Consider the following 72,089-nt stretch of genomic DNA (forward strand, 5'->3'; position numbering starts at 1 on the left):
ACCCTTTACAGAGAGCAGGCTTGAAACACTCTTTTTGTCGAATTTGCAAGTGGAGATTTCAGCCGCTTTGAGGTCAATGGTAGAATAGGAAATATCTTCTTATAGAAACTAGACAGAATCATTCTCAGAAACTCCTTTGTGATGTGTGTGTTCAACTCACAGAGTTTAACCTTTCTTTTCATAGAGCAGTTAGTAAACACTCTGTTTATAAAGTCTGCAAGTGGATATTCAGACCCCTTTGAGGCCTTCGTTGGAAACGGGGATTTCTTCATATTATGCTAGACAGAAGAATTCTCAGTAACTTCCTTGTGTTGTGTGTATTCAACTGACAGAGTTGAACTTTCATTTAGAGAGAGCAGATTTGAAACACTGTTTTTGTGGAATTTGCAAGAGGAGATTTCAAGCGCTTTGGGGCCAAAGGCAGAAAAGGAAATATCTTCGTATAAAAACTAGACAGAATCATTCTCAGAAACTGCTGCGTGATGTGTGCGTTCAACTCTCAGAGTTTAACTTTTCTTTTCATTCAGCGGTTTGGAAACACTCTGTTTGTAAAGACTGCACGTGGATATTTTGACCACTTAGAGGCCTTCGTTGGAAAGGGGTTTTTTTTCATGTAAGGCTAGACAGAAGAATTCCCAGTAACTTCCTTGTGTTGTGTGCATTCAACTCACAGAGTTGAACGTTCCCTTAGACAGAGCAGATTTGAAACACTCTATTTGTGCAATTTGCAAGTGTAGATTTCAAGCGCTTTAAGGTCAATGGCAGAAAAGGAAATATCTTCGTTTGAAAACTAGACAGAATGATTCTCAGAAACTCCTTTGTGATGTGTGCGCTCAACTCACAGAGTTTAACCTTTCTTTTCATAGAGCAGTTAGGAAACACTCTGTTTGTAAAGTCTGTAAGTGGATATTCTGACATCTTGTGGCCTTCGTTGGAAACGGGATTTCTTCATATTCTGCTAGACAGAAGAATTCTCAGTAACTTCCTTGTGTTGTGTGTATTGAACTCACAGAGTTGAACGATCCTTTACACAGAGCAGACTTGAAACACTCTTTTTGTGGAATTTGCAAGTGGAGATTTCAGCCGCTTTGAGGTCAACAGTAGAAAAGGAAATATCTTCGTAGAAAAACTAGACAGATTGATTCTCATAAACTCCTTTGTGATGTGTGCGTTCAACTCACAGAGTTTAACCTTTCTTTTCATAGAGCAGTTAGGAAACACTCTGTTTGTAAAGTCTGCAAGTGGATATTCAGACCTCTTTGAGGCCTTCGTTGGAAACGGGATTTCTTCATATTCTGCTAGACAGAAGAATTCCCAGTAACTTCCTTGTGTTGTGTGTGTTCAACTCACAGAGTTGAACTTTCATTTACACAGAGCAGATTTGAAACACTCTTTTTGTGGAATTTGCAAATGGAGATTTCAAGCACTTTGAGGCCAAAGGCAGAAAAGGAAATGTCTTCGTTTCAAAACTAGACAGAATCATTCTCAGAAACTGCTGCGTGATGTGTGCGTTCAACTCTCAGAGTTTAACTTTTCTTTTCATTCAGCGGTTTGGAAACACTCTGTTTGTAAAGTCTGCACGTGGATATTTTGACCACTTAGAGGTCTTCGTTGGAAACGGGTTTTTTTTAATGTAAGGCTAGACAGAAGAATTCCCAGTAACTTCCTTGTGTTGTGTGTATTCAACTCACAGAGTTGAACGTTCCCTTAGACAGAGCAGATTTGAAACACTCTATTTGTGCAATTTGCAAGTGTAGATTTCAAGCGCTTTAAGGTCAATGGCAGAAAAGGAAATATCTTCGTTTGAAAACTAGACAGAATCATTCCCACAAACTGCGTTGTGATGTGTTCGTTCAACTCACAGAGTTTAACCTTTCTTTTCATAGAGCAGTTAGGAAACAGTCTGTTTGTCAATTCTGTAAGTGGATATTCTGACATCTTGTGGCCTTAGTTGGAAACGGGATTTCTTCATATTCTGCTAGACAGAAGTATTCTCTTTAACTTCCTTGTGTTGTGTGTATTCAACTCACAGAGTTGAACGATCCTTTACACAGAGCAGACTTGAAACACTCTTTTTGTGGAATTTGCAAGTGGAGATTTCAGCCGCTTTGAGGTCAATGTTAGAATAGGAAATATCTTCCTATAGAAACTAGACAGAATGATTCTCAGAAACTCCTTTGTGATGTGTGCGTTCAACTCACAGAGTTTAACCTTTCTTTTCATAGAGCAGTTAGGAAACACTCTGTTTGTAAAGTCTGCAAGTGGATATTCAGACCTCTTTGAGGCCTTCGCTGGAAACGGGTTTTTTTCATATAAGGCTAGACAGAAGAATTCCCAGTAACTTCCTTGTGTTGTGTGTGTTCAACTCACAGAGTTGAACTTTCATTTACACAGAGCAGATTTGAAACACTCTTTTTGTGGAATTTGCAGGTGGAGATTTCAAGCGCTTTGAGGCCAAAGGCAGAAAAGGAAATATCTTCGTTTCAAAACTAGACAGAATCATTCTCAGAAACTGCTGCGTGATGTGTGCGTTCAACTGTCAGAGTTTAACTTTTCTTTTCATTCAGCGGTTTGGAAACACTCTGCAAAGTCTGCACGTGGATATTTTGACCACTTAGAGGCCTTCGTTGGAAACGGGTTTTTTTTATGTAAGGCTAGACCGAAGAATTCCCCGTAACTTCCTTGTGTTGTGTGCATTCAACTCACAGAGTTGAACGTTCCCTTAGACAGAGCAGATTTGAAACACTCTATTTGTGCAATTTGCAAGTGTAGTTTTCAAGCTCTTTAAGGTCAACGGCAGAAAAGGAAATATCTTCGTTTCAAAACTAGACAGAATCATTCCCACAAACTGCGTTGTGATGTGTTCGTTCAACTCACAGAGTTTAACCTTTCTTTTCATAGAGCAGTTAGGAAACAGTCTGTTTGTCAATTCTGTAAGTGGATATTCTGACATCTTGTGGCCTTAGTTGGAAACGGGATTTCTTCATATTCTGCTAGACAGAAGAATTCCCAGTAATTTCCTTGTGTTGTGTGGATTCAACTCACAGAGTTGAACGATACTTTAAACAGAGCAGATTAGAAACACTCTTTTTGTGGAATTTGCAAGTGGAGATTTCAGCCGCTTTGAGGTCAATGGTAGAAAAGGGAATATCTTCGTATAAAAACTAGACAGAATGATTCTCAGAAACTCCTTTGTAATGTGTGTGTTCAACTCACAGAGTTTAACCTTTCTGTTCATAGAGCAGTTAGGAAACACTCTGTTTGTAAAGTCTGCAAGTGGATATTCAGACCTCTTTGAGGCCTTCGTTGGAAACGGGATTTCTTCATATTCTGCTAGACAGAAGAATTCTCAGAAACTTCCTTGTGTTGTGTGTTTTCAACTCACAGAGTTGAACGATGCTTTACACAGAGTAGACTTGAAACACTCTTTTTGTGTAATTTGCAAGTGGAGATTTCAGCCGCTTTGAGGTCAATGGTAGAAAAGGAAATATCTTCGTATAAAAACTAGACAGAATGATTCTCAGAAACTCCTTTGTGATGTGTGCGTTCAACTCACAGAGTTTATCCTTTCTTTTCATAGAGCAGTTAGGAAACACTCTGTTTGTAAAGTCTGCAAGAGAATATTCAGACATCTTTGAGACTTTCGTTGGAAACGGGATTTCATCATATTCTGCTAGACAGAAGAATTCTCAGTAACTTCCTTGTGTTGTGTGTATTCAACTGACAGAGTTGAACTTTCATTTAGAGAGAGCAGATTTGAAACACTGTTTTTGTGGAATTTGCAAGTGGAGATTTCAAACGCTTTGGGGCCAAAGGCAGAAAAGGAAATATCTTCGTATAAAAACTAGACAGACTCATTCTCAGAAACTGCTCTGCGATGTGTGCGTTCAACTCTCAGAGTTTAACTTTTCTTTTCATTCAGCAGTTTGGAAACACTCTGTTTGTAAAATCTGCACGTGGATATTTTGACCACTTAGAGGCCTTCGTTGGAAACGGGTTTCTTTCCTGTAAGGCTAGACAGAAGAATTCCCAGTAACTTCCTTGTGTTGTGTACATTCAACTCACAGAGTTGAACGTTCCCTTAGACAGAGCAGATTTGAAACACTCTTTTTGTGCAATTGGCAAGTGGAGATTTCAAGCGCTTTAAGGTCAATGGCAGAAAAGGAAATATCTTCGTTTCAAAACTAGACAGAATCATTCCCAAAAACTGCGTTGTGATGTGTTCGTTCATCTCACAGAGTTTAACCTTTCTTTTCATAGAGCAGTTAGGAAACAGTCTGTTTGTAAATTCTGTAAGTGGATATTCTGACATCTTGTGGCCTTCGTTGGAAACGGGATTTCTTCATATTCTGCTAGACAGAAGAATTCTCAGTAACTGCCTTGTGTTGTGTGTATTCAACTCACAGAGTTGAACGATCCTTTACACAGAACAGACTTGAAACACTCTTTTTGTGGAATTTGCAAGTGGAGATTTCAGCCGCTTTGAGGTCAATGGTAGAATAGGAAATATCTTCCTGTAGAAACTAGACAGAATGATTCTCAGAAACTCCTTTGTGATGTGTGCGTTGAACTCACAGAGTTTAACCTTTCTTTTCATAGAGCAGTTAGGAAACACTCTGTTTGTAAAGTCTGCAAGTGGATATTCAGACCTCCTTGAGACCTTCGTTGGAAACGGGATTTCTTCATATTATGCTAGACAGAAGAATTCTCAGTAACTTCCTTGTGTTGTGTGTATTCAACTGACAGAGTTGAACTTTCATTTAGAGAGAGCAGATTTGAAACACTCTTTTTGTGGAATTTGCAAGTGGAGATTTCAAGCGCTTTGTGGCCAAAGGCAGAAAACGAAATATCTTCGTATAAAAACTAGACAGAATCATTCTCAGAAACTGCTGAGTGATGTGTGCGTTCAACTCTCAGAGTTTAACTTTTCTTTTCATTCAGCGGTTTGGAAACACTCTGTTTGTAAAGTCTGCACGTGGACATTTTGACCACTTAGAGGCCTTCGTTGGAAACGGGTTTTTTTCATGTAAGGCTAGACAGAAGAATTCCCAGTAACTTCCTTGTGTTGTGTGCATTCAACTCACAGAGTTGGACGTTCCCTTAGAAAGAGCAGATTTGAAACACTCTATTTGTGCAATTTGCAAGTGTAGATTTCAAGCTCTTTAAGGTCAATGGCAGAAAAGGAAATATCTTCGTTTCAAAACTAGACAGAATCATTCCCACAAACTGCGTTGTGAGGTGTTCGTTCAACTAACAGAGTTTAACCTTTCTGTTCATAAAGCAGTTAGGAAATACTCTGTTTGTAAAGTCTGAAAGTGGATATTCTGACATCTTGTGGCCTTCGTTGGAAACGGGATTTCTTCATATTCTGCTAGACAGAAGAATTCTCAGAAACTTCCTTGTGTTGTGTGTATTCAACTCACACAGTTGAACGATGGTTTACACAGAGCAGATTTGAAACACTCTTTTTGTGGAATTTGCAAGTGGAGATTTCAGCCGCTTTGAGGTCAATGGTAGAAAAGGAAATATCTTCGTATAAAAACTAGACAGAATGATTCTCAGAAACTCCTTTGTGATGTGTGCGTTCAACTCACAGAGTTTAACCTTTCTGTTCATAGAGCCGTTAGGAAACACTCTGTTTGTAAAGTCTGCAAGTGGATATTCAGACCTCTTTGAGGCCTTCGTTGGAAACGGGATTTCTTCATATTCTGCTAGACAGAAGAATTCCCAGTAACTTCCTTGTGTTGTGTGTGTTCAACTCACAGAGTTGAACTTTCATTTACACAGAGCAGATTTGAAACACTCTTTTTGTGGAATTTGCAAGTGGAGATTTCAAGCGCTTTGAGGCCAAAGCAGAAAAGGAAATATCTTCGTATAAAAACTAGACAGAATCATTCTTAGAAACTGCTCTGCGATGTGTGCGTTCAACTCTCAGAGTTTAACTTTTCTTTTCATTCAGCAGTTTGGAAACACTCTGTTTGTAAAGTCTGCACGTGGATAACTTGACCACTTAGAGGCCTTCGTTGGAAACGGGTTTTTTTCATGTAAGGCTAGACAGAATTCCCAGTAACTTCCTTGTGTTGTGTACATTCAACTCACAGAGTTGAACGTTCCCTTAGACAGAGCAGATTTGAAACACTCTTTTTGTGCAATTGGCAAGTGGAGATTTCAAGCGCTTTAAGGTCAATGGCAGAAAAGGAAATATCTTCGTTTCAAAACTAGACAGAATCATTCCCACAAACTGCGTTGTGATGTGTTCGTTCATCTCACAGAGTTTAACCTTTCTTTTCATAGAGCAGTTAGGAAACAGTCTGTTTGTAAATTCTGTAAGTGGATATTCTGACATCTTGTGGCCTTCGTTGGAAACGGGATTTCTTCATATTCTGCTAGACGGAAGAATTCTCAGTAACTTCCTTGTGTTGTGTGTATTCAACTCACAGAGTTGAACGATCCTTTACACAGAGCAGACTTGAAACACTCTTTTTGTGGAATTTGCAAGTGCAGATTTCAGCCGCTTTGAGGTCAATGGTAGAAAAGGAAACTATCTTCATATAAAGACTAGACAGAATGATTCTCAGAAACTCCTTTGTGATGTGTGTGTTCAACTCACAGAGTTTAACCTTTCTTTTCATAGAGCAGTTAGTAAACACTCTGTTTATAAAGTCTGCAAGTGGATATTCAGACCCCTTTGTGGCCTTCGTTGGAAACGGGATTTCTTCATATTATGCTAGACAGAAGAATTCCCAGTAACTTCCTTGTGTTGTGTGTGTTCAACTCACAGAGTTGAACTTTCATTTACACAGAGCAGGTTTGAGACACTCTTTTTGTGGAATTTGCTAATGGAGATTTCAAGCGCTTTGAGGCCAAAGGCAGAAAAGGAAATATCTTCGTATAAAAACTAGACAGAATCATTCTCAGAAACTGCTCTGCGATGTGTGCGTTCAACTCTCAGAGTTTAACTTTTCTTTTCATTCAGCAGTTTGGAAACACTCTGTTTGTAAAGTCTGCACGTAGATAATTTGACCACTTAGAGGCCTTCATTGGAAACGGGTTTTTTTCCTGTAAGGCTAGACAGAAGAATTCCCAGTAACTTCCTTGTGTTGTGTACATTCAACTCACAGAGTTGAACGTTCCCTTAGACAGAGCAGATTTGAAACACTCTTTTTGTGCAATTGGCAAGTGGAGATTTCAAGCGCTTTGAGGTCAATGGCAGAAAAGGAAATATCTTCGTTTCAAAACTAGACAGAATCATTCCCACAAACTGCGTTGTGATGTGTTCGTTCAACTCACAGAGTTTAACCTTTCTGTTCACAGAGCAGTTAGGAAACACTCTGTTTCTAAAGTCTGTAAGTGGATATTCTGACATCTTGTGGCCTTCGTTGGAAACGGGATTTCTTCATATTCTGCTAGACAGAAGAATTCTCACTAACTTCCTTGTGTTGTGTGTATTCAACTCACAGAGTTGAACGATCCTTTACAGAGAGCAGACTTGAAACACTCTTTTTGTGGAATTTGCAAGTGGAGATTTCAGCCGCTTTGAGGTCAATGGTAGAAAAGGAAATATCTTCGTATAAAGACTAGACAGAATGATTCTCAGAAACTCCTTTGTGATGTGTACGTTCAACTCACAGAGTTTAACCTTTCTTTTCTTAGAGCAGTTAGGAAACACTCTGTTTGTAAAGTCTGCAAGTGGATATTCAGACCTCCTTGAGGCCTTCGTTGGAAACGGGTTTTTTTCATATAAGGCTAGACAGAAGAATTCCCAGTAACTTCCTTGTGTTGTGTGTGTTCAACTCACAGAGTTGAACTTTCATTTACACAGAGCAGATTTGAAACACTCTTTTTGTGGAATTTGAAAGTGGAGATTTCAAGCGCTTTGAGGCCAAAGGCAGAAAAGGAAATATCTTCGTTTCAAAACTAGACAGAATCATTCTCAGAAACTGCTGCGTGATGTGTGCGTTCAACTCTCAGAGTTTAACTTTTCTTTTCATTCAGCGGTTTGGAAACACTCTGTTTGTAAAGTCTGCACGTGGATATTTTGACCACTTAGAGGCCTTCATTGGAAACGGGTTTATTTCATGTAAGGCTAGACAGAAGAATTCTCAGTAACTTCCTTTTGTTGTGTACATTCAACTCACAGAGTTGAACGTTCCCTTACACAGAGCAGATTTGAAACACTCTTTTTGTGCAATTGGCAAGTGGAGATTTCAAGCGCTTTGAGGCCAAAGGCAGAAAAGGAAATATCTTCGTATAAAAACTAGACAGAATCATTCCCACAAACTGCGTTGTAATGTGTGCGTTCAACTCACAGAGTTTAACCTTTCTTTTCATAGAACAGTTAGGAAACACTCTGTTTGTAAAGTCTGCAAGTGGATATTCAGACCTCTTTGAGGCCTTCGTTGGAAACGGGATTTCTTCATATTCTGCTAGACAGAAGAATTCTCAGTAACTTCCTTGTGTTGTGTGTATTCAACTCCCAGAGTTGAACGTTCCCTTAGACAGAGCAGATTTGAAACACTCTTTTTGTGCAATTGGCAAGTGGTGATTTCAGCCGCTTTGGGGTCAATGGTAGAAAAGGTAATATCTTCGTATAAAAACTAGACAGAATGATTCTCAGAAACTTCATTGTGACGTGTGCGTTCAACTCAGAGAGTTTAACCTTTCTTTTCATAGAGCAGTTAAGAAACACTCTGTTTGTAAAGTCTGCAAGTGGATATTCAGACCTCTTTGAGGCCTTCGTTGGAAACGGGATTTCTTCATACTGTGCTAGACAGAAGAATTCCGAGTAACTTCCTTGTGTTGTGTGTGTTCAACTCACAGAGTTGAACTTTCATTTACACAGAGCAGATTTGAAACACTCTTTTTGTGGAATTTGCAAGTGGAGATTTCAAGCGCTTTGAGGCCAAAGGCAGAAAAGGAAATATCTTCGTTTCAAAACTAGACAGAATCATTCTCAGAAACTGCTCTGTTATGTGTGCGTTCAACTCTCAGAGTTTAACTTTTCTTTTCATTCAGCAGTTTGGAAACACTCAGTTTGTAAAGTCTGCACGTGGATATTTTGACCACTTAGAGGTCTTCGTTGGAAACGGGTTTTTTTCATGAAAGGCTAGACAGAAGAATTCCCAGTAACTTCCTTGTGTTGTGTACATTCAACTCACAGAGTTGAACGTTCCCTTAGACAGAGCAGATTTGAAACACTCTTTTTGTGCAATTGGCAAATGGAGATTTCAAGTGCTTTAAGGTCAATGGCAGAAAAGGAAATATCTTCGTTTCAAAACTAGACAGATTGATTCTCAGAAACTCCTTTGTGATGTGTGCGTTCAACTCACAGAGTTTAACCTTTCTTTTCATAGAGCAGTTAGGAAACACTCTGTTTGTAAAGTCTGCAAGTGGATATTCAGACCTCTTTGAGGCCTTCGTTGGAAACGGGATTTCTTCCTATTATGCTAGACAGAAGAATTCTCAGTAACTTCCTTGTGTTGTGTGTATTCAAATCACAGAGTTGAACGATCCTTTACACAGAGCAGACTTCAAACACTCTTTTTGTGGAATTTGCAAGTGGAGATTTCAGCCGCTTTGAGGTCAATAGTAGAAAAGGAAATATCTTCGTAGAAAAACTAGACAGAATGATTCTCAGAAACTCCTTTGTGATGTGTGCGTTCAACTCACAGAGTTTAACCTTTCTGTTCATAGAGCTGTTAGGAAACACTCTGTTTGTAAAGTCTGCAAGTGGATATTCAGACCTCCTTCAGGCCTTCGTTGGAAACGGGATTTCTTCATATTCTGCTAGACAGAAGAATTCTCAGTAACTTCCTTGTGTTGTGTGTGTTCAACTCACAGAGTTGAACTTTCATTTACACAGAGCAGATTTGAAACACTCTTTTTGTGGAATTTGCAAGTGGAGATTTCAAGCGCTTTGAGGCCAAAGGCAGAAAAGGAAATATCTTCGTTTCAAAACTAGACAGAATCATTCTCAGAAACTGCTCTGCGATGTGTGCGTTTAACTCTCAGAGTTTAACTTTTCTTTTCATTCAGCAGTTTGGAAACACTCTGTTTGTAAAGTCTGCACGTGGATAATTTGACTACTTAGAGGCCTTCGTTGGAAACGGGTTTTTTTCATGTAAGGCTAGACAGAAGAATTCCCAGTAACTTCCTTGTGTTGTGTACATTCAACTCACAGAGTTGAACGTTCCCTTAAACAGAGCAGATTTGAAACACTCTTTTTGTGCAATTGGCAAGTGGAGATTTCAAGCGCTTTGAAGTCAATGGCAGAAAAGGAAATATCTTCGTTTCAAAACTAGATAGAATCATTCCCACAAACTGCGTTGTGATGTGTTCGTTCAACTCACAGAGTTTAACCTTTCTTTTCATAGAGCAGTTAGGAAACAGTCTGTTTGTAAATTCTGTAAGTGGATATTCTGACAGCTTGTGGCCTTCGTTGGAAACGGGATTTCTTCATACTATGCTAGACAGAAGAATTCTCAGTAACTTCCTTGTGTTGTGTGTATTCAACTCACAGTGTTGAACGATCCTTTACACAGAGCATACTTGAAACACTCTTGTTGTGGAATTTGCAAGTGGAGAATTCAGCCGCTTTGAGGTCAATGGTAGAATAGGAAATATCTTCCTATAGAAACTAGACAGAATGATTCTCAGAAACTTCATTGTGATGTGTGCGTTCAACTCACAGTTTAACCTTTCTTTTCATAGAGCAGTTAGGAAACACTCTGTTTGTAAACTCTGCAAGTGGATATTCAGACCTCTTTGAGGCCTTCGTTGGAAACGGGTTTTTTTCATATAAGGCTAGACAGAAGAATTCCCAGTAACTTCCTTGTGTTGTGTGTGTTCAACTCACAGAGTTGTACTTTCATTTACACAGAGCAGATTTGAAACACTCTTTTTGTGGAATTTGCAAATGGAGATTTCAAGCGCTTTGAGGCCAAAGGCAGAAAAGGAAATATCTTCGTATAAAAACTAGACAGAATCATTCTCAGAAACTGCTCTGCGATGTGTGCGTTCAACTCTCAGAGTTTAACTTTTCTTTTCATTCAGCAGTTTGGAAACACACTGTTTGTAAAGTCTGCACGTGGATACTTTGACCACTTAGAGGCCTTCGTTGGAAACGGGTTTTTTTCCTGTAAGGCTAGACAGAATAATTCCCAGTAACTTCCTTGTGTTGTGTACATTCAACTCACAGAGTTGAACGTTCCCTTGGACAGAGCAGATTTGAAACACTCTTTTTGTGCAATTGGCAAGTGGAGATTTCAAGCGCTTAAGGTCAATGGCAGAAAAGGAAATATCTTCGTTTCAAAACTAGACAGAATCATTCCCACAAACTGCGTTGTGATGTGTTCGTTCAACTCACAGAGTTTAACCATTCTTTTCATAGAGCAGTTAGGAAACACTCTGTTTGTAAATTCTGTAAGTGGATATTCTGACATCTTTTGGCCTTCGTTGGAAACGGGATTTCTTCATATTCTGCTAGACAGAAGAATTCTCAGTAACTTCCTTGTGTTGTGTGTATTCAACTCACAGAGTTGAACGATCCTTTACACAGAGCGGACTTGAAACACTCGTTTTGTGGAATTTGCAAGTGGAGATTTCAGCCGTGTTGAGGTAAATAGTAGAAAAGGAAATATCTTCGTATAAAAACTAGACAGAATGATTCTCATAAACTCCTTTGTGATGTGTGCGTTCAACTCACAGAGTTTAACCTTTCTTTTCATAGAGCAGTTAGGAAACACTCTGTTTGTAAAGTCTGCAAGTGGATATTCAGACCTCTTTGAGGCCTTCGTTGGAAACGGGATTTCTTCCTATTCTGCTAGACAGAAGAATTTCCAGTAACTTCCTTTTGTTGTGTGTGTTCAACTCACAGAGTTGAACTTTCATTTACACAGAGCAGATTTGAAACACTCTTTTTGTGGAATTTGCAAGTGGAGATTTCAAGCGCTTTGAGGCCAAAGGCAGAAAAGGAAATATCTTCGTATAAAAACTAGACAGAATCATTCTCAGAAACTGCTGCGTGATGTGTGCGTTCAACTATCAGAGTTTAACTTTTCTTTTCATTCAGCGGTTTGGAAACACTCTGTTTGTAAAGTCTGCACGTGGATATTTTGACCACTTAGAGGCCTTCGTTGGAAACGGGTTTTTTGCATGTAAGGCTAAACAGAAGAATTCCCAGTAACTTCCTTGTGTTGTGTACATTCAACTCACAGAGTTGAACGTTCCCTTAGACAGAGCAGATTTGAAACACTCTTTTTGTGCAATTGGCAAGTGGTTATTTCAGCCGCTTTGAGGTCAATGGTAGAAAAGGAAATATCTTCGTATAAAAACTAGACAGAATGATTCTCAGAAACTTCATTGTGATGTGTGCGTTCAACTCACAGAGTTTAACCTTTCTTTTTATAGAGCAGTTAGGAAACACTCTGTTTGTAAACTCTGCAAGTGGATATTCAGACCTCTTTGAGGCCTTCGTTGGAAACGGGTTTTCTTCATACTGTGCTAGACAGAAGAATTCTCAGTAACTTCCTTGTGTTGTGTGTATTCAACTCACAGAGCTGAACGATCCTTTACACAGGGCGGACTTGAAACACTCTTTTTGTGGAATTTGCAAGTGGAGATTTCAGCCGCTTTGAGGTCAATGTTAGAAAAGGAAATATCTTCGTATAAAAACTAGACAGAATGATTCTCAGAAACTCCTTTGTGATGTGTGCGTTCAACTCATAGAGTTTAACTTTTCTTTTCATAGAGCAGTTAGGAAACACTCTGTTTGTAAAGTCTTCAAGTGGATATTCAGACCTCTTTGAGGCCTTCGTTGGAAACGGGATTTCTTCATATTCTGCTAGACAGAAGAATTCTCAGTAACTTCCTTGTGTTGTGTGTATTCAACTCACAGAGTTGAACTTTCATTTAGAGAGAGCAGATTTGAAACACTGTTTTTGTGGAATTTGCAAGTGGAGATTTCAAGCGCTTTGGGGCCAAAGGCAGAAAAGGAAATATCTTCGTATAAAAACTAGACAGAATCATTCTCAGAAACTGCTGCATGATGTGTGCGTTCAACTCTCAGAGTTTAACTTTTCTTTTCATTCAGCGGTTTGGAAACACTCTGTTTGTAAAGTCTGCACGTGGATATTTTGACCACTTAGAGGCCTTCGTTAGAAACGGGTTTTTTTCATGTAAGGCTAGACAGAAGAATTCCCAGTAACTTCCTTGTGTTGTGTGCATTCAACTCACAGAGTTGAACGTTCCCTTAGACAGAGCAGATTTGAAACACTCTATTTGTGCAATTTACAAGTGTAGATTTCAAGCGCTTTAAGGTCAACGGCAGAAAAGGAAATATCTTCGTTTCAAACCTAGACAGAATCATTCCCACAAACTGCGTTGTGATGTGTTCGTTCAACTCACAGAGTTTAACCTTTCTGTTCATAGAGCAGTTAGGAAACACTCTGTTTGTAAAGTCTGCAAGTGGATATTCAGACCTCCTAGAGGCCTTCGTTGGAAACGGGATTTCTCCATATTCTGCTAGACAGAAGAATTGTCAGAAACTTCGTTGTGTTGTGTGTTTTCAACTCACAGAGTTGAACGATCCTTTACACAGAATAGACTTGAAACACTCTTTTTGTGGAATTTGCAAGTGGAGATTTCAGCCGCTTTGAGGTCAATGGTAGAAAAGGAAATATCTTCGTATAAAAACTAGACAGAATGATTCTGAGAAACTCCTTTGTGATGTGTGCGTTCAACACACAGAGTTTAACCTTTCTTTTCATAGAGCAGTTAGGAAACACTCTGTTTGTAAAGTCTGCAAGTGGATATTCAGACCTCCTTGAGGCCTTCGTTGGAAACGCGATTTCTTCATATTATGCTAGACAGAAGAATTCTCAGTAACTTCCTTGTGTTGTGTGTATTCAACTGACAGAGTTGAACTTTCATTTGGAGAGAGCAGATTTGAAACACTGTTTTTGTGGAATTTGCAAGTGGAGATTTCAAGCGCTTTGGGGCCAAAGGCAGAAAAGGAAATATCTTCGTAGAAAAACTAGACAGAATCATTCTCAGAAACTGCTGCGTGATGTGTGCGTTGAACTCTCAGAGTTTAACTTTTCTTTTCATTCAGCGGTTTGGAAACACTCTGTTTGTAAAGTCTGCACGTGGATATTTTGACCACTTAGAGGCCTTCGTTGGAAACGGGTTTTTTTCATGTAAGGCTAGACAGAAGAATTCCCAGTAACTTCCCTTGTGTTGGGTGCATTAAACTCACAGAGTTGAACGTTCCCTTAGACAGAGCAGATTTGAAACACTCTATTTGTGCAATTTGCAAGTGTAGATTTCAAGCGCTTTAAGGTCAATGGCAGAAAAGGAAATATCTTCGTTTCAAAACTAGACAGAATCATTCCCACAAACTGCGTTGCGATGTGTTCGTTCAACTCACACAGTTTAACATTTCTTTTCATAGAGCACTTAGGAAACAGACTGTTTGTAAATTCTGTAAGTGGATATTCTGACATCTTGTGGCCTTCGTTGGAAACAGGATTTCTTCATATTCTGCTAGACAGAATAATTCTCAGTAACTTCCTTGTGTTGTGTGTATTCAACTCACAGAGTTGAATGATCCTTTACACAGAGCAGACTTGAAACACTCTTTTTGTGGAATTTGCAAGTGGAGATTTCAGCCGCTTTGAGGTCAATGGTAGAAAAGGAAACTATCTTCATATAAAGACTAGACAGAATGATTCTGAGAAACTCCTTTGTGATGTGTGCATTCAACTCACAAAGTTTAACCTTTCTTTTCATAGAGCAGTTAGGAAACACTCTGTTTGTAAAGTCTGCAAGTGGATATTCAGACCTCCTTGAGGCCTTCGTTGGAAACGGGATTTCTTCATATTATGCTAGACAGAAGAATTGTCAGTAACTTCCTTGTGTTGTGTGTATTCAACTCACAGAGTTGAACGATCCTTTACACAGAGCAGACTTGAAACACTCTTTTTGTGGAATTTGCAAGTGGAGATTTCAGCCGCTTTGAGTTCAAGGGTAGAATAGGAAATATCTTCCTATAGAAACTAGACAGAATCATTCTCAGAAACTGCTCTGCGATGTGTGCGTTCAACTCTCAGAGTTTAACTTTTCTTTTCATTCAGCAGTTTGGAAACACTCTGTTTGTAAAGTCTGCACGTGGATATTTTGACCACTTAGAGGCCTTCGTTGGAAACGGGTTTCTTTCTTGTAAGGCTAGACAGAAGAATTCCCAGTAACTTTCCTTGTGTTGTGTGCGTTCAACTCACAGAGTTGAACTTTCATTTACACAGAGCAGATTTGAAACACTCTTTTTGTGGAATTTGCAAATGGAGATTTCAAGCGCTTTGAGGCCAAAGGCAGAAAAGGAAATGTACTTCGTTTCAAAACTAGACAGAATCATTCCCACAAACTGCGTTGTGATGTGTTCGTTCAACTCACAGAGTTTAACCTTTCGGTTCATAGAGCAGTTAGGAAACACTCTGTTTGTAAAGTCTGTAAGTGGATATTCTGACGTCTTGTGGCCTTCGTTTGAAAAGGGATTTCTTCATATTCTGCTAGACAGAAGAATTCTCGGTAACTTCCTTGTGTTGTGTGTATTCAACTCACAGAGTTGAACGATCCTTTACACAGAGCAGACTTGAAACACTCTTTTTGTGGAATTTGCAAGTGGAGATTTCAGCCGCTTTGAGGTCAATGTTAGAATAGGAAATATCTTCATATAGAAACTAGACAGAATGATTCTCAGAAACTCCTTTGTGATGTGTGCGTTCAACTCACAGAGTTTAACCTTTCTTTTCATAGAGCAGTTAGGAAACACTGTGTTTGTAAAGTCTGCAAGTGGATATTCAGACCTCCTTGAGGCATTCGTTGGAAACGGGATTTCTTCATATTATGCTAGACAGAAGAATTCCCAGTAACTTCCTTGTGTTGTGTGTGTTCTACTCACAGAGTTGAACTTTGATTTACACAGAGCAGATTTGAAACACTCTTTTTGTGGAATTTGCAAGTGGAGATTTCAAGCGCTTTGAGGCCAAAGGCAGAAAAGGAAATATCTTCGTATAAAAACTAGACAGAATCATTCTCAGAATCTGCTGCGTGATGTGTGCGTTCAACTCTCAGAGTTTAACTTTTCTTTTCATTCAGCGGTTTGGAAACACTCTGTTTGTACAGTCTGCACGTGGATATTTTGACCACTTAGAGGCCTTCGTTGGAAACGGGTTTTTTTCATGTAAGGCTAGACAGAAGAATTCCCAGTAACTTCCTTGTGTTGTGTGCATTCAACTCACAGAGTTGAACGTTCCCTTAGACAGAGCAGATTTGAAACACTCTATTTGTGCAATTTGCAAGTGTAGTTTTCAAGCTCTTTAAGGTCAACGGCAGAAAAGGAAATATCTTGGTTTCAAAACTAGACAGAATCATTCCCACAAACAGCGTTGTGATGTGTTCGCTCAACTCACAGAGTTTAACCTTTCTTTTCATAGAGCAGTTAGGAAACAGTCTGTTTGTCAATTCTGTAAGTGGATATTCTGACATCTTGTGGCCTTCGTTGGAAACGGGATTTCTTCATATTCTGCTAGACAGAAGAATTCTCAGTAACTTCCTTGTGTTGTCTGTATTCAACTCACAGAGTTGAACGATCCTTTACACAGAGCAGACTTGAAACACTCTTTTTGTGGAATTTGCAAGTGGAGATTTCAGCCGCTTTGAGGTCAATAGTAGAAAAGGAAATATCTTCGTATAAAGACTAGACAGAATGATTCTCAGAAACTCCTTTGTGATGTGTGCGTTCAACTCACAGAGTTTAACCTTTCTTTTCATAGAGCAGTTGGGAAACACTCTGTTTGTAAAGTCTGCAAGTGGATATTCAGACATCCTTGAGGCTTTCGTTGGAAACGGGATTTCTTCATATTCTGCTAGAAGGAAGAATTCTCAGTAACTTCCTTGTGTTGTGTGTATACAACTCACAGAGTTGAACGATCCTTTACACAGAGCGGACTTGAAACACACTTTTTGTGGAATTTGCAAGTGGAGATTTCAAGCGCTTTGAGGCCAAAGGCAGAAAAGGAAATATCTTCGTATAAAAACTAGACAGAATCATTCTCAGAAACTGCTGTGTGATGTGTGCCTTCAACTCTCACAGTTTAACTTTTCTTTTCATTCAGCGGTTTGGAAACACTCTGTTTGTAAAGTCTGCACGTGGATATTTTGACCACTTAGAGGCCTTCGTTGGAAACGGGTTTTTTTCATGTAAGGCTAGACAGAAGAATTCTCAGTAACTTCCTTGTGTTGTGTGTATTCAACTCACACAGTTGAACGATCCTTTACACAGAGCAGACTTGTAACACTCTTTTTGTGGAATTTGCAAGTGGAGATTTCAGCCGCTTTGAAGTCAAATGTAGAAAAGGAAATATCTTCCTATAAAAACTAGACAGATGATTCTGAGAAACTCCTTTGTGATGTGTGCGTTCAACTCACAGAGTTCAACCTTTCTTTTCATAGAGCAGTTAGGAAACACTCTGTTTGTAAAGTCTGCAAGTGGATATTCAGACATCTTTGAGGCTTTCGTTGGAAACAGGATTTCTTCATATTCTGCTAGACAGAAGATTCTCAGTAACTTCCTTGTGTTGTGTGTATTCAACTCACAGAGTTGAACGATCCTTTACACAGAGCAGACTTGAAACACTCTTTTTGTGGAATTTGCAAGTGGAGATTTCAGCCGCTTTGAGGTCAATGGTAGAATAGGAAATATCTTCCTATAGAAACTAGACAGAATGATTCTCAGAAACTCCTTTGTGATGTGTGTGTTCAACTCACAGAGTTTAACCTTTCTTTTCATAGAGCAGTTAGGAAACACTCTGTTTGTAAAGTCTGCAAGTGGATATTCAGACCTCTTTGAGGCCTTCGTTGGAAACGGGATTTTTTCGTATAAGGCTAGACAGAAGAATTCCCAGTAACATCCTTGTGTTGTGTGTGTTCAACTCACAGAGTTGAACTTTCATTTACACAGAGCAGATTTGAAACACTCTTTTTGTGGAATTTGCAAATGGAGATTTCAAGCGCTTTGAGGCCAAAGGCAGAAAAGGAAATATCTTCGTATAAAAACTAGACAGAATCATTCTCAGAAACTGCTCTGCGATGTGTGCGTTCAACTCTCAGAGTTTAACTTTTCTTTTCATTCAGCAGTTTGGAAACACTCTGTTTGTAAAGTCTGCACGTGGATATTTTGACCACTTAGAGGCCTTCGTTGGAAACGGGTTTTTTTCCTGTAACGCTAGACAGAAGAATTCCCAGTAACTTCCTTGTGTTGTGTACATTCAACTCACAGAGTTGAACGTTCCCTTAGACAGAGCAGATTTGAAACACTCTTTTTGTGCAATTGGCAAGTGGAGATTTCAAGCGCTTTGAGGTCAATGGCAGAAAAGGAAATATCTTCGTTTCAAAACTAGACAGAGTGATTCTCAGAAACTCCTTTGTGATGTCTGCGTTCAACTGACAGAGTTTAACCTTTCTTTTCATAGAGCAGTTAGGAAACACTCTGTTTGTAAAGTCTGCAATTGGATATTGAGACCTCCTTGAGGCCTTCGTTGGAAACGGGATTTCTTCATATTCTGCTATACAGAAGAATTCTCAGAAACTTCCTTGTGTTGTGTGTATTCAACTCACAGAGTTGAACGATCCTTTACACAGAGCAGACTTGAAACACTCTTTTTGTGGAATTGGCAAGTGGAGATTTCAGCCGCTTTGAGGTCAATGGCAGAAAAGGAAATATCTTCGTATAAAAACTAGACAGAATGATTCTCAGAAACTTCATTGTGATGTGTGCGTTCAACTCACAGAGCTTAACCTTTCTTTTCATAGAGCAGTTAGGAAACACTCTGTTTGTAAACTCTGCAAGTGGATATTCAGACCTCTTTGAGGCCTTCGTTGGAAACGGGATTTCTTCATACTGTGCTAGACAGAAGAATTCCCAGTAACTTCCTTGTGTAGTGTGTGTTCGACTCACAGAGTTGAACTTTCCTTTACACAGAGCAGATTTGAAACACTCTTTTTGTGGAATTTGCAAGTGGAGATTTCAAGCGCTTTGAGGCCAAAGGCAGAAAAGGAAATATCTTCGTTTCAAAACTAGACAGAATCATTCTCAGAAACTGCTGCGTGATGTGTGCGTTCAACTCTCAGAGTTTAACTTTTCTTTTCATTCAGCGGTTTGGAAACACTGTGTTTGTAAAGTCTGCACGTGGATATTTTGACCACTTAGAGGCCTTCGTTGGAAACGGGTTTCTTTCATGTAAGGCTAGACAGAAGAATTCCCAGTAACTTCCTTGTGTTGTGTGCACTCAACTCACAGAGTTGAACGTTCCCTTAGACAGAGCAGATTTGAAACACTCTATTTGTGCAATTTGCAAGTGTAGATTTCAAGCGCTTTAAGGTCAATGGCAGAAAAGGAAATATCTTCGTTTCAAAACTAGACAGAATCATTCCCACAAACTGCGTTGTGATGTGTTCGTTCAACTCACAGAGTTTAACCTTTCTGTTCATAGAGCAGTTAGGAAACACTGTGTTTGTAAAGTCTGTAAGTGGATATTCTGACATCTTCTGGCCTTCGTTGGAAACGGGATTTCTTCATATTCTGCTAGACAGAAGAATTCTCAGAATCTTCCTTGTGTTGTGTGTATTCAACTCACAGAGTTGAACGATGGTTTACACAGAACAGATTTGAAACACTCTTTTTGTGGAATTTGCAAGTGGAGATTTCAGCCGCTTTGAGGTCCGTGGTAGAAAAGGAAATATCTTCGTATAAAAACTAGACAGAATGATTCTCAGAAACTCCTTTGTGATGTGTGCGTTCAACTCACAGAGTTTAACCTTTCTTTTCATAGAGCAGTTAGGAAACACTCTGTTGGTAAAGTCTGCAAGTGGATATTCAGACCTCTTTGAGGCCTTCGTTGGAAACGGGTTTTTTTCATATAAGGCTAGACAGAAGAATTCCCAGTAACTTCCTTGTGTTGTGTGTGTTCAACTCACAGAGTTGAACTTTCATTTACACAGAGCAGATTTGAAACACTCTTTTTGTGGAATTTGCAAGTGGAGATTTCAGGCGCTTTGAGGCCAAAGGCAGAAAAGGAAATATCTTCGTATAAAAACTAGACAGAATCATTCTCAGAAACTGCTGTGTGATGTGTACGTTCAACTCTCAGAGTTCAACTTTTCTTTTCATTCAGCGGTTTGGAAACACTCTGTTTGTAAAGTCTGCACGTGGATATTTTGACCACTTAGAGGCCTTCGTTGGAAACGGTTTTTTTTCATGTAAGGCTAGACAGAAGAATTCCCAGTAACTTCCTTGTGTTGTGTGTGTTCAACTCACAGAGTTGAACTTTCATTTACACAGAGCAGATTTGAAACACTCTTTTTGTGGAATTTGCAAATGGAGATTTCAAGCGCTTTGAGGCCAAAGGCAGAAAAGGAAATATCTTCGTTTCAAAACTAGACAGAATCATTCTCAGAAACTTCTTTGTGATGTGTGCGTTCAACTCACAGAGTTTAACCTTTCTTTTCATAGAGCAGTTAGGAAACACTCTGTTTGTAAAGTCTGCAAGTGGATATTCATACCTCTTTGAGGCCTTCGTTGGAAACGGGATTTCTTCATACTATGCTAGACAGAAGAATTCTCAGTAACTTCCTTGTGTTGTGTGTATTCAACTCACAGTAGTTGAACGATCCTTTACACAGAGCAGTCTTGAAACACTCTTTTTGTGGAATTTGCAAGTGGAGATTTCTGCCGCTTTGAGGTCAATGGTAGAATAGGAAATATCTTCCTATAGAAACTAGACAGAATGATTCTCAGAAAATCTTTTGTGATGTGTGCGTTCAACTCACAGAGTTTCACTTTTCTTCTCATGGAGCAGTTAGGAAACACTCTGTTTGTAAAGTCTGCAAGTGGATATTCAGACCCCTTTGAGGCCTTCGTTGGAAACGGGATTTCTTCATATTCTGCTAGACAGAAGAATTCTCAGTAACTTCCTTGTGTTGTGTGTATTCAACTGACAGAGTTGAACTTTCGTTTAGAGAGAGCAGATTTGAAACACTGTTTTTGTGGAATTTGCAAGTGGAGATTTCAAGCGCTTTGGGGCCAAAGGCAAAAAACGAAATATCTTCGTATAAAAACTAGACAGAATCATTCTCAGAAACTGCTGCGTGATGTGTGCGTTCAACTCTCAGAGTTTAACTTTTCTTTTCATTCAGCGGTTTGGAAACACTCTGTTTGTAAAGTCTGCACGTGGACATTTTGACCACTTAGAGGCCTTCGTTGGAAACGGGTTTTTTTCATGTAAGGCTAGACAGAAGAATTCCCAGTAACTTCCTTGTGTTGTGTACATTCAACTCACAGAGTTGAACGTTCCCTTAGACAGAGCAGATTTGAAACACTCTTTTTGTGCAATTGGCAAGTGGAGATTTCAAGCGCTTTAAGGTCAATGGCAGAAAAGGAAATATCTTCGTTTCAAAACTAGACAGAATCATTCCCACAAACTGCGTTGTGATGTGTTCGTTCATCTCACAGAGTTTAACCTTTCTTTTCATAGAGCAGTTAGGAAACACTCTGTTTGTAAATTCTGTAAGTGGATATTCTGACATCGTGTGGCCTTCGTTGGAAACGGGATTTCTTCATATTCTGCTAGACAGAAGAATTCTCAGTAACTTCCTTGTGTTGTGTGTATTCAACTCACAGAGTTGAACGATCCTTTACACAGAGCAGACTTGAAACACTCTTTTTGTGGAATTTGCAAGTGGAGAATTCAGCCGCTTTGAGGTCAATGGTAGAAAAGGAAACTATCTTCGTATAAAGAATAGACAGAATGATTCTCAGAAACTCCTTTGTGATGTGTGCGTTCAACTCACAGAGTTTAACCTTTCTTGTTCATAGAGCAGTTAGGAAACACTCTGTTTGTAAAGTCTGCAAGTGGATATTCAGACATCCTTGAGGCTTTCGTTGGAAACGGGATTTCTTCATATTCTGCTAGACAAGATAATTCTCAGTAACTTCCTTGTGTTGTGTGTATTCAACTGACAGAGTTGAACGTTCATTTAGAGAGAGCAGATTTGAAACACTGTTTTTGTGGAATTTGCAATTGGAGATTTCAAGCGCTTTGGGGCCAAAGGCAGAAAAGGAAATATCTTCGTATAAAAACTAGACAGAATCATTCTCAGAAACTGCTGCGTGATGTTTGCGTTCAACTCTCAGAGTTTAACTTTTCTTTTCATTCAGCGGTTTGGAAACACTCTGTTTGTAAAGTCTGCACGTGGAAATTTTGACCACTTAGAGGCCTTCGTTGGAAAAGGGTTTTTTTCATGTAAGGCTAGACAGAAGAATTCTCAGTAACTTCCTTGTGTTGTGTGTATTCAAGTGTCACAGTTGAACTTTCATTTAGGCCAAGCAGATTTGAAACACTCTTTTTGTGCAATTGGCAAGTGCAGATTTCAAGCGCTTTAAGGTCAATGGCAGAAAAGGAAATATCTTCGTTTCAAAACTAGACAGAATCATTCCCACAAACTGCGTTGTGAGGTGTTCGTTCAACTCACAGAGTTTAACCTTTCTTTTCATAGAGCAGTTAGGAAACAGTCTGTTTGTAAATTCTGTAAGTGGATATTCTGACATCTTGTGGCCTTCGTTGGAAACGGGATTTCTTCATATTCTGCTAGACAGAATAATTCTCAGTAACTTCCTTGTGTTGTGTGTATTCAACTCACAGAGTTGAAGGATCCTTTACAGAGAGCAGGCTTGAAACACTCTTTTTGTGGAATTTGCAAGTGGAGATTTCAGCCGCTTTGAGGTCAATGGTAGAATAGGAAATATCTTCCTATAGAAACTAGACAGAATGATTCTCAGAAACTCCTTTGTGATGTGTGCGTTCAACTCACAGAGTTTAACCTTTCTTTTCATAGAGCAGTTAGGAAACACTCTGTTTGTAAAGTCTGCAAATGGATATTCAGACCTCTTTGAGGCCTTCGTTGGAAACGGGATTTCTTCATATTCTGCTAGACAGAAGAATTCTCAGTAACTTCCTTGTGTTGTGTGTATTCAACTGACAGAGTTGAACTTTCATTTAGAGAGAGCAGATTTGAAACACTGTTTTTGTGGAATTTGCAAGTGGAGATTTCAAGCGCTTTGGGGCCAAGGGCAGAAAAGGAAATATCTTCGTATAAAAACTAGACAGAAGCATTCTCAGAAACTGCTGCGTGATGTGTGCGTTCAACTCTCAGAGTTTAACTTTTCTTTTCATTCAGCGGTTTGGAAACACTCTGTTTGTAAAGTCTGCACGTGGATATTTTGACCACTTAGAGGCCTTCGTTGGAAACGGGTTTTTTGCAAGTAAGGCTAGACAGAAGAATTCTCAGTAAATTCCTTGTGTTGTGTGTATTCAACTCACAGAGTTGAACGATCCTTTACACAGAGCAGACTTGAAACACTCTTTTTGTGGAATTTGCAAGTGGAGATTTCAGCCGCTTTGAGGTCAATGGCAGAAAAGGAAATATCTTCGTATAAAGACTAGACAGAATTATTCTCAGAAACTCCTTTGTGATATGTGCGTTCAACTCACAGAGTTTAACCTTTCTTTTCATAGAGCAGTTAGGAAACACTCTGTTTGTAAAGTCTGCAAGTGGATATTCAGACCTCTTTGAGGCCTTCGTTGGAAACGGGATTTCTTCATATTCTGCTAGAGAGAAGAATTCTCAGTAACTTCCTTGTGTTGTGTGTATTCAACTCACAGAGTTCAACGATCCTTTACACAGAGCAGACTTGAAGCACTCTTTTTGTGGAATTTGCGAGTGGAGATTTCAGCCGCTTTGAGGTCAATGGTAGAATAGGAAATATCTTCCTATAGAAACTAGACAGAGTGATTCTCAGAAACTCCTTTGTGATGTTTGCGTTCAACTCACAGAGTTTAACCTTTCTTTTCATAGAGCAGTTAGGAAACACTCTGTTTGTAAAGTCTGCAAGTGGATATTCAGACCTCCTTGTGGCCTTCGTTGGAAACGGGATTTCTTCATATTCTGCTATACAGAAGAATTCTCAGTAACTTCCTTGTGTTGTGTGTATTCAACTGACAGAGTTGAACTATCATTTAGAGAGAGCAGATTTGAAACACTGTTTTTGTGGAATTTGCAAGTGGAGATTTCAAGCGCTTTGGGGCCAAAGGCAGAAAAGGAAATATCTTCGTATAAAAACTAGACAGAATCATTCTCAGAAACTGCTGCGTGATGTGTGCGTTCAACTCTCATAGTTTAACCTTTCTTTTCATTCAGCGGTTTGGAAACACTCTGTTTGTAAAGTCTGCACGTGGATATTTTGACCACTTAGAGGCCTTCGTTGGAAACGGGTTTTTTTCATGTAAGGCTAGACAGAAGAATTCCCAGTAACTTCCTTGTGTTGTGTGCATTCAACTCACAGAGATGAACATTCCCTTAGACACAGCAGATTTGAAACACTGTATTTGTGTAATTTGCAAGTGTAGATTAAAAGCGCTTTAAGGTCAATGGCAGAAAAGGAAATATCTTCGTTTCAAAACTAGACAGAATCATTCCCACAAACTGCGTTGTGATGTGTTCGTTCAACTCACAGAGTTTAACCTTTCTGCTCATAGAGCAGTTAGGAAACACTCTGTTTGTAAAGTCTGTAAGTGGATATTCTGACCTCTTGTGGCCTTCGTTGGAAACGGGATTTCTTCATATTCTGCTAGACAGAATAATTCTCAGTAACTTCCTTGTGTTGCGTGTATTCAACTCACAGAGTTGAACGATCCTTTACAGAGAGCAGACTTGAAACACTCTTTTTGTGGAATTTGCAAGTGGAGATTTCAGCCGCTTTGAGGTCAATGATAGAATAAGAAATATCTTCCTATAGAAACTAGACAGAATGATTCTCAGAAACTCCTTTGTGATGTGTGCGTTCAACTCACAGAGTTCAAACTTTCTTTTCATAGAGCAGTTGGGAAACACTCTGTTTGTAAAGTCTGCAAGTGGATATTCAGACTTCTTTGAGGCCTTCGTTGGAAGCGGGATTTCTTCATATTCTGCTAGACAGAAGAATTCTCAGTAACTTCCTTGTGTTGTGTGTATTCAACTGACAGAGCTGAACTTTCATTTAGAGAGAGCAGATTTGAAACACTGTTTTTGTGGAATTTGCAAGTGGAGATTTCAAGCGCTTTGGGGCCAAAGGCAGAAAAGGAAATATCTTCGTATAAAAACTAGACAGAATCATTCTCAGAAACTGCTCTGCGATGTGTGCGTTCAACTCTCAGAGTTTAACTTTTCTTTTCATTCAGCAGTTTGGAAACACTGTGTTTGTAAAGTCTGCACGTGGATATTTTGACCACTTAGAGGCCTTCGTTGGAAACGGGTTTTTTTCCTGTAAGGCTAGAGAGAAGAATTCCCAGTAACTTCCTTGTGTTGTGTACATTCAACTCACAGAGTTGAACGTTCCCTTAGACAGAGCAGATTTGAAACACTCTTTTTGTGCAATTGGCAAGTGCTGATTTCAGCCGCTTTGAAGTCAATGGTAGAAAAGGAAATATCTTCGTATAAAAACTAGACAGAATCATTCCCACAAACTGCGTTGTGATGTGTTCGTTCAACTCACAGCAGTTTAACCTTTCTGTTCATAGAGCAGTTAGGAAACACTCTGTTTGTAAAGTCTGTAAGTGGATATTCTGACATCTTGTGGCCTTCGTTGGAAACGGGATTTCTTCATTTTCTGCTAGACAGAAGAATTCTCAGAAACTTCCTTGTGTTGTGTGTTCTCAACTCACAGAGTTGAACGATGCTTTACACAGAGTAGACTTGAAACACTCTTTTTGTGTAATTTGCAAGTGGAGATTTCAGCCGCTTTGAGGTCAATGGTAGAAAAGGAAATATCTTCGTATAAAAACTAGACAGAATGATTCTCAGAAACTCCTTTGTGATGTGTGCATTCAACTCACAGAGTTTAACTTTTCTTTTCATAGAGCAGTTAGGAAACACTCTGTTTGTAAAGTCTGCAAGAGGATATTCAGACCTCTTTGAGGCCTTCGTTGGAAACGGGTTTTTTTCATATAAGGCTAGACAGAAGAATTCCCAGTAACTTCCTTGTGTTGTGTGTGTTCAACTCACAGAGTTGAACTTTCATTTACACAGAGCAGATTTGAAACACTCTTTTTGTGGAATTTGCAAATGGAGGTTTGAAGCGCTTTGAGGCCAAAGGCAGAAAAGGAAATATCTTCGTATAAAAACTAGACAGAATCATTCTCAGAAACTGCTCTGCGATGTGTGCGTTCAACTCTCAGAGTTTAACTTTTCTTTACATTCAGCAGTTTGGGAACACTCTGTTTGTAAAGTCTGCACGTGGATATTTTGACCACTTAGAGGCCTTCGTTGGAAACGGGTTTTTTTCCTGTAAGGCTAGACAGAAGAATTCTCAGTAACTTCCTTGTGTTGTGTGTATTCAACTCACAGAGTTGAACGATCCTTTACAGAGAGCAGACTTGAAACACTCTTTTTGTGGAATTTGCAAGTGGAGATTTCAGCCGCTTTGAGGTCAATAGTAGAAAAGGAAATATCTTCGTATAAAGACTAGACAGAATGATTCTCAGAAACTCCTTTGTGATGTGTGCGTTCAACACACAGATTTTAACTTTTCTTTTCATACAGCAGTTAGGAAACACTCTGTTTGTAAAGTCTGCAAGTGGATATTCAGACCTCTTTGAGGCCTTCGTTGGAAACGGGATTTCTTAATATTATGCTAGACAGAATAATTCTCAGTAAATTCCTTGTGCTGTGTGTATTCAACTCACAGAGTTGAACGATCCTTTACAGAGAGCAGACTTGAAACACTCTTTTTGTGGAATTTGCAAGTGGAGATTTCAGCCTCTTGGAGGTCAATGGTAGAATAGGAAATATCTTCCTATAGAAACTAGACAGAATGATTCTCAGAAACTCCTTTGTGATGTGTGCGTTCAACTCACAGAGTTTAACCTTTCTTTTCATAGAGCAGTTCAGGAAACACTCTGTTTGTAAAGTCTGCAAGTGGATATTCAGACTTCTTTGAGGCCTTCGTTGGAAACGGGATTTCTTCATATTCTGCTAGACAGAAGAATTCTCAGTAACTTCCTTGTGTTGTGTGTATTCAACTCACGGAGTTGAATGATCCTTTACACAGAGCAGACTTGAAACACTCTTTTTGTGGAATTTGCAAGTGGAGATTTCAGCCGCTTTGAGGTCAATAGTAGAAAAGGAAATATCTTCGTAGAAAAACTAGACAGAATCATTCTCAGAAACTGCTCTGCGATGTGTGCGTTCAACTCTCAGAGTTTAACTTTGTTTTTCATTCAGCAGTTTGGAAACACTCTGTTTGTAAAGTCTGCACGTGGATAATTTGACCACTTAGAGGCCTTCGTTGGAAACGGGTTTTTTTCATGTAAGGCTAGACAGAAGAATTCCCAGTAACTTCCTTGTGTTGTGTGCATTCAACTCACAGAGTTGAACGTTCCCTTAGACAGAGCAGATTTGAAACACTCTATTTGTGCAATTTGCAAGTGTAGTTTTCAAGCTCTTTAAGGTCAACGGCAGAAAAGGAAATATCTTCGTTTCAAAACTAGACAGAATCATTCCCAAAAACTGCGTTGTGATGTGTTGGTTCAACTCACAGAGTTTAACCTTTCTGTTCATAGAGCAGTTAGGAAACACTCTGTTTGTAAAGTCTGTAAGTGGATATTCTGACATCCTGTGGCCTTCGTTGGAAACGGGATTTCTTCATATTCTGCTAGACAGAAGAATTCTCAGTAACTTCCTTGTGTTGTGTGTATTCAACTCACAGAGTTGAACGATCCTTTACACAGAGCGGACTTGAAACACTCTTTTTGTGGAATTTGCAAGTGGAGATTTTAGCCGATTTGAGGTCAATGGTAGAATAGGAAATATCTTCCTATAGAAACTAGACAGAATGATTCTCATAAACTCCTTTGTGATGTGTGCGTTCAACTCACAGAGTTTAACTTTTCTTTTCATAGAGCAGTTAGGAAACACTCTGTTTGTAAAGTCTGCAAGTGGATATTCAGACCTCTTTGAGGCCTTCGTTGGAAACGGGATTTCTTCATATTATGGTAGACAGAATAATTCTCAGTAACTTCCTTGTGTTGTGTGTATTCCACTCACAGAGTTGAACGATCCTTTACAGAGAGCAGACTTGAAACACTCTTTTTGTGGAATTTGCAAGTGGAGATTTCAGCCGCTTTGAGGTCAATGGTAGAAAAGGAAATATCTTCGTATAAAGACTAGACAGAATCATTCTCAGAAACTGCTCTGCAATGTGTGCGTTCAACTCTCAGAGTTTAACTTTTCTTTTCATTCAGCAGTTTGGAAACACTCTGTTTGTAAAGTCTGCACGTGGATATTTTGACCACTTAGAAGCCTTGGTTGGAAACGGGTTTTTTTCCTGTAAGGCTAGACAGAAGAATTCCCAGTAACTTCCTTGTGTTGTGTACATTCAACTCACAGAGTTGAACGTTCCCTTAGACAGAGCAGATTTGAAACACTCTTTTTGTGCAATTGGCAAATGGAGATTTCAAGCGCTTTAAGGTCAATGGCAGAAAAGGAAATATCTCCGTTTCAAAACTAGACAGAATCATTCCCACAAACTGCGTTGTGATGTGTTCGTTCAACTCACAGAGTTTAACCTTTCTTTTCATAGAGCAGTTAGGAAACAGTCTGTTTGTCAATTCTGTAAGTGGATATTCTGACATCTTGTGGCCTTCGTTGGAAACGGGATTTCTTCATATTCTCCTAGACAGAAGAATTCTCAGTAACTTCCTTGTGTTGTGTGTATTCAACTCACAGAGTTGAACGACCCTTTACACAGAGCAGATTACAAACACTCTTTTTGTGGAATTTGCAAGTGGAGATTTCAGCCGCTTTGAGGTCAATGGTAGAAAAGGAAATATCTTCGTACAAAAACTAGACAGAATGTTTCTCAGAAACTTCTTTGTGATGTGTGCGTTCAACTCACAGAGTTTCACCTTTCTTTTCATAGAGCAGTTAGGAAACACTCTGTTTGTAAACTCTGCAAGTGGATATTCAGACCTCTTTGAGGCCTTCGTTGGTAACGGGATTTCTTCATACTGTGCTACACAGAAGAATTCTCAGTAACTTCCTTGTGTTGTGTGTATTCAACTGACAGAGTTGAACTTTCATTTAGAGAGAGCAGATTTGAAGCACTGTTTTTGTGGAATTTGCAAGTGGAGACTTCAAGCGCTTTGGGGCCAAAGGCAGAAAAGGAAATACCTTCGTATAAAAACTAGACAGAATCATTCTCAGAAACTGCTCTGCGATGTGTGCGTTCAACTCTCAGAGTTTAACTTTTCTTTTCATTCAGCAGTTTGGAAACACTCTGTTTGTAAAGTCTGCACGTGGATAATTTGACCACTTAGAGGCCTTCGTTGGAAACGGTTTTTTTTCATGTAAGGCTAGACAGAAGAATTCCCAGTAACTTCCTTGTGTTGTGTGCATTCAACTCACAGAGATGAACGTTCCCTTAGACAGAGCAGATGTGAAACACTCAATTTGTGCAATTTGCAAGTGTAGATTTCAAGCACTTTAAGGTCAATGGCATAAAAGGAAATATCTTCGTTTCAAAACTAGACAGAATGATTCTCATGAACTCCTTTGTGATGTGTGCGTTGAACTCACAGAGTTTAACCTTTCTTTTCATAGAGCAGTTAGGAAACACTCTGTTTGTAAAGTCTGCAAGTGGATATTCAGACCTCCTTGAGGCCTTCGTTGGAAACGGGCTTTCTTCATATTCTGCTAGACAGAAGAATTCTCAGTAACTTCCTTGTGTTGTGTTTATTCAACTCACAGATTTGAATGATCCTTTACACAGAGCAGACTTGAAACACTCTTTTTGTGTAATTTGCAAGTGGAGATTTCAGCCGATTTGAAGTCAATGGTAGAAAAGTAAATATCTTCGTATAAAGACTAGACAGAATGATTCTCAGAAACTTCTTTGTGATGTGTGTGTTCAACTCACAGAGTTTAACCTTTCTTTTCATAGAGCAGTTAGGAAACACTGTGTTTTTAAACTCTGCAAGTGGATATTCAGACCTCTTTGAGGCCTTCGTTGGAAACGGGATTTCTTCATACTGTGCTAGACAGAAGAATTCTCAGTAACTTCCTTGTGTTGTGTGTATTCAACTCACAGAGTTGAACGATCCTTTACACAGAGCAGACTTGAAACACTCTTTTTGTGGAATTTGCAAGTGGAGATTTCAGCCGCCTTGAGGTCAATGGTAGAAAAGGAAATATCTTCGTATAAAAACTAGACAGAATCATTCTCAGAAACTGCTCTGCGATGTGTGCGTTCAATTCTCAGAGTTTAACTTTTCTTTTCATTCAACAGTTTGGAAACACTCTGTTTGTAAAGTCTGCACGTGGATATTTTGACCACTTAGAGGCCTTCGTTGGAAACGGGTTTCTTTCCTGTAAGGCTAGACAGAATAATTCTCAGTAACTTCCTTGTGTTGTGTGTATTCAACTCACAGAGTTGAAGGATCCTTTACAGAGAGCAGGCTTGAAACACTCTTTTTGTCGAATTTGCAAGTGGAGGTTTCAGCCGCTTTGAGGTCAATGGTAGAATAGGAAATATCTTCTTATAGAAACTAGACAAAATGATTCTCATGAACTCCTTTGTGATGTGTGCGTTCAACTCACAGAGTTTAACCTTTCTTTTCATAGAGCAGTTAGGAAACACTCTGTTTGTAAAGTCTGCAAGTGGATATTTAGACCTCCTTGAGGCCTTCGTTGGAAACGGGATTTCTTCATATTCTGCTAGACAGAAGAATTCTCAGTAACTTCCTTGTGTTGTGTTTATTCAACTCACAGAGTTGAATGATCCTTTACACAGAGCAGACTTCAAACACTCTTTTTGTGGAATTTGCAAGTGGAGATTTCAGCCGCTTTGAGGTCAATGGTAGAAAAGTAAATATCTTCGTATAAAGACTAGACAGAATGATTCTCAGAAACTCCTTTGTGATGTGTGCGTTCAACTCACAGAGTTTAACCTTTCTTTTCATAGAGCAGTTGGGAAACACTCTGTTTGTAAAGTCTGCAAGTGGATATTCAGACTTCTTTGAGGCCTTCGTTGGAAGCGGGATTTCTTCATATTCTGCTAGACAGAAGAATTCTCAGTAACTTCCTTGCGTTGTGTGTATTCAACTCACAGAGTTGAACGATCCTTTACACAGAGCAGACTTGAAACACTCTTTTTGTGGAATTTGCAAGTGGAGATTTCAGCCGCTTTGAGGTCAATGGTAGAATAGGAAATATCTTCCTATAGAAACTAGACAGAATCATTCTCAGAAACTGCTGCGTGATGTGTGCGTTCAACTCTCAGAGTTTAACTTTTCTTTTCATTCAGCGCTTTGGAAACACTCTGTTTGTAAAGTCTGCACGTGGATATTTTGACCACTTAGAGGCCTTCGTTGGAAACGGGTTTTTTTCATGTAAGGCTAGACAGAAAAATTCCCAGTAACTTCCTTGTGTTGTGTGCATTCAACTCACAGAGTTGAACGTTCCCTTAGACAGAGCAGATTTGAAACACTCTATTTGTGCAATTTGCAAGTGTAGATTTCAAGCGCTTTAAGGTCAACGGCAGAAAAGGAAATATCTTCGTTTTAAAACTAGACAGAATCATTCCCACAAACTGTGTTGTGATGTGTTCGTTCAACTCACAGAGTTTAACCTTTCTTTTCATAGAGCAGTTAGGAAACAGTCTGTTTGTCAATTCTGTAAGTGGATATTCTGACATCTTGTGGCCTTCGTTGGAAACGGGATTTCTTCATATTCTGCTAGACAGAAGAATTCTCAGTAACTTCCTTGTGTTGTGTGTATTCAACTCACAGAGTTGAACGATCCTTTAAACAGAGCAGACTTGAAACACTCTTTTTCTGGAATTTGCAAGTGGAGATTTCAGCCGCTTTGAGGTCAATGTTAGAATAGGAAATATCTTCCTATAGAAACTAGACAGAATGATTCTCAGAAACTCCTTTGTGATGTGTGCGTTCAACTCACAGAGTTCAAACTTTCTTTTCATAGAGCAGTTGGGAAAAACTCTGTTTGTAAAGTCTGCAAGTGGATATTCAGACTTCTTTGAGGCCTTCGTTGGAAGCGGGGTTTCTTCATATTCTGCTAGACAGAAGAATTCTCAGTAACTTCCCTTGTGTTGTGTGTATTCAACTGACAGAGTTGAACTTTCATTTAGAGAGAGCAGATTTGAAACACTGTTTTTGTGGAATTTGCAAGTGGAGATTTCAAACGCTTTGGGGCCAAAGGCAGAAAAGGAAATATCTTCGTATAAAAACTAGACAGAATCATTCTCAGAAACTGCTCTGCGATGTGTGCATTCAACTCTCAGAGTTTAACTTTTCTTTTCATTCAGCAGTTTGGAAACACTCTGTTTGTAAAGTCTGCACGTGGATAACTTGACCACTTAGAGGCCTTCGTTGGAAACGGGTTTTTTTCATGTAAGGCTAGACAGAAGAATTCCCAGTAACTTCCTTGTGTTGTGTGCATTCAACTCACAGAGTTGAACGTTCCCTTAGACAGAGCAGATTTGAAACACTCTATTTGTGCAATTTCCAAGTGTAGATTTCAAGCGCTTTAAGGTCAACGGCAGAAAAGGAAATATCTTCGTTTCAAAACTAGACAGAATGATTCTGAGAAACTCCTTTGTGATGTGTGCGTTCAACTCCCACAGTTTAACCTTTCTTTTCATAGAGCAGTTAGGAAACACTCTGTTTGTAAAGTCTGCAAGTGGATATTCAGGACCTCCTTGAGGCCTTCGTTGGAAACGGGATTTCTTCATATTATGCTAGACAGAAGAATTCTCAGTAACTTCCTTGTGTTGTGTGTATTCAACTCACAGAGTTGAACGATCCTTTACACAGAGCAGACTTGAAACACTCTTTCTGTGGAATTTGCAAGTGGAGATTTCAGGCGCTTTGAGGTCAATAGTAGAAAAGGAAATATCTTCGTAGAAAAACTAGACAGAATGATTCTCAGAAACTCCTTTGTGATGTGTGTGTTCAACTCACAGAGTTTAACCTTTCTTTTCATAGAGCAGTTAGTAAACAGTCTGTTTATAAAGTCTGCAAGTGGATATTCAGACCCCTTTGAGGCCTTCGTTGGAAACGGGATTTCTTCATATTATGCTAGACAGAAGAATTCTCAGTAACTTCCTTGTGTTGTGTGTATTCAACTGACGGAGTTGAACTATCATTTAGAGAGAGCAGATTTGAAACACTGTTTTTGTGGAATTTGCAAGTGGAGATTTCAAGCGCTTTGGGGCCAAAGGCAGAAAAGGAAATATCTTCGTATAAAAACTAGACAGAATCATTCTCAGAAACTGCTCTGCGATGTGTGCGTTCAACTCTCAGAGTTTAACTTTTCTTTTCATTCAGCAGTTTGGAAACACTCTGTTTGTAAAGTCTGCATGTGGATATTTTGACCACTTAGAGGCCTTCGTTGGAAACGGGTTTTTTTCCTGTAAGGCTAGACAGAAGAATTCCCAGTAACTTCCTTGTGTTGTGTACATTCAACTCACAGAGTTGAACGTTCCCTTAGACAGAGCAGATTTGAAACACTCTTTTTGTGCAATTGGCAAATGGAGATTTCAAGCGCTTGAAGGTCAATGGCAGAAAAGGAAATATCTTCGTTTCAAAACTAGACAGAATCATTCCCACAAACTGCGTTGTGATGTGTGCGTTCAACTCAAAGAGTTTAACCTTTCTTTTCATAGAGCAGTTAGGAAACACTCTGTTTGTAAAGTCTGCAAGTGGATATTCAGACCTCCTTGAGGCCTTCGTTGGAAACGGGATTTCTTCATATTCTGCTAGACAGAATAATTCTCAGTAACTTCATTGTGTTGTGTGTATTCAACTCACAGAGTTGAAGGATCCTTTACAGAGAGCAGGCTTGAAACACTCTTTTTGTCGAATTTGCAAGTGGAGATTTCAGCCGCTTTGAGGTCAATGGTAGAATAGGAAATATCTTCTTATAGAAACTAGACAGAATGATTCTCAGAAACTCCTTTGTGATGTGTGTGTTCAACTCACAGAGTTTAACCTTTCTTTTCATAGAGCAGTTAGTAAACACTCTGTTTATAAAGTCTGCAAGTGGATATTCAGACCCCTTTGAGGCCTTCGTTGGAAACGGGATTTCGTCATATTATGCTAGACAGAAGAATTCTCAGTAACTTCCTTGTGTTGTGTGTATTCAACTCACAGAGTTGAACGATCCTTTACACAGAGCAGATTAGAAACACTCTTTTTGTGGAATTTGCAGGTGGAGATTTCAGCCGCTTTGAGGTCAATAGTAGAAAAGGGAATATCTTCGTATAAAAACTAGACAGAAATCATTCTCAGAAACTGCTCTGCGATGTGTGCGTTCAACTCTCAGGAGTTTAACTTTTCTTTTCATTCAGCAGTTTGGAAACACTCTGTTTGTAAAGTCTGCACGTGGATATTTTGACCACTTAGAGGCCTTCGTTGGAAACGGGTTTTTTTCCTGTAAGGCTAGACAGAAGAATTCCCAGTAACTTCCTTGTGTTGTGTACATTCAACTCACAGAGTTGAACGTTCCCTTAGACAGAGCAGATTTGAAACACTCTTTTTGTGCAATTGGCAAATGGAGATTTCAAGCGCTTTAAGTTCAATGGCAGAAAAGGAAATATCTTCGTTTCAAAAGTAGACAGAATGATTCTCAGAAACTCCTTTGTGATGTGTGCGTGCAACTCACAGAGTTTAACTTTTCTTTTCATAGAGCAGTTAGGAAACACTCTGTTTGTAAAGTCTGTAAGTGGATATTCTGACATCTTGTGGCCTTCGTTGGAAACGGGATTTCTTCATATTCTGCTAGACAGAAGAGTTCTCAGTAACTTCCTTGTGTTGTGTGTATTCAACTCACAGAGTTGAACGATCCTTTACACAGAGCAGACTTGAAACACTCTTTTTGTGGAATTTGCAAGTGGAGATTTCAGCCGCTTTGAGGTCAATAGTAGAAAAGGAAATATCTTCGTAGAAAAACTAGACAGAGTGATTCTCAGAAACTCCTTTGTGATGTCTGCGTTCAACTCACAGAGTTTAACGTTTCTTTTCATAGAGCAGTTAGGAAACACTCTGATTGTAAAGTCTGCAAGTGGATATTCAGACCTCCTTGAGGCCTTCGTTGGATACGGGATTTCTTCATATTCTGCTATACAGAAGAATTCTCAGTAACTTCCTTGTGTTGTGTGTATTCAACTGACATAGCTGAACTTTCATTTAGAGAGAGCAGATTTGAAACACTGTTTTTGTGGAATTTGCAAGTGGAGATTTCAAGCGCTTTGGGGCCAAAGGCAGAAAAGGAAATATCTTCGTATAAAAACTAGACAGAATCATTCTCAGAAACTGCTGCGTGATGTGTGCGTTCAACTCTCAGAGTTTAACTTTTCTTTTCATTCAGCGGTTTGGAAACACTCTGTTTGTAAAGTCTGCACGTGGGTATTTTGACCACTTAGAGGCCTTCGTTGGAAACGGGTTTTTTTCATGTAAGGATAGACAGAAGAATTCCCAGTAACTTCCTTGTGTTGTGTGCATTCAACTCACAGAGTTGAACGTTCCCTTAGACAGAGCAGATTTGAAACACTCTATTTGTGCAATTTGCAAGTGTAGATTTCAAGCGCTTTAAGGTCAACGGCAGAAAAGGAAATATCTTCGTTTCAAAACTAGACAGAATCATTCCCACAAACTGCGTTGTGATCTGTTCGTTCAACTCACAGAGTTTAACCTTTCTGTTCATAGAGCAGTTAGGAAACACTCTGTTTGTAAAGTCTGTAAGTGGATATTCTGACATCTTGTGGCCTTCGTTGGAAACGGGATTTCTTCATATTCTGCTAGACAGAAGAATTCTCAGAAACTTCCTTGTGTTGTGTGTTTTCAACTCACAGAGTTGAACGATGCTTTACACAGAGCAGACTTGAAACACTCATTTTGTGGAATTTGCAAGGGGAGATTTCAGCCGCTTTGAGGTCAATGGTAGAATAGGAAATATCTTCCTATAGAAACTAGCCAGAATGATTCTCAGAAACTCCTTTGTGATGTGTGCGTTCAACTCACGGAGTTTAACCTTTCTTTTCATAGAGCAGTTAGGAAACACTCTGTTTGTAAAGTCTGCAAGTGGATATTCAGACATCCTTGAGGCTTTCGTTGGAAACGGGATTTCTTCATATTCTGCTAGAAAGAAGAATTCCCAGTAACTTCCTTGTGTTGTGTGTGTTCAACTCACAGAGTTGAACTTTCATTTACACAGAGCAGATTTGAAACACTCTTTTTGTGGAATTTGCAAGTGGAGATTTCAAGCGCTTTGAGACCAAAGGCAGAAAAGGAAATATCTTCGTTTCAAAACAAGACAGAATCATTCTCAGAAACTGCTGCGTGATGTGTGCGTTCAACTCTCAGAGTTTAACTTTTCTTTTCATTCAGCGGTTTGGAAACACTCTGTTTGTAAAGTCTGCACGTGGAAATTTTGACCACTTAGAGGCCTTCGTTGGAAACGGGATTTTTTCATGTAAGGCTAGACAGAAGAATTCCCAGTAACTTCCTTGTGTTGTGTGCATTCAACTCACAGAGTTGAACGTTCCTTAGACACAGCAGATTTGAAACACTCTATTTGTGCAATTTGCAAGTGTAGATTTCAAGCGCTTTAAGGTCAATGGCAGAAAAGGAAATATCTTCGTTTCAAAACTAGACAGAATCATTCCCACAAACTGCGTTGTGATGTGTTCGTTCAACTCACAGAGTTTAACCTTTCTTTTCATAGAGCAGTGAGGAAACAGTCTGTTTGTCAATTCTGTAAGTGGATATTCTGACATCTTGTGGCCTTCGTTGGAAACTGGATTTCTTCATATTCTGCTAGACAGAATAATTCTCAGTAACTTCCTTGTGTTGTGTGTATTCAACTCACAGAGTTGAACGATCCTTTACACAGAGCAGACTTGAAACACTCTTTTTGTGGGATTTGCAAGTGGAGATTTCAGCCGCTTTGAGGTCAATGGTAGAATAGGAAATATCTTCCTATAGAAACTAGACAGAATGATTCTCAGAAACTCCTTTGTGATGTGTGTGTTCAACTCACAGAGTTTAACCTTTCTTTTCATAGAGCAGTTAGGAAACACTCTGTTTGTAAAGTCTGCAAGTGGATATTCAGACCTCGTTGAGGCCTTCGTTGGAAACGGGATTTCTTCATATTCTGCTAGACAGAAGAATTCCCAGCTAACTTCCATGTGTTGTGTGTGTTCAACTCACAGAGTTGAACTTTCATTTACACAGAGCAGATTTGAAACACTCTTTTTGTGGAATTTGCAAATGGAGATTTCAAGCGCTTTGAGGCCAAAGGCAGAAAAGGAAATATCTTCGTATAAAAACTAGACAGAAATCATTCTCAGTAAACTGCTGCGTGATGTGTGCGTTCAACTCTCAGAGTTTAACTTTTCTTTTCATTCAGCGGTTTGGAAACACTCTGTTTGTAAAGTCTGCACGTGGAAATTTTGACCACTTAGAGGCCTTCGTTGGAAACGGGTTTTTTTCATGTAAGGCTAGACAGAAGAATTCTCAGTAACTTCCTTGTGTTGTGTGTATTCAACTCACAGAGTTGAACGATCCTTTACACAGAGCAGACTTGAAACACTCTTTTTGTGGAATTTGCAAGTGGAGATTTCAGCCGCTTTGAGGTCAATGGTAGAAAAGGAAATATCCTCGTATAGAAACAAGACAGAATGATTCTCAGAAACTCCTTTGTGATGTTTGCGTTCAACTCACAGAGTTTAACCTTTCTTTTCATAGAGCAGTTAGGAAACACACTGTTTATAAAGTCTGCAAGTGGATATTCAGACCTCCTTGAGGCCTTCGTTGGAAACGGGATTTCTTCATATTCTGCTAGACAGAAGAATTCCCAGTAACTTCCTTGTGTTGTGTGTATTCAACTCACAGAGTTGAACGATCCTTTACACAGAGCAGACTTGAAACACTCTTTTTGTTGAATTTGCAAGTGGAGATTTCAGCCGCTTTGAGGTCAATGGTAGAATAGGAAATATCTTCCTATAGAAACTAGACAGAATGATTCTCAGAAACTCGTTTGTGATGTGTGTGTTCAACTCACAGAGTTTAACCTTTCTTTTCATAGAGCCGTTAGTAAACACTCTGTTTATAAAGTCTGCATGTGGATATTCAGACCCCTTTGAGGCCTTCGTTGGAAACGGGATTTCTTCATATTATGCTAGACAGAAGATTTCTAAGTAACTTCCTTGTGTTGTGTGTATTCAACTGACAGAGTTTAACTTTCATTTAGAGAGAGCAGATTTGAAACACTGTTTTCGTGGAATTTGCAATTGGAGATTTCAAGCGCTTTGGGGCCAAAGGCAGAAAAGGAAATATCTTCGTATAAAAACTAGACAGAATCATTCTCAGAAACTGCTCTGCGATGTGTGCGTTCAACTCTCAGAGTTTAACTTTTCTTTTCATTCAGCAGTTTGGAAACACTCTGTTTCTAAAGTCTGCACGTGGATAATTTGACCACTTAGAGGCCTTCGTTGGAAACGGGTTTTTTTCATGTAAGGCTAGACAGAAGAATTCCCAGTAACTTCCTTGTGTTGTGTGCATTCAACTCACAGAGATGAACATTCCCTTAGACAGAGCAGATTTGAAACACTCTATTTGTGTAATTTGCAAGTGTAGATTTCAAGCGATTTAAGGTCAATGGCCGAAAAGGAGATATCTTCGTTTCAAAACTAGACAGAATGATTCTCTGAAACTCCTTTGTGATGTGTGCGTTCAACTCACAGAGTTTAACCTTTCTTTTCATAGAGCAGTTAGGAAACACTCTGTTTGAAAAGTCTGCAAGTGGATATTCAGACCTCTTTGAGGCCTTCGTTGGAAACGGGATTTCTTCATATTATGCTAGACAGAAGAATTCTCAGTAACTTCCTTGTGTTGTGTGTATTCAACTCACAGAGTTGAACGATCCTTTACACAGAGCAGACTTGAAACACTCTTTTTGTGGAATTTGCAATTTGAGATTACAGCCGCTTTGAGGTCAATAGTAGAAAAGGAAATATCTTCGTAGAAAAACTAGACAGAATGATTCTCAGAAACTCCTTTATGATGTGTGTGTTCAACTCACAGAGTTTAACCTTTCTTTTCATAGAGCAGTTAGTAAACACTCTGTTTATAAAGTCTGCAAGTGGATATTCAGATCCCTTTGTGGCCTTCGTTGGAAACGGGATTTCTTCATATTATGCTAGACAGAAGAATTCCCAGTAACTTCCCTTGTGTTGTGTGTGTTCAACTCACAGAGTTGAACTTTGATTTACACAGAGCAGATTTGAAACACTCTTTTTGTGGAATTTGCAAGTGGAGATTTCAAGCGCTTTGAGGCCAAAGGCAGAAAAGGAAATATCTTCGTATAAAAACTAGACAGAATCATTCTCAGAAACTGCTGCGTGATGTGTGCGTTCAACTCTCAGAGTTTAACTTTTCTTTTCATTCAGCGGTTTGGAAACACTCTGTTTGTAAAGTCTGCAAGTGGATATTTTGACCACTTAGAGGCCTTCGTTGGAAACGGGTTTTTTTCACGTAAGGCTAGACAGAAGAATTCCCAGTAACTTCCTTGTGTTGTGTGCATTCAACTCACAGAGTTGAACGTTCCCTTAGACAGAGCAGATTTGAAACACTCTATTTGTGCAATTGGCAAGTGTAGATTTCAAGCGCTTTAAGGTCAATGGCAGAAAAGGAAATATCGTCGTTACAAAACTAGACAGAATGATTCTCAGAAACTTCTTTGTGATGTGTGCGTTCAACTCACAGAGTTTAACCTTTCTTTTCATAGAGCAGTTAGGAAACAGTCTGTTTGTCAATTCTGTAAGTGGATATTCTGACATCTTGTGGCCTTCGTTGGAAACGGGATTTCTTCATATTCTGCTAGACAGAAGAATTCTCAGTAACTTCCTTGTGTTGTGTGTATTCAACTCACAGGAGTTGAACGATCCTTTACACAGAGCAGACTTGAAACACTCTTTTTGTGGAATTTGCAAGTGGAGATTTCAGCCGCTTTGAGGTCAATGGTAGAAAAGGAAATATCTTCGTATAAAAACTAGACAGAATGATTCTCAGAAACTCCTTTGTGATGTGTGTGTTCAACTCACAGAGTTTAACCTTTCTTTTCATAGAGCAGTTAGTAAACACTCTGTTTATAAAGTCTGCAAGTGGATATTCAAACCCCTTTGAGGCCTTCGTTGGAAACGGGATTTCTTCATATTCTGCTAGACAGAAGGATTCCCAGTAACTTCCTTGTGTTGTGTGTGTTCAACTCACAGAGTTGAACTTTCATTTACAAAGAGCAGATTTGAAACACTCTTTTTGTGGAATTTGCAAGTGGAGATTTCAAGCGCTTTGAGGCCAAAGGCAGAAAAGGAAATATCTTCGTATAAAAACTAGACAGAATCATTCTCAGAAACTGCTCTGCGATGTGTGCGTTCAACTCTCAGATTTTAACTTTTCTATTCATTCAGCAGTTTGGAAACACTCTGTTTGTAACGTCTGCACGTGGATAATTTGACCACTTAGAGGCCTTCGTTGGAAACGGGTTTTTTTCATGTAAGGCTAGACAGAAGAATTCTCAGTAACTTCCTTGTGTTGTGTGCATTCAACTCAAAGAGTTGAACGTTCCCTTAGACAGAGCAGATTTGAAACACTCTACTTGTGCAATTTGCAAGTGTAGATTTCAAGCGCTTTAAGGTCAATGACAGAAAAGGAAATATCTTCGTTTCAAAACTAGACAGAATCATTCCCAGAAACTGCGTTGTCATGTGTTCGTTCAACTCACAGAGTTTAACCTTTCTGTTCATAGAGCAGTTAGGAAACACTCTGTAAAGTTTGTAAGTGGATATTCTGACATCTTGTGGCCTTCGTTGGAAACGGGATTTCTTCATATTCTGCTAGACAGAAGAATTCTCAGTAACTTCCTTGTGTTGTGTGTATTCAACTCACAGAGTTGAACGATCCTTTTCACAGAGCAGACTTGAAACACTCTTTTTGTGGAATTTGCAAGTGGAGATTTCAGCCGCTTTGAGGTCAATGGTAGAAAAGGAAATATCTTCGTATAAAGACTAGACTGAAAGATTCTCAGAAACTCCTTTGTGATGTGTGTGTTCAACTCACAGAGTTTAACATTTCTTTTCGTAGTGCAGTTAGTAAACACTCTGTTTATAAAGTCTGCAAGTGGATATTCAGACCCCTTTGAGGCCTTCGTTGGAAACGGGATTTCTTCATATTCTGCTAGACAGAAGAATTCTCAGTAACTTCCTTGTGTTGGGTGTATTCAACTGACAGAGTTGAACTTTCATTTAGAGAGAGCAGATTTGAAACACTGTTTTTGTGGAATTTGCAAGTGGAGATTTCAAGCGCTTTGGGGCCAAAGGCAGAAAAGGAAATATCTTCGTATAAAAACTAGACAGAATCATTCTCAGAAACTGCTGCGTGATGTGTGCGTTCAACTCTCAGAGTTTAACTTTTCTTTTCATTCAGCGGTTTGGAAACACTCTGTTTGTAAAGTCTGCACGTTGATATTTTGACCACTTAGAGGCCTTCGTTGGAAACGGGTTTTTTTCATATAAGGCTAGATAGAAGAATTCCCAGTAACTTCCTTGTGTTGTGTGCATTCAACTCACAGAGTTGAACGTTCCCTTAGACAGAGCAGATTTGAAACACTCTATTTGTGCAATTTGCAAGTGTAGATTTCAAGTGTTTAAGGTCAATGGCAGAAAAGGAAATATCTTCGTTTCAAAACTAGACAGAATCATTCCCACAAACTGCGTTGTGATGTGTTCTTTCAACTCACAGAGTTTAACCTTTCTGTTCATAGAGCAGTTAGGAAACACTCTGTTTGTAAAGTCTGTAAGTGGATATTCTGACATCTTGTGGCCTTCGTTGGAAACGGGATTTCTTCATATTCTGCTAGACAGAAGAATTCTCAGTAACTTCCTTGTGTTGTGTGTATTCAACTCACAGAGTTGAACGACCCTTTACACAGAGCAGACTTGTAACACTCTTTTTGTGGAATTTGCAAGTGGAGATTTCAGCCACTTTGAAGTCAAAGGTAGAAAAGGAAATAACTTCCTATAAAAACTAGACAGAATGATTCTCAGAAACTCCTTTGTGATGTGTGCGTTCAACTCACAGAGTTTAACCTTTCTTTTCATAGAGCAGTTAGGAAACACTCTGTTTGTAAAGTCTGCAAGTGGATATTCAGACCTCTTTGAGGCCTTCGTTGGAAATGGGTTTTTTTCATATAAGGCTAGACAGAAGAATTCCCAGTAACTTCCCTTGTGTTGTGTGTGTTCAACTCACAGAGTTGAACTTTCATTTACACAGAGCAGATTTGAAACACTCTTTTTGTGGAATTTGCAAATGGAGATTTCAAGCGCTTTGAGGCCAAAGGCAGAAAAGGAAATATCTTCGTATAAAAACTAGACAGAATCGTTCTCAGAAACTGCTCTGCGATGTGTGCGTTCAACTCTCAGAGTTTAACTTTTCTTTTCATTCAGCAGTTTGGAAACACTCTGTTTGTAAAGTCTGCATGTGGATAATTTGACCACTTAGAGGCCTTCGTTGGAAACGGGTTTTTTTCATGTAAGGCTAGACAGAAGAATTCCCAATAACTTCCTTGTGTTGTGTGCATTCAACTCACAGAGTTGAACGTTCTTTTAGACAGAGCAGATCGGAAACAATCTTTTTGTGCAATTTGCAGGTGGAGATTTCAAGCGCTTTAAGGTCAATGGCAGAAAAAGATATATATCTTCATTTCAAAACTAGACAGAATCATTCCCACAAACTGCGTTCTGATGTGTTCGTTCAACTCACAGAGTTTAACCTTTCTTTTCATAGAGCAGTTAGGAAACAGTCTGTTTGTCAATTCTGTAAGTGGATATTCTGACATCTTGTGGCCTTCGTTGGAAACGGGATTTCTTCATATTCTGCTAGACAGAAGAATTCTCAGTAACTTCCGCGTGTTGTGTGTATTCAACTCACAGAGTTGAACGATCCTTTACACAGAGCAGAGTTGAAACACTCTTTTTGTGGAATTTGCAAGTGGAGATTTCAGCCGCTTTGAGGTCAATGGTAGAAAAGGAAATATCTTCGTATAAAAACTAGACAGAGATGATTCTCAGAACTCCTTTGTGATGTGTGCGTTCAACTCACAGAGTTTAACCTTTCTTTTCATAGAGCAGTTAGGAAACACTCTGTTTGTAAAGTCTGCAAGTGGATATTCAGACCTCTTTGAGGCCTTCGTTGGAAACGGGTTTTTTTCCTATAAGGCTAGACAGAGAATTCTCAGTAACTTCCTTGTGTTGTGTGTATTCAACTGACAGAGTTGAACTTTCATTTAGAGAGAGCTGATTTGAAACACTGTTTTTGTGGAATTTGCAAGTGGAGATATCAAGCGCTTTGGGGCCAAAGGCAGAAAAGGAAATATCTTCGTATAAAAACTAGACAGAATCATTCTCAGAAACTGCTGCGTGATGTGTGCGTTCAACTCTCAGAGTTTAACTTTTCTTTTCATTCAGCGGTTTGGAAACACTCTGTTTGTAAAGACTGCACGTGGATATTTTGACCACTTAGAGGCCTTCGTTGGAAACGGGTTTTTTTTCATGTAAGGCTAGACAGAAGAATTCCCAGTAACTTCCTTGTGTTGTGTGCATTCAACTCACAGAGTTGAACGTTCCCTTAGACAGAGCAGATTTGAAACACTCTATTTGTGCAATTTGCAAGTGTAGTTTTCAAGCTCTTTAAGGTCAACGGCAGAAAAGGAAATATCTTCGTTTCAAAACTAGACAGAATCATTCCCAGAAACTGCGTTGTGATGTGTTCGTTCAACTCACAGAGTTTAACCTTTCTTTTCATAGAGCAGTTAGGAAACAGTCTGTTTGTCAATTCTGTAAGTGGATATTCTGACATCTTGTGGCCTTCGTTGGAAACGGGATTTCTTCATATTCTGCTAGACAGAAGAATTCTCAGTAACTTCCTTGTGTTGTGTGTATTCTACTCACAGAGTTGAACGATCCTTTACACAGAGCAGACTTGAAACACTCTTTTTGTGGAATTTGCAAGTGGAGATTTCAGCCGCTTTGAGGTCAATGGTAGAATAGGAAATATCTTCCTATAGAAACTAGACAGAACGATTCTCAGAAACTCCTTTGTGATGTGTGCGTTCAACTCACAGAGTTTAACTTTTCTTTTCATAGAGCAGTTAGGAAACACTCTGTTTGTAAAGTCTGCAAGTGGATATTCAGACCTCTTTGAGGCCTTCGTTGGAAACGGGATTTCTTCATATTCTGCTAGACAGAAGAATTCTCAGTAACTTCCTTGTGTTGTGTGTATTCAACTGACAGAGTTGAACTTTCATTTAGAGAGAGCAGATTTGAAACACTGTTTTTGTGGAATTTGCAAGTGGTGACTTCAAGCGCTTTGGGGCCAAACGCAGAAAAGGAAATATCTTCGTATAAAAACTAGACAGAATCATTCTCAGAAACTGCTGCGTGATGTGTGCGTTCAACTCTCAGACTTTAACTTTTCTTTTCATTCAGCGGTTTGGAAACACTCTGTTTGTAAAGTCTGCACGTGGATATTTTGACCACTTAGAGGCCTTCGTTGGAAACGGGTTTTTTTCATATAAGGCTAGACAGAAGAATTCCCAGGAACTTCCTTGTGTTGTGCACATTCAACTCACAGAGTTGAACGTTCCCTTAGACAGAGCAGATTTGAAACACTCTTTTTGTGCAATTGGCAAGTGGTGATTTCAGCCGCTTTGAGGTCAATGGTAGAAAAGGAAATATCTTCGTATAAAAACTAGACAGAATCATTCCCACAAACTGCGTTGTGATGTGTTCGTTCAACTCACAGAGTTTAACCTTTCTTTTCATAGAGCAGTTAGGAAACACTCTGTTTGTAAATTCTGTAAGTGGATATTCTGACATCTTTTGGCCTTCGTTGGAAACGGGATTTCTTCATATTCTGCTAGACAGAAGAATTCTCAGAATCTTCCTTGTGTTGTGTGTCTTCAACTCACAGAGTTGAACGTTGGTTTACACAGAGCAGATTTGAAACACTCTTTTTGTGGAATTTGCAAGTGGAGATTTCAGCCGCTTTGAGGTCAATGGTAGAAAAGGAAATGTCTTCGTATAAAAACTAGACAGAATGATTCTCAGAAACTCCTTTGTGATGTGTGCGTTCAACTCACAGAGTTTAACCTTTCTTTTCATAGAGCAGTTAGGAAACACTGTGTTTGTAAAGTCTGCAAGTGGATATTCAGACCTCTTTGAGGCCTTCGTTGGAAACGGGATTTTTTCATATAAGGCTAGACAGAAGAATTCCCAGTAACTTCCTTGTGTTGTGTTTGTTCAACTCACAGAGTTGAACTTTCATTTACCCAGAGCAGATTTGAAACACTCTTTTTGTGGAATTTGCAAGTGGAGATTTCAAGCGCTTTGAGGCCAAAGGCAGAAAAGGAAATATCTTCGTTTCAAAACTAGACAGAATCATTCTCAGAAACTGCTCTGCGATGTGTGCGTTCAACTCTCAGAGTTTAACTTTTCTTTTCATTCAGCAGTTTGGAAACACTCTGTAAAGTCTGCACGTGGATATTTTGACCATTTAGAGGCTTTCGTTGGAAACGGGTTTTTTTCTTGTAAGGCTAGACAGAAGAATTCCCAGTAACTTCCTTGTGTTGTGTGCATTCAACTCACAGAGTTGAACGTTCCCTTAGACAGAGCAGATTTGAAACACTCTATTTGTGCAATTTGCAAGTGTAGATTTCAAGCGCTTTAAGGTCAATGGCAGAAAAGGAAATTTCTTCGTTTTAAAACTAGACAGAATGATTCTCAGAAAATCTTTTGTGATGTGTGCGTTCAACTCACAGAGTGTAACTTTTCTTCTCATAGAGCAGTTAGGAAACACTCTGTTTGTAAAGTCTGCAAGTGGATATTCAGACCTCTTTGAGGTCTTCGTTGGAAACGGGATTTCTTCATATTATGCTAGACAGAAGAATTCTCAGTAACTTCCTTGTGTTGTGTGTATTCAACTCACCGAGTTGAACGATCCTTTACACAGAGCAGACTTGAAAGACTCTTTTTGTGGAATTTGCAAGTGGAGATTTCAGCCGCTTTGAGGTCAATGGCAGAAAAGGAAATATCTTCCTATAGAAACTAGACAGAATGATTCTCAGAAACTTCTTTGTGATGTGTGCGTTCAACTCACAGAGTTTAACCTTTCTTTTCATGGAGCAGTTAGGAAACACTCTGTTTGTAAACTCTGCAAGTGGATATTCAGACCTCTTTGAGGCCTTCGTTGGAAACGGGATTTCTTCATACTGTGCTAGACAGAAGAATTCCCAGTAACTTCCTTGTGTTGTGTGTGTTCAACTCACAGAGTTGAACTTTCATTTACAGAGAGCAGATTTGAAACACTCTTTTTGTGGAATTTGCAAGTGGAGATTTCAAGCGCTTTGAGGCCAAAGGCAGAAAAGGAAATATCTTCGTATAAAAACTAGACAGAATCATTCTCAGAAACTGCTGCGTGATGTGTGCGTTCAACTCTCAGAGTTTAACTTTTCTTTTCATTCAGCGGTTTGGAAACACTCTGTTTGTAAAGTCTGCACGTGGAAATTTTGACCACTTAGAGGCCTTCGTTGGAAACGGGTTTTTTTCATGTAAGGCTAGACAGAAGAATTCCCAGTAACTTCGTTGTGTTGTGTACATTCAACTCACAGAGTTGAACGTTCCCTTAGACAGAGCAGATTTGAAACACTCTTTTTGTGCAATTGGCAAGTGGAGATTTCAAGCGCTTTAAGGTCAATGGCAGAAAAGGAAATATCTTCGTTTCAAAACTAGACAGAATCATTCCCACAAACTGCGTTGTGATGTGTTCGTTCAACTCACAGAGTTTAACCTTTCTTTTCATAGAGCAGTTAGGAAACACTCTGTTGGTAAATTCTGTAAGTGGATATTCTGACATCTTGTGGCCTTCGTTGGAAACGGGATTTCTACATATTCTGCTAGACAGAAGAATTCTCAGAAACTTCCTTGTGTTGTGTGTTTTCAACTCACAGATTTGAACGATGCTTTACAAAGAGTAGACTTGAAACACTCTTTTTGTGGAATTTGCAAGTGGAGATTTCAGCCGCTTTGAGGTCAATGGTAGAATAGGAAATATCTTCCTATAGAAACTAGACAGAATGATTCTCAGAAAATCCTTTGTGATGCGTGCGTTCAACTCACAGAGTTTAACTTTTCTTTTCATAGAGCAGTTAGGAAACACTCTGTAAAGTCTGCAAGTGGATATTGAGACCCCTTTGAGGCCCTCGTTGGAAACGTGATTTCTTCATATTCTGCTAGACAGAAGAATTCCCAGTAACTTCCTTGTGTTGTGTGTGTTCAACTCACAGAGTTGAACGTTCCCTTAGACAGAGGAGATTTGAAACACTCTTTTTGTGGAATTTGCAAGTGGAGATTTCAAGCGCTTTGAGGCCAAAGGCAGAAAAGGAAATATCTTCGTATAAAAACTAGACAGAATCATTCTCAGAAACTGCTCTGTGATGTGTGCGTTCAACTCTCAGAGTTTAACTTTTCTTTTCATTCAGCAGTTTGGAAACACTCTGTTTGTAAAGTCTGCACGTGGATAATTTGACCACTTAGAGGCCTTCGTTGGAAACGGGTTTTTTTCATGTAAGGCTATACAGAAGAATTCCCAGTAACTTCCTTGTGTTGTGTACATTCAACTCACAGAGTTGAACGTTCCCTTAGACAGAACAGATTTGAAACACTCTTTTTGTGCAATTGGCAAGTGGTGATTTCAGCCGCTTTGAGGTCAATGGTAGAAAAGGAAATATCTTCGTATAAAAACTAGACAGAATGATTCTCAGACACTCCTTTGTGATGTGTGCGTTCAACTCACAGAGTTTAACCTTTCTTTTCATAGAGCAGTTAGGAAACACTCTGTTTGTAAAGTCTGCAAGTGGATATTCAGACCTCTTTGAGGCCTTCGTTGGAAACGGGATTTCTTCATATTATGCTAGACAGAAGAATTCTCAGTAACTTCCTTTTGTTGTGTGTATTCAACTCACAGAGTTGAACGATCCTTTACACAGAGCAGACTTGAAACACTCTTTTTGTGGAAATTGCAAGTGGAGATTTCAGCCGCTTTGAGGTCAATGGTAAAAAAGGAAATATCTTCGTATAAAAACTAGACAGAATGATTCTCAGAAACTCCTTTGTGATTTGTGTGTTCAACCCACAGAGTTTAACATTTCTTTTCATAGAGCAGTTAGGAAACACTCTGTTTGTAAAGTCTGCAAGTGGATATTCAGACCTCTTTGAGGCCTTCGTTGGAAACGGGTTTTTTTCATATAAGGCTAGACAGAAGAATTCCCAGTAACTTCCTTGTGTTGTGTGTGTTCAACTCACAGAGTTGAACTTTCATTTACACAGAGCAGATTTGAAACACTCTTTTTGTGGAATTTGCAAGTGGAGATTTCAAGCGCTTTGAGGCCAAAGGCAGAAAAGGAAATATCTTCGTTTCCAAACTAGACAGAATCATTCTCAGAAACTGCTCTGTGATGTGTGCGTTCAACTCTCAGAGTTTAACTTTTCTTTTCATTCAGCAGTTTGGAAACACTCTGTTTCTAAAGTCTGCACGTGGATAATTTGACCACTTAGAGGCCTTCGTTGGAAACGGGTTTTTTTCATGTAAGGCTAGACAGAAGAATTCCCAGTAACTTCCTTGTGTTGTGTGCATTCAACTCACAGAGTTGAACGTTCCCTTAGACAGAGCAGATTTGAAACAGCCTATTTGTGCAATTTGCAAGTGTAGATTTCAAGCTCTTTAAGGTCAACGGCAGAAAAGGAAATATCTTCGTTTCAAAACTAGACAGAATTATTCCCACAAACTGCGATGTGATGTGTTCGGTCAACTCACAGAGTTTAACCTTTCTGTTCATAGAGCAGTTAGGAAACACTCTGTTTGTAAAGTCTGTAAGTGGATATTATGACATCATGTGGCCTTCTTTGGAAACGGGATTTCTTCATATTATGCTAGACAGAAGAATTCTCAGTAACTTCCTTGTGTTGTGTGTATTCAACTCACAGAGTTGAACCATCCTTTACACAGAGCAGACTTGAAACACTCTTTTTGTGGAATTTGCAAGTGGAGATTTCAGCCGCTTTGAGGTCAATAGTAGAAAAGGAAATATCTTCGTAGAAAAACTAGACAGAATGATTCTCAGAAACTCCTTTGTGATGTGGGTGTTCAACTCACAGGGTTTAACCTTTCTTTTCATAGAGCAGTTAGGAAACACTCTGTTTGTAAAGTCTGCAAGTGGATATTTTCACCTCTTTGAGGCCTTCGTTGGAAACGGGTTTTTTTTCATGTAAGGCTAGACAGAAGAATTCTCAGTAACTTCCTTGTGTTGTGTGTATTCAACTGACAGAGTTGGACTTTCATTTAGAGAGAGCAGATTTGAAACACTGTTTTTGTGGAATTTGCAAGTGGAGATTTCAAGCGCTTTGGGGCCAAAGGCAGAAAAGGAAATATCTTCGTATAAAAACTAGACAGAATCATTCTCAGAAACTGCTGCGTGATGTGTGCGTTCAACTCTCAGAGTTTAACTTTTCTTTTCATTCAGCGGTTTGGAAACACTCTGTTTGTAAAGTCTGCACGTGGATATTTTGACCACTTAGAGGCCTTCGTTGGAAACGGGTTTTTTTCATGTAAGGCTAGACAGAAGGAATTCCCAGTAACTTCCTTGTGTTGTGTGCATTCAACTCACAGAGTTGAACGTTCCCTTAGACAGAGCAGATTTGAAACACTCTATTTGTGCAATTTGCAAGTGTAGATTTCAAGCGCTTTAAAGTCAATGGCAGAAAAGGAAATATCTTCGTTTCAAAACTAGACAGAATCATTCCCACAAACTGCGTTGTGATGTGTTCGTTCAACTCACAGAGTTTAACCTTTCTTTTCATAGAGCACTTAGGAAACAGTCTGTTTGTAAATTCTGTAAGTGGATATTCTGACATACTTGTGGCCTTCGTTGGAAACGGGATTTCTTCATATTCTGCTAGACAGAATAATTCTCAGTAACTTCCTTGTGTTGTGTGTATTCAACTCTCAGAGTTGAACGATCCTTTACAGAGAGCAGACTTGAAACACTCTTTTTGTGGAATTTGCAAGTGGAGATTTCAGCCGCTTTGAGGTCAATGGTAGAATAGGAAATATCTTCCTATAGAAACTAGACAGAATGATTCTCAGAAACTCCTTTGTGATGTGTGCGTTCAACTCACAGAGTTTAACCTTTCTTTTCATAGAGCAGTTAGGAAACACTCTGTTTGTAAAGTCTGCAAGTGGATATTCAGACCTCTTTGAGGCCTTCGTTGGAAACGGGTTTTTTTCATGTAAGGCTAGACAGAAGAATTCCCAGTAACTTCCTTGTGTTGTGTGTGTTCAACTCACAGAGTTGAACTTTCATTTACACAGAGCAGATTTGAAACACTCTTTTTGTGGAATTTGCAAGTGGAGATTACAAGCGCTTTGAGGCCAAAGGCAGAAAAGGAAATATCTTCGTTTCAAAACTAGACAGAATAATTCTCAGAAACTGCTGCGTGATGTGTGCGTTCAACTCTCAGAGTTTAACTTTTCTTTTCATTCAGCGGTTTGGAAACACTCTGTTTGTAAAGTCTGCACGTGGATATTTTGGCCACTTAGAGGCCTTCGTTGGAAACGGGTTTTTTTCATGTAAGGCTAGACAGAAGAATTCCCAGTAACTTCCTTGTGTTGTGTGCATTCAACTCACAGAGTTGAACGTTCCCTTAGACAGAGGAGATTTGAAACACTCTATTTGTGCAATTTGCAAGTGTAGTTTTGAAGCTCTTTAAGGTCAACGGCAGAAAAGGAAATATCTTCGTTTCAAAACTAGACAGAATCATTCCCACAAACTGCGTTGTGATGTGTTCGTTCAACTCACAGAGTTTAACCTTTCTGTTCATAGAGCAGTTAGGAAACACTCTGTTGTAAAGTCTGTAAGTGGATATTCTGACATCTTGTGGCCTTCGCTGGAAACGGGATTTCTTCATATTCTGCTAGACAGAAGAATTCTCAGTAACTTCCTTGTGTTGTGTGTATTCAACTCACAGAGTTGAACGATCCTTTACACAGTGCAGACTTCAAACACTCTTTTTGTGGAATTTGCAAGTGGAGATTTCAGCCGCTTTGAGGTCAATGGTAGAAAAGGAAACTATCTTCATATAAAGACTAGACAGAATGATTCTCATAAACTCCTTTGTGATGTGTGCGTTCAACTCACAGAGTTTAACCTTTCTTTTCATAGAGCAGTTAGGAAACACTCTGTTTGTAAAGTGTGCAAGTGGATATTCAGACCTCCTTGAGGCCTTCGTTGGAAACGGGATTTCTTCATATTCTGCTAGACAGAAGAATTCTCAGTAACTTCCTTGTGTTGTGTGTATTCAACTCACAGAGTTGAACGATCCTTTACACAGAGCAGACTTGAAACACTCCTTTTGTGGAATTTGCAAGTGGAGATTTCAGCCGCTTTGAGGTCAATGGTAGAAAAGGAAACTATGTTCTTACAAAGACTAGACAGAATCATTCTCAGAAACTGCTCTGCGATGTCTGCGTTCAACTCTCAGAGTTTAACTTTTCTTTTCATTCAGCAGTTTGGAAACACTCTGTTTGTAAAGTCTGCACGTGGATATTTTGACCACTTAGAGGCCTTCGTTGGAAACGGGTTTTTTTCCTGTAAGGCTAGACAGAAGAATTCCCAGTAACTTCCTTGTGTTGTGTGCATTCAACTCACAGAGTTGAACGTTCCCTTAGACAGAGCAGATTTGAAACACTCTATTTGTCCAATTTGCAAGTGTAGATTTCAAGCGCTTTAAGGTCAACGGCAGAAAAGGAAATATCTTCGTTTCAAAACTAGACAGAATCATTCCCACAAACTGCGTTGTGATGTGTTCGTTCAACTCACAGAGTTTAACTTTTCTGTTCATAGAGCAGTTAGGAAACACCCTGTTTGTAAAGTCTGCAAGTGGATATTCAGACCTCCTTGAGGCCTTCGTTGGAAACGGGATTTCTTCATATTCTGCTAGACAGAAGAATTCTCAGTAACTTCCTTTTGTTGTGTGTATTCAACTCACAGAGTTGAACGATCCTTTACACAGAGCAGACTTGAAACACTCTTTTTGTGGAATTTGCAAGTGGAGATTTCAGCCGCTTTGAGTTCAATGGTAGAATAGGAAATATCTTTCTATAGAAACTAGACAGAATGATTCTCAGAAACTCCTTTGTGATGTGTGCGTTCAACTCACAGAGTTTAACCTTTCTTTTCATAGAGCAGTTAGGAAACACTCTGTTTGTAAAGTCTGCAAGTGGATATTCAGACATCTTTGAGGCTTTCGTTGGAAACGGGATTTCTTCATATTCTGCTAGACAGAAGAATTCTCAGAAACTTCCTTGTGTTGTGCGTTTTCAACTCACAGAGTTGAACGATCCTTTACACAGAGCAGACTTGAAACACTCCTTTTGTGGAATTTGCAAGTGGAGATTTCAGCCGCTTTGAGGTCAATGTTAGAATAGGAAATATCTTCCTATAGAAACTAGACAGAATCATTCTCAGAAACTGCTGCGTGATGTGTGCATTCAACTCTCAGAGTTTAACTTTTCTTTTCATTCAGCGGTTTGGAAACACTCTGTTTGTAAAGTCTGCACGTGGAAATTTTGACCACTTAGAGGCCTTCGTTGGAAACGGGTTTTTTTCATGTAAGGCTAGACAGAAGAATTCCCAGTAACTTCCTTGTGTTGTGTGCATTCAACTCACAGAGTTGAACGTTCCCTTAGACAGAGCAGATTTGAAACACTCTATTTGTGCAATTTCCAAGTGTAGATTTCAAGCGCTTTAAGGTCAACGGCAGAAAAGGAAATATCTTCGTTTCAAAACTAGACAGAATCATTCCCACAAACTGCGTTGTGAGGTGTTCGTTCAACTCACAGAGTTTAACCTTTCTTTTCATAGAGCAGTTAAGAAACAGTCTGTTTGTAAATTCTGTAAGTGGATATTCTGACATCTTGTGGCCTTCGTTGGAAACGGGATTTCTTCATATTCTGCTAGACAGAAGAATTCTCAGAATCTTCCTTGTGTTGTGTGTATTCAACTCACACAGTTGAACGATTGTTTACACAGAGCAGATTTGAAACACTCCTTTTGTGGAATTTGCAAGTGGAGATTTCAGCCGCTTTGAGGTCCATGGTAGAAAAGGAAATATCTTCGTATAAAAACTAGACAGAAGGATTCTCAGAAACTTCATTGTGACGTGTGCGTTCAACTCACAGAGTTTAACCTTTCTTTTCATAGAGCAGTTAGGAAACACTCTGTTTGTAAAGTCTGCAAGTGGATATTCAGACCTCTTTGAGGCCTTCGTTGGAAAAGGGATTTCTTCATACTGTGCTAGACAGAAGAATTCTCAGTAACTTCCTTGTGTTGTGTGTATTCAACTGACAGAGTTGTAATTTCGTTTAGAGAGAGCAGATTTGAAACACTGTTTTTGTGGAATTTGCAAGTGGAGATTTCAAGCGCTTTGGGGCCAAAGGCAGAAAAGGAAATATCTTCGTATAAAAACTAGACAGAGTCATTCTCAGAAACTGCTGTGTGATGTGTGCGTTCAACTCTCAGAGTTTAACTTTTCTTTTCATTCAGCGGTTTGGAAACACTCTGTTTGTAAAGTCTGCACGTGGAAATTTTGACCACTTAGAGGCCTTCGTTGGAAACGGGTTTTTTTCATGTAAGGCTAGACAGAAGAATTCCCAGTAACTTCCTTGTGTTGTGTACATTCAACTCACAGAGTTGAACGTTCCCTTAGACAGAGCAGATTTGAAACACTCTTTTTGTGCGATTGGCAAGTGGAGATTTCAAGCGCTTTGAGGTCAATGGCAGAAAAGGAAATATCTTCGTTTCAAAACTAGACAGAATGATTCTCAGAAACTCCTTTGTGATGTGTGCGTTCAACTCACAGAGTTTAACATTTCTTTTCATAGAGCAGTTAGGAAACACTTTGTTTGTAAACTCTGCAAGTGGATATTCAGACCTCATTGAGGCCTTCTTTGGAAACGGGATTTCTTCATACTATGCTAGACAGAAGAATTCTCAGTAACTTCCTTGTGTTGTGTGTATTCAACTCAAAGAGTTGAACGATCCTTTACACAGAGCAGACTTGAAACACTCTTTTTGTGGAATTTGCAATTGGAGATTTCAGCCGCGTTGAGGTCAATGGTAGAAAAGGAAATATCTTCGTATAAAAACTAGACAGAATGATTCTCAGAAACTCCTTTGTGATGTGTGTGTTCAACTCACAGAGTTTAACCTTTCTTTTCATAGAGCAGTTAGGAAACACTCTGTTTGTAAAGTCTGCAAGTGGATATTCAGACCTCTTTGGGGCCTTCGTTGGAAACGGGTTTTTTTCATGTAAGGCTAGACAGAAGAATTCTCAGTAACTTCCTTGTGTTGTGTGTATTCAACTCACAGAGTTGAACGATCCTTTACACAGAGCAGACTTGAAACACTCTTTTTGCGGAATTTGCAAGTGGAGATTTCAGCCGCTTTGAAGTCCATGGTAGAAAAGGAAATATCTTCGTATAAAAACTAGACAGAATCATTCTCAGAAACTGCTCTGCGATGTGTGCGTTCAACTCTCAGAGTTTAACTTTTCTTTTCATTCAGCAGTTTGGAAACACTCTGTTTGTAAAGTCTGCACGTGGATATTTTGACCATTTAGAGGCCTTCGTTGGAAACGGGTTTTTTTCTTGTAAGGCTAGACAGAAGAATTCCCAGGAACTTCCTTGTGTTATGTACATTCAACTCACAGAGTTGAACGTTTCCTTAGACAGAGCAGATTTGAAACACTCTTTTTGTGCAATTGGCAAGTGGTGATTTCACCCGCTTTGAGGTCAATGGTAGAAAAGGAAATATCTTCGTATAAAAACTAGACATAATCATTCCCACAAACTGCGTTGTGATGTGTTCGTTCAACTCACAGAGTTTAACCTTTCTGTTCATAGAGCAGTTAGGAAACACTCTGTTTGTAAAGTCTGTAAGTGGATATTCTGACATCTTGTGGCCTACGTTGGAAACGGGATTTCTCCATATTCTGCTAGACAGAAGAATTCTCAGTAACTTCCTTGTGTTGTGTGTATTTAACTCACAGAGTTGAACGATCCTTTACACAGAGCAGAGTTGAAACACTCTTTTTGTGGAATTTGCAAGTGGAGATTTCAGCCGCTTTGAGGTCAATGGTAGAAAAGGAAATATCTTCGTATAAAGACTAGACAGAATGATTCTCAGAAACTCCTTTGTGATGTGTGCGTTCAACACACAGAGTTTAACTTTTCTTTTCATAGAGACGTTAGTAAACACTCTGTTTATAAAGTCTGCAAGTGGATATTCAGACCCCTTTGAGGCCTTCGTTGGAAACGGGATTTCTTCATATTATGCTAGACAGAAGAATTCCGAGTAACTTCCTTGTGTTGTGTGTGTTCAACTCACAGAGTTGAACTTTCATTTACACAGAGGAGATTTGAAACACTCTTTTTGTGGAATTTGCAAGTGGAGATTTCAAGCGCTTTGAGGCCAAAGGCAGAAAAGGAAATATCTTCGTATAAAAACTAGACAGAATCATTTTCAGAAACTGCTGCGTGATGTGTGCGTTCAACTCTCAGAGTTTAACTTTTCTTTTCATTCAGCGGTTTGGAAACACTCTGTTTGTAAAGTCTGCACGTGGATATTTTGACCACTTAGAGGCTTTCGTTGGAAACGGGTTTTTTTCATGTAAGGCTAGACAGAAGAATTCCCAGTAACTTCATTGTGTTGTGTGCATTCAACTCACAGAGTTGAACGTTCCCTTAGACAGAGCAGATTTGAAACACTCTATTTGTGCAATTTGCAAGTGTAGATTTCAAGCGCTTTAAGGTCAATGGCAGAAAAGGAAATATCTTCGTTTCAAAACTAGACAGAATGATTCTCAGAACCTCCTTTGTGATGTGTGCGTTCAACTCACAGAGTTTAACCTTTCTTTTCATAGAGCAGTTAGGAAACACTCTGTTTGTAAAGTCTGCAAGTGGATATTCAGACCTCCTTGAGGCCTTCGTTGGAAACGGGATTTCTTCATATTATGCTAGACAGAATAATTCTCAGTAACTTCCTTGTGTTGTGTGTATTCAACTCACAGAGTTGAACGATCCTTTACACAGAGCAGACTTGAAACACTCTTTTTGTGGAATTTGCAAGTGGAGATTTCAGCCGCTTTGAGGTTAATGGTAGAAAAGGAAATATCTTCGTATAAAGACTAGACAGAATGATTCTCAGAAACTCCTTTGTGATGTGTGTGTTCAACTCACAGAGTTTAACCTTTCTTTTCATAGAGCAGTTAGGAAACACTCTGTTTGTAAAGTCTGCAAGTGGATATTCAGCCCTCTTTGAGGCCTTCGTTGGAAACGGGTTTTTTTCATATAAGGCTAGACAGAAGAATTCTCAGTAACTTCCTTGTGTTGTGTGTATTCAACTGACAGAGTTGAACTTTCATTTAGAGAGAGCAGATTTGAAACACTGTTTTTGTGGAATTTGCAAGTGGAGATTTCAAGCGCTTTGGGCCAAAGGCAGAAAAGGAAATATCTTCGTATAAAAACTAGACAGAATCATTCTCAGAAACTGCTGCGTGATGTGTGCGTTCAACTCTCAGAGTTTAACTTTTCTTTTCATTCAGCGGTTTGGAAACACTCTGTTTGTAAAGTCTGCAAGTGGATATTTTGACCACTTAGAGGCCTTCGTTGGAAACGGGTTTTTTTCATGTAAGGCTAGACAGAAGAATTCCCAGTAACTTCCTTGTGTTGTGTGCGTTCAACTCACAGAGTTGAACTTTCATTTACACAGAGCAGATTTGAAACACTCTTTTTGTGGAATTTGCAAATGGAGATTTCAAGCGCTTTGAGGCCAAAGGCAGAAAAGGAAATGTCTTCGTTTCAAAACTAGACAGAATCATTCCCACAAACTGCGTTGTGATGTGTTCGTTCAACTCACAGAGTTTAACCTTTCTGTTCATAGAGCAGTTAAGAAACACTCTGTTTGTAAAGTCTGCAAGTGGATATTCAGACCTCCTAGAGGCCTTCGTTGGAAACGGGATTTCTTCATATTCTGCTAGACAGAAGAATTCTCAGTAACTTCCTTGGGTTGTGTGTATTCAACTCACAGAGTTGAACGATCCTTTACACAGAGCAGACTTGAAACACTCTTTTTGTGGAATTTGCAAGTGGAGATTTCAGCCGCTTTGAGGTCAATGGTAGAAAAGGAAATATCTTCGTATAAAGACTAGACATTATGATTCTCATAAACTCCTTTGTGATGTGTGCGTTCAACTCACAGTGTTTAACCTTTCTTTTCATAGAGCAGTTAGGAAACACTCTGTTTGTAAAGTCTGCAAGTGGATATTCAGACCTCTTTGAGGCCTTCGTTGGAAACGGGATTTCTTCATATTCTGCTACACAGAAGAATTCTCAGTAACTTCCCTTGTGTTGTGTGTATTCAACTCAGAGAGTTGAACGATCCTTTACACAGAGCAGACTTGAAACACTCTTTTTGTGGAATTTGCAATTGGAGATTTCAGGCGCTTTGAGGTCAATAGTAGAAAAGGAAATATCTTCGTAGAAAAACTAGACAGAATCATTCTCAGAAACTGCTCTGCGATGTGTGCGTTCAACTCTCAGAGTTTAACTTTTCTTTTCATTCAGCAGTTTGGAAACACTCTGTTTGTAAAGTCTGCACGTGGATATTTTGACCACTTAGAGGCCTTCGTTGGAAACGGTTTTTTTTCCTGTAAGGCTAGACAGAAGAATTCCCAGTAACTTCCTTGTGTTGTGTACATTCAACTCACAGAGTTGAACGTTCCCTTAGACAGAGCAGATTTGAAACACTCTTTGTGCAATTGGCAAGTGGAGATTTCAAGCGCTTTAAGGTCAATGGCAGAAAAGGAAATATCTTCGTTTCAAAACTAGACAGAACGATTCTCAGAAACTCCTTTGTGATGTGTGCGTTCAACTCACAGAGTTTAACCTTTCTTTTCATAGAGCAGTTAGGAAACACTCTGTTTGTAAAGTCTGCAAGTGGATATTCAGACCTCTTTGAGGCCTTCGTTGGAAACGGGATTTCCTCATATTCTGCTAGACAGAAGAATTCTCAGTAACTTCCTTGTGTTGTGTGTATTCAACTCACAGAGTTGAACGATCCTTTACACAGAGCAGACTTGAAACTCTCTTTTTGTGGAATTTGCAAGTGGAGATTTCAGCCGCTTTGAGGTCAATAGTAGAAAAGGAAATATCTTCGTAGAAAAACTAGACAGAATGATTCTCAGAAACTCCTTTGTGATGTGTGCGTTCAACTCACAGAGTTTAACCTTTCTTTTCATAGAGCAGTTAGGAAACACTCTGTTTGAAAAGTCTGCAAGTGGATACTCAGACCTCCTTGAGGCCTTCGTTGGAAACGGGATTTCTTCATATTATGCTAGACAGAAGAATTCTCAGTAACTTCCTTGTGTTGTGTGTATTCAACTGACAGAGTGGAACTTTTATTTAGAGAGAGCAGATTTGAAACACTGTTTTTGTGGAATTTGCAAGTGGAGATTTCAAGCGCTATGGGGCCAAAGGCAGAAAAGGAAATATCTTTGTATAAAAACTAGACAGAATCATTCTCAGAAACTGCTCTGTGATGTGTGCGATCAACTCTCAGAGTTTAACTTTTCTTTTCATTCAGCAGTTTGGAAACACTCTGTTTGTAAAGTCTGCACGTGGATAATTTGACCACTTAGAGGCCTTCATTGGAAACGGGTTTTTTTCATGTAAGGCTAGACAGAAGAGTTCTCAGTAACTTCCTTGTGTTGTGTGTATTCAACTCACACAGTTGAACGATCCTTTACAGAGAGCAGACTTGTAACACTCTTTTTGTGGAATTTGCAAGTGGAGATTTCAGCCGCTTTGAAGTCAAAGTAGAAAAGGAAATATCTGCCTATAAAAACTAGACAGAATCATTCCCACAAACTGCGTTGTGATGTGTTCGTTCAACTCACAGAGTTTAACCTTTGTTTTCATAGAGCAGTTAGGAAACACTCTGTTTGTAAAGTCTGTAAGTGGATATTCTGACATCTTGTGGCCTTCGTTGGAAACGGGATTTCTTCATATTCTGCTAGACAGAGAATTCTCAGTAACTTCCTTGTGTTGTGTGTATTCAACTCACAGAGTTGAACGATCCTTTACACAGAGCAGACTTGAAACACTCTTTTTGTGGAATTTGCAAGTGGAGATTTCAGCCGCTTTGAGGTCAATGGTAGAATAGGAAATATCTTCCTATAGAAACTAGACAGAATGATTCTCAGAAACTACTTTGTGATGTGTGCGTTCAACTCACAGAGTTTAACCTTTCTTTTCATAGAGCAGTTAGGAAACACTCTGTTTGTAAAGTCTGCAAGTGGATATTCAGACCTCTTTGAGGCCTTCGTTGGAAACGGGATTTCTTCATATTCTGCTAGACAGAAGAATTCCCAGTAACTTCCTTGTGTTGTGTGTGTTCAACTCACGGAGTTGAACTTTGATTTACACAGAGCAGATTTGAAACACTCTTTTTGTGGAATTTGCAAGTGGAGATTTCAAGCGCTTTGAGGCCAAAGGCAGGAAAGGGAATATCTTCATATAAAAACTAGACAGAATCATTCTCAGAAACTGCTCTGCGATGTGTGCGTTCAACTCTCAGAGTTTAACTTTTCTTTTCATTCAGCAGTTTGGAAACACTCTGTAAAGTCTGCACGTGGATATTTTGACCACTTAAAGGCGTTCGTTGGAAACGGGTTTTTTTCCTGTAAGGCTAGACAGAAGAATTCCCAGTAACTTCCTTGTGTTGTGTACATTCAACTCACAGAGTTGAACGTTCCCTTAGACAGAGCAGATTTGAAACACTCTTTTTGTGCAATTGGCAAGTGGAGATTTCAAGCGCTTTGAGGTCAATGGCAGAAAAGGAAATATCTTCGTTTCAAAACTAGACAGAATCATTCCCACAAACTGCGTTGTGATGTGTTCGTTCAACTCACAGTTTAACCTTTCTGTTCATAGAGCAGTTAGGAAACACTCTGTTTGTAAAGTCTGTAAGTGGATATTCTGACATCTTGTGGCCTTCGTTGGAAACGGGATTTCTTCATATTCTGCTAGACAGAAGAATTCTCAGTAACTTCCTTTTGTTGTGTGTATTCAACTCACAGAGTTGAACGATCCTTTACACAGAGCAGACTTGAAACACTCTTTTTGTGGAATTTCCAAGTGGAGATTTCAGCCGCTTTGAGGTCAATGGTAGAATAGGAAATATCTTCGTAGAAAAACTAGACAGAATGATTCTCAGAAACTCCTTTGTGATGTGTGCGTTCAACTCACAGAGTTTAACCTTTCTTTTCATAGAGCAGTTAGGAAACACTCTGTTTGTAAAGTCTGCAAGTGGATATTCAGACCTCTTTGAGGCCTTCGTTGGAAACGGGTTTTTTTCATATAAGGTTAGACAGAAGAATTCCCAGTAACTTCCTTGTGTTGTGTGTGTTCAACTCACAGAGTTGAACTTTCATTTACACAGAGCAGATTTGAAACACTCTTTTAGTGGAATTTGCAAATGGAGATTTCAAGCGCTTTGAGGCCAAAGGCAGAAAAGGAAATATCTTCGTATAAAAACTAGACAGAATCATTCTCAGAAACTGCTGCGTGATGTGTGCGTTCAACTCTCAGAGTTTAACTTTTCTTTTCATTCAGCGGTTTGGAAACACTCTGTTTGTAAAGTCTGCACGTGGATATTTTGACAACTTAGAGGCCTTCGTTGGAAACGGGTTTTTTTCATGTAAGGCTAGACAGAAGAATTCTCAGTAACTTCCTTGTGTTGTGTGTATTCAACTCACAGAGTTGAACGATCCTTTACACAGAGCAGACTTGTAACACTCTTTTTGTGGAATTTGCAAGTGGAGATTTCAGCCGCTTTCAAGTCAAAGGTCGAAAAGGAAATATCTTCCTATAAAAACTAGACAGAATGATTCTCAGAAACTCCTTTGTGATGTGTGCGTTCAACTCACAGAGTTTAACCTTTCTGTTCATAGAGCTGTTAGGAAACACTCTGTTTGTAAAGTCTGCAAGTGGATATTCAGAACTCCTTGAGGCCTTCGTTGGAAACGGGATTTCTTCATATTCTGCTAGACAGAAGAATTCTCAGTAACTTCCTTGTGTTGTGTGTATTCAACTCACAGAGTTGAACAATCCTTTACACAGAGCAGACTTGAAACACTCTTTTTGTGGAATTTGCAAGTGGAGATTTCAGCCGCTTTGAGGTCAATGGTAGAAAAGGAAACATCTCCGTATAAAGACTAGACAGAATGATTCTCAGAAACTCCTTTGTGATGTGTGCGTTCAACTCAAAGAGTTTAACCTTTCTTTTCATAGAGCAGTTAGGAAACACTCTGTTTGTAAAGTCTGCAAGTGGATATTCAGACATCCTTGAGGCTTTCTTTGGAAACGGGATTTCTTCATATTCTGCTAGAAAGAAGAATTCTCAGAAACTTCCTTGTGTTGTGTGTTTTCAACTCACAGAGATGAACGATCCTTTACACAGAGCAGACTTGAAACACTCCTTTTGTGGAATTTGCAAGTGGAGATTTCAGCCGCTTTGAGGTCAATGGTAGAATAGGAAATATCTTCCTATAGAAAGTAGACAGAATCATTCTCAGAAACTGCTCTGCGATGTGTGCGTTCAACTCTCAGAGTTTAACTTTTCTTTTCATTCAGCAGTTTGGAAACACTCTGTTTGTAAAGTCTGCACGTTGATAATTTGACCACTTAGAGGCCTTCGTTGGAAACGGGTTTTTTTCATATAAGGCTAGACAGAAGAATTCCCAGTAACTTCCTTGTGTTGTGTGTATTCAACTCACAGAGTTGAACGATCCTTTACACAGAGCAGACTTGTAACACTCTTTTTCTGGAATTTGCAAGTGGAGATTTCAGCCTCTTTGAAGTCAAAGGTAGAAAAGGAAATATCTTCCTATAAAAACTAGACAGAACGATTCTCAGAAACTCCTTTGTGATGTGTGCGTTCAACTCACAGAGTTTAACCTTTCTTTTCATAGAGCAGTTAGGAAACACTCTGTTTGTAAAGTCTGCAAGTGGATATTCAGACCTCCCTGAGGCCTTCGTTGGAAACGGGATTTCTTCATATTCTGCTACACAGAAGAATTCTCAGTAACTTCGTTGTGTTGTGTGTATTCAACTCACAGAGTTGAACGATCCTTTACACAGAGCAGACTTGAAACACTCTTTTTGTGGAATTTGCAAGTGGAGATTTCAGCCGCTTTGAGGTCAAAGGTAGAAAAGGAAATATCTTCGTATAAAGACTAGACAGAATGATTCTCAGAAACTCCTTTGTGATGTGTGCGTTCAACTCACAGAGTTTAACCTTTCTTTTCATAGAGCAGTTAGGAAACACTCTGATTGTAAAGTCTGCAAGTGGATATTCAGACCTCCTTGAGGCCTTCGTTGGAAACGGGATTTCTTCATATTCTGCTAGACAGAAGAATTCTCAGTAACTTCCTTGTGTTGTGTGTATTCAACTCACAGAGTTGAACGATCCTTTACACAGAGCAGACTTGAAACACTCTTTTTGTGGAATTTGCAAGTGGAGATTTCAGCCGCTCTGAGGTCAATGGTAGAATAGGAAATATCTTCCTATAGAAAATAGACAGAATCATTCTCAGAAACTGCTCTGTGATGTGTGCGTTCAACTCTCAGAGTTTAACTTTTCTTTTCATTCAGCAGTGTGGAAAAACTCTGTTTGTAAAGTCTGCACGTGGATATTCTGACCACTTAGAGGCCTTCGTTGGAAACGGGTTTTTTTCCTGTAAGGCTAGACAGAAGAATTCCCAGTAACTTCCCTGTGTTGTGTACATTCAACTCACAGAGTTGAACGTTCCCTTAGACAGAGCAGATTTGAAACACACTTTTTGTGCAATTGGCAAATGGAGATTTCAAGCGCTTTAAGTTCAATGGCAGAAAAGGAAATATCTTCGTTTCAAAACTAGACAGAATCATTCCCACAAACTGCGTTGTGATGTGTTCGTTCAACTCACAGAGTTTAACATTTCTGTTCATAGAGCAGTTAGGAAACACTCTGTTTGTAAAGTCTGCAAGTGGATATTCAGACCTCCTTGAGGCCTTCGTTGGAAACGGGATTTCTTCTTATTCTGCTAGACAGAAGAATTCCCAGTAACTTCCTTGTGTTGTGTGTATTCAACTCACAGAGTTGAATGATCCTTTACACAGAGAGGACTTGAAACACTCTTTTTGTGGAATTTGCAAGTGGAGATTTCAGCCGCTTTGAAGTCAAAGGTAGAAAAGGAAATATCTTCGTATAAAAACTAGACAGAATGATTCTCAGAAACTCCTTTGTGATGTGTGCGTTCAACTCACAGAGTTTAACCTTTCTTTTCTTAGAGCAGTTAGGAAACACTCTGTTTGTAATGTCTGCAAGTGGATATTCATACCTCCTTTAGGCCTTCGTTGGAAACGGGTTTTTTTCATATAAGGCTAGACAGAAGAATTCTCAGTAACTTACCTTGTGTTGTGTGTATTCAACTGACAGAGTTGAACTTTCATTTAGAGAGAGCAGATTTGAAACACTGTTTTTGTGGAATTTGCAAGTGGAGATTTCAAGCGCTTTGCGGCCAAAGGCAGAAAAGGAAATATCTTCGTATAAAAACTAGACAGAATCATTCTCAGAAACTACTGCGTGATGTGTGCGTTCAACTCTCAGAGTTTAACTTTTCTTTTCATTCAGCGGTTTGGAAACACTTTGTTTGTAAAGTCTGCACGTGGATATTTTGACCACCTAGAGGCCTTCGTTGGAAACGGGTTTTTTTCATGTAAGGCTAGACAGAAGAATTCCCAGTAACTTCCTTGTGTTGTGTACATTCAACTCACAGAGTTGAACGATCCCTTAGACAGAGCAGATTTGAAACACTCTTTTTGTGGAATTTGCAAATGGAGATTTCAAGCGCTTTGAGGCCAAAGGCAGAAAAGGAAATATCTTCGTATAAAAACTAGACAGAATCATTCCCACAAACTGCGTTGTGATGTGTTCGTTCAACTCACAGAGTTTAACCTTTCTGTTCATAGAGCAGTTAGGAAACACTCTGTTTGTAAAGTCTGCAAGTGGATATTCAGACCTCCTTGAGGCCTTCGTTGGAAACGGTATTTCTTAATATTCTGCTAGACAGAAGAATTCTCAGTAACTTCCTTGTGTTGTGTGTATTCAACTCACAGAGTTGAACGATCCTTTACACAGAGCAGACTTGAAACACTCTTTTTGTGGAATTCGCAAGTGGATATTTCAGCCGCTTTGAGGTCAATGGTAGAATAGGAAATATCTTCCTATAGAAACTAGACAGAATGATTCTCAGAAACTCCTTTGTGATGTGTGCGTTCAACTCACAGAGTTCAACTTTTCTTTTCATAGAGCAGTTAGGAAACACTCTGTTTGTAAAGTCTGCAAGTGGATATTCAGACCTCTTTGAGGCCTTCGTTGGAAGCGGGATTTCTTCATATTATGCTAGACAGAAGAATTCTCAGTAACTTCCTTGTGTTGTGTGTATTCAACTAACAGAGTTGAACTTTCATTTAGAGAGAGCAGATTTGAAACACTGTTTTTGTGGAATTTGCAAGTGGAGATTTCAAGCGCTTTGGGGCCAAAGGCAGAAAAGGAAATATCTTCGTATAAAAACTAGACAGAATCATTCTCACAAACTGCTCTGCGATGTGTGCGTTCAACTCTCAGAGTTTAACTTTTCTTTTCATTCAGCAGTTTGGAAACACTCTGTTTGTAAAGTCTGCACGTGGATATTTTGACCACTTAGAGGCCTTCGTTGGAAACGGGTTTTTTTCCTGTAAGGCTAGACAGAAGAATTCCCAGTAACTTCCCTTGTGTTGTGTACATTGAACTCACAGAGTTGAACGTTCCCTTAGACAGAGCAGATTTGAAACACTCTTTTTGTGCAATTGGCAAGTGGAGATTTCAAGCGCTTTAAGGTCAATGGCAGAAAAGGAAATATCTTCGTTTCAAAACTAGACAGAATCATTCCCACAAACTGTATTGTGATGTGTTCGTTCAACTCACAGAGTTTAACCTTTCTTTTCATAGAGCAGTTAGGAAACAGTCTGTTTGTAAATTCTGTAAGTGGATATTCTGACATCTTGTGGCCTTCGTTGGAAACGGGATTTCTTCATATTCTGCTAGTCAGAAGAATTCTCAGTAACTTCCTTGTGTTGTGTGTTTTCAACTCACAGAGTTGAACGATCCTTTACACAGAGCAGACTTGAAACACTCTTTTTTTGGAATTTGAAAGTGGAGATTTCAGCCGCTTTGAGGTCAATGGTAGAAAAGGAAACTATCTTCGTATAAAGACTAGACAGAATGATTCTCAGAAACTCCTTTGTGATGTGTGCGTTCAACTCACAGAGTTTAACCTTTCTTTTCATAGAGCAGTTAGGAAACACTCTGTTTGTAAAGTCTGCAAGTGGATATTCAGACCTCTTTGAGGCCATCGTTGGAAACGGGATTTGTTCATATTCTGCTAGAGAGAAGAATCCCCAGTAACTTCCTTGTGTTGTGTGTGTTCAACTCACAGAGTTGAACTTTCATTTACACAGAGCAGATTTGAAACACTCTTTTTGTGGAATTTGCAAGTGGAGATTTCAAGCGCTTTGAGGCCAAAGGCAGAAAAGGAAATATCTTCGTTTCAAAACTAGACAGAATCATTCTCAGAAACTGCTGCGTGATGTGTGCGTTCAACTCTCAGAGTTTAACTTTTCCTTTTCATTCAGCGGTTTGGAAACACTCTGTTTGTAAAGTCTGCACGTGGATATTTTGACCACTTAGAGGCCTTCGTTGGAAACGGGTTTTTTTCATGTAAGGCTAGACAGAAGAATTCTCAGTAACTTCCTTGTGTTGTGTGTATTCAACTCACAGAGTTGAACGATCCTTTACACAGAGCAGAACGATCCTTTACACAGAGCAGACTTGAAACATTCTTTTTGTGGAATTTGCAAGTGGAGATTTCAACCGCTTTGAGGTCAATGGTAGAATAGGAAATATCTTCCTATAGAAACTAGACAGAACGATTCTCAGAAACTCCTTTCTGATGTGTGCGTTCAACTCACAGAGTTTAACCTTTCTTTTCATATAGCAGTTAGGAAACACTCTGTTTGTAAAGTCTGCAAGTGGATATTCAGACCTCTTTGAGGCCTTCGTTGGAAACGGGATTTCTTCATATTCTGCTAGACAGAATAATTCTCAATAACTTCCTTGTGTTGCGTGTATTCAACTCTTAGAGTTGAACGATCCTTTACAGAGAGCAGACTTGAAACACTCTTTTTGTGGAATTTGCAAGTGGAGATTTCAGCCGCTTTGAGGTCAATGGTAGAATAGGAAATATCTTCCTATAGAAACTAGACAGAATGATTCTCATAAACTCCTTTGTGATGTGTGCGTTCAACTCACAAAGTTTAACTTTTCTTTTCATAGAGCAGTTAGGAAACACTCTGTTTGTAAAGTCTGCAAGTGGATATTCAGACCTCTTTGAGGCCTTCGTTGGAAACGGGATTTCTTCATATTATGCTAGACAGAAGAATTCTCAGTAACTTCCTTGTGTTGTGTGTATTCAACTCACAGAGTTGAACGATCCTTTACACAGAGCAGACTTGAAACATTCTTTTTGTGGAATTTGCAACTGGAGATTTCAGCCGCTTAGAGGTCAATGGTAGTATAGGAAATATCTTCCTATAGAAACTAGACACAATCATTCTCAGAAAGTGCTCTGCGATGTGTGCGTTCAACTCTCAGAGTTTAACTTTGCTTTTCATTCAGCAGTTTGGAAACACTCTGTTTGTAAAGTCTGCACGTGGATAATTTGACCACTTAGAGGCCTTCGTTGGAAACGGGTTTTTTTCATGTAAGGCTAGACAGAATAATTCCCAGTAACTTCCTTGTGTTGTGTACATTCAACTCACAGAGATGAACGTTCCCTTAGACAGAGCAGATTTGAAACACTCTTTTTGTGCAATTGACAAGTGGAGATTTCAAGCGCTTTAAGGTCACTGGCAGAAAAGGAAATATCTTCGTTTCAAATGTAGACAGAATGATTCCCACAAACTGCGTTGTGATGTGTTCGTTCAACTCACAGAGTTTAACCTTTCTTTTCATAGAGCAGTTAGGAAACACTCTGTTTGTAAATTCTGCAAGTGGATATTCAGACCTCTTTGAGGCCTTCGTTGCAAACGGGATTTCTTCATATTATGCCTGACAGAAGAATTCTCAGTAACTTCCTTGTGTTGTGTGTATTCAACTCACAGAGTTGAACGATCCTTTACACAGAGCAGACTTGAAACTCTCTTTTTGTGGAATTTGCAAGTGGAGATTTCAGCCGCTTTGAGTTCAATGGTAGAATAGGAAATATCTTCCTATAGAAACTAGACAGAATGATTCTCAGAAACTCCTTTGTGATGTGTGCGTTCAACTCACAGTAGTTTAACGTTTCTTTTCATAGAGCAGTTAGGAAACACTCTGTTTCTAAAGTATGCAAGTGGATATTCAGACCTCTTTGAGGCCTTCGTTGGAAACGGGTTTTTTTCATATAAGGCTAGAGAGAAGAATTCTCAGTAACTTCCTTGTGTTGTGTGTATTCAACTGACAGAGTTGAACTTTCATTTAGAGAGAGCTGATTTGAAACACTGTTTTTGTGGAATTTGCAAGTGGAGATTTCAAGCGCTTTGGGGCCAAAGGCAGAAAAGGAAATATCTTCGTATAAAAACTAGACAGAATCATTCTCAGAAACTGCTGCATGATGTGTGCGTTCAACTCTCAGAGTTTAACTTTTCTTTTCATTCAGCGGTTTGGAAACACTCTGTTTGTAAAGTCTGCACGTGGATATTTTGACCACTTAGAGGCCTTCGTTGGAAACGGGTTTTTTTTCATGTAAGGCTAGACAGAAGAATTCCCAGTAACTTCCTTGTGTTGTGTACATTCAACTCACAGAGTTGAACGTTCCCTTAGACAGAGCAGATTTGAAACACTCTTTTTGTGCAATTGGCAAGTGGAGATTTCAAGCGCTTTGAGGTCAATGGCAGAAAAGGAAATATCTTCGTTTCAAAACTAGACAGAATGATTCTCAGAAACTCCTTTGTGATGTGTGCGTTCATCTCACAGAGTTTAACTTTTCTTTTCATAGAGCAGTTAGGAAACACTCTGTTTGTAAAGTCTGCAAGTGGATATTCAGACCTCTTTGAGGCCTTCGTTGGAAACGGGATTCTTCATATTATGCTAGACAGAATAATTCTCAGTAACTTCCTTGTGTTGTGTGTATTCAACTCACAGAGATGAACGATCCTTTACAGAGAGCAGACTTGAAACACTCTTTTTGTGGAATTTGCAAGTGGAGATTTCAGCCGCTTTGAGGTCAATGGTAGAAAAGGAAATATCTTCGTATAAAGACTAGACAGAATGATTCTCAGAAACTCCTTTCTGATGTGTGTGTTCAACTCACAGAGTTTAACCTTTCTTTTCATAGAGCAGTTAGTAAACAGTCTGTTTATAAAGTCTGCAAGTGGATATTCAGACCCCTTTGAGGCCTTCGTTGGAAACGGGATTTCTTCATATTATGCTAGACAGAAGAATTCCCAGTAACTTCCTTGTGTTGTCTGTGTTCAACTCACGGAGTTGAGCTTTCATTTACACAGAGCAGATTTGAAACACTCTTTTTGTGGAATTTGCAAGTGGAGATTTCAAGCGCTTTGAGGCCAAAGGCAGAAAAGGAAATATCTTCGTATAAAATCTAGACAGAATCATTCTCAGAAACTGCTCTGTGATGTGTGCGTTCAACTCTCAGAGTTTAACTTTTCTTTTCATTCAGCAGTTTGGAAACACTCTGTTTGTAAAGTCTGCACGTGGATATTTTGACCACTTAGAGGCCTTCGTTGGAAACGGGTTTTCTTCATGTAAGGCTAGACAGAAGAATTCCCAGTAACTTCCTTGTGTTGTGTGCATTCAACTCACAGAGTTGAACGTTCCCTTAGACAGAGCAGATTTGAAACAGCCTATTTGTGCAATTTGCAAGTGTAGATTTCAAGCGCTTTAAGGTCAACGGCAGAAAAGGAAATATCTTCCTTTCAAAACTAGACAGAATCATTCCCACAAACTGCGTTGTGATGTGTTCGTTCAACTCACAGGGTTTAACCTTTCTGTTCATAGAGCAGTTAGGAAACACTCTGTTTGTAAAGTCTGCAAGTGGATATTCAGACCTCCTTGAGGCCTTCGTTGGAAACGGGATTTCTTCATATTCTGCTAGACAGAAGAATTCTCAGTAACTTCCTTGTGTTGTGTGTATTCAACTCACAGAGTTGAACGATCCTTTACACAGAGCAGACTTGAAACACTCTTTTTGTGGAATTTGCAAGTGGAGATTTCAGCCGCTTTGAGTTCAATGGTAGAATAGGAAATATCATCCTATAGAAACTAGACAGAATGATTCTCAGAAACTCCTTTGTGATGTGTGCGTTCAACTCACAGAGTTTAACCTTTCTTTTCATAGAGCAGTTAGGAAACACTCTGTTTGTAAAGTCTGCAAGTGGATATTCAGACCTCTTTGAGGTCTTCGTTGGAAACGGGTTTTTTTCATATAAGGCTAGACAGAAGAATTCCCAGTAACTTCCCTTGTGTTGTGTGTGTTCAACTCTGTGAGTTGAACTTTCATTTACACAGAGCAGATTGGAAACACTCTTTTTGTGGAATTTGCAAGTGGAGATTTCAAGCGCTTTGAGGCCAAAGGCAGAAAAGGAAATATCTTCGTATAAAAACTAGACAGAATCATTCTCAGAAACTGCTCTGCGATGTGTGCGTTCAACTCTCAGAGTTTAACTTTTGTTTTCATTCAGCAGTTTGGAAACACTCTGTTTGTAAAGTCTGCACGTGGATATTTTGAGCACTTAGAGGCCTTCGTTGGAAACGGGTTTTTATCCTGTAAGGCTAGACAGAAGAATTCCCAGTAACTTCCTTGTGTTGTGTACATTCAACTCACAGAGTTGAACGTTCCCTTAGACAGAGCAGATTTGAAACACTCTTTTTGTGCAATTGGCAAGTGGAGATTTCAAGCGCTTTAAGGTCAATGGCAGAAAAGGAAATATCTTCGTTTCAAAACTAGACAGAATGATTCTCAGAAACTCCTTTGTGATGTGTGCGTTCAACTCACAGAGTTTAACTTTTCTTTTCATAGAGCAGTTAGGAAACACTCTGTTTGTAAAGTCTGCAAGTGGATATTCAGACCTCTTTGAGGCTTTCGTTGGAAACGGGATTTCTTCATATTCTGCTAGACAGAAGAATTCTCAGAATCTTCCTTGTGTTGTGTGTATTCAACTCACAGAGTTGAACGATCCTTTACACAGAGCAGACTTGTAACACTCTTTTTGTGGAATTTGCAAGTGGAGATTTCAGCCGCTTTGAGGTCCATGGTAGAAAAGGAAATATCTTCGTATAAAAACTAGACAGAATGATTCTCAGAAACTCCTTTGTGATGTGTGCGTTCAACTCACAGAGTTTAACCTTTCTTTTCATAGAGCAGTTAGGAAACACTCTGTTTGTAAAGTCTGCAAGTGGATATTCAGACCTCCTTGAGGCCTTCGTTGGAAACGGGTTTTGTTCATATTATGCTAGACAGAAGAGTTCTCAGTAACTTCCTTGTGTTGTGTGTATTCAACTCACACAGTTGAACTTTCATTTACACAGAGCAGATTTGAAACACTCTTTTTGTGGAATTTGCAGGTGGAGATTTCAAGCGCTTTGAGGCCAAAGGCAGAAAAGGAAATATCTTCGTATAAAAACTAGACAGAATGATTCTCAGAAACTTCTTTGTGATGAGTGCGTTCAACTCACAGAGTTTAACCTTTCTTTTCATCGAGTAGTTAGGAAACACTCTGTTTGTAAAGTCTGCAAGTGGATATTTTGACCTCTTTGAGGCTTTCGTTGGAAACGGGTTTTTTTCCTGTAAGGCTAGACAGAAGAATTCCCAGTAACTTCCTTGTGTTGTGTACATTCAACTCACAGAGTTGAACGTTCCCTTAGACAGAGCAGATTTGAAACACTCTTTTTGTGCAATTGGCAAGTGGAGATTTCAAGCGCTTTAAGGTCAATGGCAGAAAAGGAAATATCTTCGTTTCAAAACTAGACAGAATGATTCTCAGAAACTCCTTTGTGATGTGTGCGTTGAACTCACAGAGTTTAACCTTTCTGTTCATAGAGCAGTTAGGAAACACTCTGTTTGTAAAGTCTGTAAGTGGATATTCTGACATCTTGTGGCCTTCGTTGGAAACGGGATTTCTTCATATTCTGCTAGACAGAAGAATTCTCAGTAACTTCCTTGTGTTGTGTGTATTCAACTCACAGAGTTGAACAATCCTTTACACAGAGCAGACTTGAAACACTCTTTTTGTGGAATTTGCAAGTGGAGATTTCAGCCGCTTTGAGGTCAATGGTAGAAAAGGAAACTATCTTCATATAAAGACTTGACAGAATGATTCTCAGAAACTCCTTTGTGATATGTGCGTTCAACTCACAGAGTTTAACCTTTCTTTTCATAGAGCAGTTAGGAAACACTCTGTTTGTAAAATCTGCATGTGGATATTTGGACTTCTTTGAGGCCTTCGTTGGAAACGGGTTTTTTTCATGTAAGGCTAGACAGAAGAATTCCCAGTAACTTCCTTGTGTTGTGTGTGTTCAACTCACAGAGTTGAACTTTGATTTACACAGAGCAGATTTGAAAC

General features: G+C 39.2%; 1 annotated feature.

The window, feature by feature from the left end:
• Nucleotides 1–72,089: part of a centromere (Linear centromere model derived predominantly from reads generated in PMID: 17803354. This region does not represent an actual centromere sequence, as long-range ordering of repeats and unmapped WGS contigs is not provided by the model. For details of model production, see http://arxiv.org/abs/1307.0035.) that runs on past both edges of the window.

Source organism: Homo sapiens, chromosome 19 (genome assembly GCF_000001405.40).
Source record: "Homo sapiens chromosome 19, GRCh38.p14 Primary Assembly".
Classification (NCBI taxonomy): domain Eukaryota; kingdom Metazoa; phylum Chordata; class Mammalia; order Primates; family Hominidae; genus Homo; species Homo sapiens.